The sequence below is a fragment of the Rutidosis leptorrhynchoides genome, chromosome 9 (genome assembly GCF_046630445.1).
Source record: "Rutidosis leptorrhynchoides isolate AG116_Rl617_1_P2 chromosome 9, CSIRO_AGI_Rlap_v1, whole genome shotgun sequence".
In the NCBI taxonomy this organism is placed as follows: domain Eukaryota; kingdom Viridiplantae; phylum Streptophyta; class Magnoliopsida; order Asterales; family Asteraceae; genus Rutidosis; species Rutidosis leptorrhynchoides.
Window position 1 is genome coordinate 269,954,135 of NC_092341.1, and position 72,089 is coordinate 270,026,223.

General features: G+C 34.5%; 2 protein-coding genes across 8 annotated transcripts; both read left to right on the forward strand.

Moving 5' to 3' along the window:
• The first annotated feature begins 9,306 nt into the window (after positions 1–9,306).
• LOC139867312 (uncharacterized) lies at positions 9,307–12,892 on the forward strand. The gene is made up of 7 exons (XM_071855670.1): positions 9,307–9,640; positions 9,752–9,860; positions 10,912–10,973; positions 11,061–11,200; positions 11,295–11,393; positions 11,858–11,975; positions 12,136–12,892. Exons 1-7 carry the CDS (start codon positions 9,379–9,381, stop codon positions 12,555–12,557), a joined length of 1,212 nt encoding a protein of 403 aa, XP_071711771.1. The 5' UTR covers positions 9,307–9,378; the 3' UTR covers positions 12,558–12,892.
• A 1,753-nt stretch (positions 12,893–14,645) lies between these two features.
• Positions 14,646–37,976, forward strand: LOC139867098 (uncharacterized). Of its 7 annotated transcripts, none has more exons than XM_071855429.1 (5): positions 14,646–14,862; positions 15,004–15,191; positions 15,388–15,497; positions 25,855–25,927; positions 26,455–26,685. In XM_071855429.1, the coding sequence occupies exons 2-4, from the start codon at positions 15,059–15,061 to the stop codon at positions 25,891–25,893; spliced, it is 282 nt and encodes a 93-aa protein (XP_071711530.1). In that variant the 5' UTR covers positions 14,646–14,862; positions 15,004–15,058; the 3' UTR covers positions 25,894–25,927; positions 26,455–26,685. The 7 variants fall into 7 exon arrangements, with proteins under 7 accessions (XP_071711530.1, XP_071711528.1, XP_071711532.1 ...); XM_071855427.1 differs by lacking the exon at positions 26,455–26,685 and adding an exon at positions 21,415–21,508 and having other exon boundaries at positions 25,855–25,871; XM_071855431.1 differs by lacking the exons at positions 25,855–25,927; positions 26,455–26,685 and adding an exon at positions 37,381–37,976.
• The last annotated feature ends 34,113 nt before the right edge of the window (positions 37,977–72,089 follow it).

Consider the following 72,089-nt stretch of genomic DNA (forward strand, 5'->3'; position numbering starts at 1 on the left):
ATCGACTGCGTGTAAACCAAGGTTTTACTACTTTGTTAACAATTACACCAATTACCCTTGAATGTAATTCACCCCTGTTTCAACAAGTCTATTAACTATTAATCTAGTTCCGTATCCTAAAACCAGAAGGGACACCAGACTCAAACCCAAACTCAGCCCAAGACACAAATTCTAGCCCAAACCCAAACTCAAACTCAACCCAAGCAACAAATTCTAGCCCAAACCCAAACTCAACCCAAGCCACAATTTCTAGCCCAAACCCAAACCCAAACCCATACCCAAATTCAAACCAAGACATTAACCCTAGCCCAAATCCAAACCCAAACCCAAACCAAAGTAAACAGCCAATTAAAACAAATAAACTGAAGTCTGCCAAAAGGCAGGGTCTTGTCCATGTAAAGGACTGTACATCAATTCACAAGAAGAAGAAGAAGAAGTCGAAGAAGAAGAGACTACGGGTTCAAAAGAAACAATTGAAAAGGCCAACCCAACCCAATTTAAACCCAAAATCAAACCTAAAACCAAAAGGAAATCCAGACCCAAATGTGAATTCAAACAGAAAGACAAACCCAAGCCCCACAAACCTAGACCCCAACTCAAATTCAAACCGAGAGACAAACCCAAACCCAAATCGTTACGTACATGTTGATGATCACCTACAAGAAGCATCATCGTCTTTGTCCTATGACAGAACTCTATTGCCAAATCAGACACCCTTTGGGTTTCCACCTCATCAGTCAACACCCTGGTTACCTCCTAATCAGGCACCCTTCGGGTTTTTACCTAACCAGCCATCCCTGCAGTTTTTTCCTAATCAGCAACCATTCGTGTTTCCCCCAAATCAGCATCCCTTCACGTTTCCTCCTAATCAGCAACCCTTCACATTTCCTCCTAACCAGCCACAAGACTCGCTACTTACGCTTTCAGGTCATGGTGAACAATGGAGACCTAATTATGCCTTCCATCAGCCTTCAACTCTATGTTTGGAAACTGCAGCTGTGGTTCTTGGTTTGATCAGTTTCGGGCTTCTTTGAACTGAAGATGGTTTCTGCCTTTTCGTTTTATGCAACTTGTAATGTGTTTTTGCAAGCTTATGCTTTTTGGCTATCTTACTGTAATGGGTTTTTTTGGTACATGGTTAATATGGGTTTGTCCATATAGCCTGTTAGTGTGGTATAGACTAATAAGCCTAATCTCTTGTAATTCCTATTTTCACTCTTTGTGAAAAGTTTTAATATATTTTCCATTTTTTTGCCAAAAAAAATAAAAAAATCAGCCACCTCATTACTCTGATTACAACATGTTTACTACAAACCAATCATGGATGTATCAACATAGAAGATGACATGATACACATGTGAAACATGTATATGCTTAGGATACAGTGTAAAATATGATGACAGTGCAAAATATACTGTATGTGTTTGACCTGTGAACTATGCATGATTCAAAAATTAACAAATTGTTCGTTCTTTTATCTTCTACATTATATTTATTATTACTGTTTATGTTTATTATTACTATCAGTATTATTATTAGTATTGTAGGATTTAGACATTCGGTTAGATAATGGTTGATCAAGGCCCACGATATCAAAAATATTGTGGCATTTGCTAAAATAATTTTCTGTTTACTGTGCTCTTATCTTATGTAAGCAAATGCAGATATATACCCTAAGGCCACTCCCTATCGTAACTAAACTATTCATCATCTTAATCTTCCACATCAGCGCCACATCAACACCAATATCCTATAACTAACTCATAATTAAACACTTCCTATAATGACTAAAACAATACTCCTTTTAATATACAACGTACAAGCAATAAAGCATCAAGTTCAACAATAAAAAGCCACTGGTCCCACAATTCCTATAACTAAACTTAAAACTTCCGTTAAATCCATGGTGAATGCGGGTAACTAAAGCGGGTAATGAGCCCGTGCCTATGGTTAGTTACGGGTAATGTGCGGGTAACGGACGGGTAACTAACGATAGGGGGTGGTCTAAAAAATGCACATTGGTCTGGCTTGCTTTTAGAAATGAAAATGTTACTACATAGTTTCTTTTCTACTCCAAAACTTGCATCAAAGATTGCTACGAGTCTGTGACACGTTATACTGGATGTATTAAATATCGGTGCCATGATAGTTGGTCGTTTCATTCCTTGTTTTACAATCGTCACATACTGATTAACGTACTGATATGCTGGCAAGAAGTTTAAGGTCTAAACCATAATCTTCTAGTAAAAGGATCTTCGGTGGCGATAAAAGTAAAAAGGTGTTATAATAGAAAAACGCTTGTCTTTTAAATTTTTAGTGCAAGGCAAGATATATACTAATAATAGCTGGTGGAATATCATCACATTTACTTTTTTACGTTTTACATATTAAATTATTTATTAAAAATATATGCACAATCGATTAACGAACACGTTCTCCGACTTGTGTTCTCTAGAGGTGTTTATCGGTTCATTTTTCTTTTTTTTAGTTTCTTTGGTTTGATTTGTTGTGTTTTAAAATTGTTGCGAGCGAAACCAAATATCGAACTGAAAAACGAAATTAAGTTTGAATTGAAACAGACTTCAAAAACCAAATTTGAATCTAGTTTGAGCTCGGTTAAAACCGAAAAGCATAATTAAACCAATAAATCGTAAAAAATCAATTTTGTTATAAAATATCTAGATTGTGTTATAAAATATCTAGATTGGATGTTAATTTTATTATTATTATATTTCTTGCATAGTAATATTTTATACTATAAATAGACATGTATGGTAACCATTTAAGGTGCACCATTTCTCTTGAAATATCAATATCAATATTTCTTCTCTTCTTCTTCTCTCTTTTTCTCTCTTTGTTCTTATAACCATTAAAGGTAGTTATAAGCCTACTGAATTATAACACGTTATCAGCACGAAAAGCTTAGTGTAATTAAAAGATATCTCAAACGATCACGAATCACTAATCAAGGTATGAAATTATTAATAATTTTTAGACTCGAATATATCAAATTTTGGACTACTAACATTTATATTTATGTTATTTAAGTTATATATGGTCGGTTATACCACCTGAATTATATTTCTGTAATCTAACTTTTACTAACTTCACTAACATTTATATTTATGTTATTTAAGTTATATATGGTCGGTTATACCACCTGAATTATATTTCTGTAATCTTACTTTTACTAACTTCACTAACATTTATATTTATGTTATTTAAGTTATATATGGTCGGTTATACCACCTGAATTATATTTTCTGTAATCTAACTCTTATTAACTTCACTAACATTTATATTTATGTTAATAAGACCTCATGATTGTACGCAACACGTCATTTGACAACACGGTACTTTATGTACGCAACACGTCATTTGACAACACGGTACCATGGGTCGAGATTAATTCCGATCAATACGAATACGACGGGGTCTTTATATGTTATCTAACATTTATGATTACTTATGCAATTAATCATTATTTATTTCATGCATACTAATGTTTATTCTTAAATTTATAATTTTAAAAGTTAAAATAAAAAAATAGTTTGTATTTTTATTAAAAGTAAATCTTAAAAGTTAAAATAAGAAAAAGTAGTTTGTACTTTTATTAAAAGTAAATCTTAAAAGTTAAAATACAAAAAGTAGTTTGTATTTTTATTAAAAGTAAATCTTAAAAGTTAAAATAAGAAAAAGTAGTTTGTATTTTTATTAAAAGTATATCTTAAAAGTTAAAGTAAGAAAAAAAAAGGGGATGGTAAAATGGAATAGTTTTTTGTCAAAAATGAAGTATTGAAAATGAAGTGGTCTCCTTCTATAACTAAAAAAAATATATATACTTTTATCAAATGAATTTTTTTTGTGGCCGACAATTTCAAACACGAGTCCGTGTTTAGTTTATCAAGAATATCTCTTGCTTTGGTGAAAGGTCACGATCACGATATCAGGTGTTGTGAAAGAATTAAAAAATTGATTAAGTGGCCTTTTAAAAACTAGAAAAAAAATTTAAACAAAAAGTTTTTTTTTATATATTTATAATTTACGGGTAACGTAAAAAAAAGGAAGTTTTTTTTAAAAAAAAAAAAACAAAGAAAGTGTTTAAATGAGTTTTACAGAAAGGGAGAAAGCAAAGTAAAAAAAAAACTTTTTTCCAAACAAAGGTAAATGAAAGTAGGACTTAATACAAGAAAAAAGTAATCATCTCCTAGACGTGATAAAATCTATCAATGATAAGTATTAGACTTGATGAGCTAAATGTGACAAAAATGTTTCAACATGTCTTATGTTAATTTTCTAAAATAAGTTATTATTATTCCGAGTTTAACACATATACATATGTTAATTAAAAACAACCTTTTTGTTCTTATGTAGTGTTGGGTTGCAATTTTGGTTGTATGCCATAATTCCATCCAGTAGAGTGACAATAGAAAACTTTTGATGATAATCAATAAAAAACTTTTTTCCAAACTTGTCAAATATTTTGTTAAAAACGTGACCGTTGAAAAAAGGAGGTTGAATAATAAAACTTAAAAAACAAATTATTTTTTTTAAGAGTGTGCATTAAAATGGCCCGTTTAATAATGGGGAGTAAAAATATAGTCAAATTGTTTCAACGAACAAGGGTTCAATTGGATGTCTCTTAAAAAAAATCCGCGGGTACGGGTGATGGATCCAATGGATCCGCATCCACGACCCGCGGGTGCTATCCCTAATTGTGACAAGTACAAATCAACTAAAAGTCTAAAAAATAAATGCTCTTATAGGGACCAAATGTTCACAATAATTGCCTAAGCTAGATATGAAACAAATAGTTCATAAAAAAAAAAAAGGTCGTTGTGCGTTTTCGGGATGATAGCCGAAATACACTTACAAAAGTAGGTCAGCCGTCAATTCTTTATGGCCATATCAACGTAGATCAATAAAATCATTTATGGTTTTGATAAAAGATTAATTAAAAATTAATTGTTTTTTGATCTTGGATTCTCGGTAACAAAAGCAAAGGTTGTTTTTGGTTGCCACAACAAACAAGACAGAGGTTGTTGACTTTTGTTGTTAAACATGGCACAAGTGAACAATAACAATAGATTATTGTTTTTGAAAAGAATAATGATGCGTTAATTTTATTGTATAAAATAAAATTAAAGAAAATGGTTTTCATTGATGACTATGAACAAACGCAAACAAAGTGTTTGTGGTATTTGGTGATTAAAAAAAAGTGCATCTAAAGCTTCTACTGAAAATAATATGCATCTAAAGCTTCTACTGAAAATTAATGTGCAAGGTACAACGTATAACTATATGGTCAAATTCATTTGAGCCTTCGGAGTCACAAGTATATGATGTATATATATATTACTCAATTAACAAAATAGTAAATCTAAATTAATTCATATGAATAGTAAAACGAAATTAATTAATTTACTATTCACATAAAAAAGCGCATATGATAAAAAGCGCATCGCATATGATAAGCGCATATGATAAAAAGCGAATATGATGAAAAGCACAACGCATATGATGAAAATCGCATATGATTAAAAGCGCATATGGTGAAAAACACAGCACATATGATTAAAAGCGTATATGGTGAAAAGGATATATGATAAAAAAAACACATATGGTGATTTATAAAAAAAAAAAAACACATATGGTGATTAATGGAAAGCACATATGGTGATTAATGAAAAGTATATTGTGAAAAAGAATCACAAATGTTTCTTGAAAGAATTCAAGGTAAGATATATGAACCAATTCATCCATCATGTGAATCATTTTGATATTTCATGGTTCTAATAGACGCATCTAGCGGATGGTCTCATATTTGTATGTTATCAAGCCGTAATATGGCATTTGCAAAGTTTCTTGCACAAATTATTAAATTGAGAACACATTATTCTGATTACACCATTAAAAGGATGAGACTTGATAATGCTGGTGAGTTAACATCTCAAGCATTTAATGATCATTATATATCTACAGGGATTGTTGTTGAACATCCAGTTGCTCATGTGCATACACAAAATTGGTTTAGCTGAATCAATAGATAAACGCTTACAGCTAATAACTAGACAATTGATAATGAGTACAAATCTCTCAATATTTATATGTGGACATGTAAATTTACATGCTGCGACATTAATTCGCATTATACCATGTGGAAGTCGTAAATATTTTCACTTAATACTTGATTTTGGCCAAGAGCCAAATATTTTCTACCTTAAAACATTGGTTGTGCAGTGTATGTTCCAATTGTATCACCACAACACAATAAAATGGTTCTTCAAAGAAAGATGATAATATATTTTGGATATAAAACATCTTCAATCATAAGATATATCGAACCCATAATGGGTGATGTTTTTACAGCACGTTTTGCTGATTGTCATTTTAATAAAACATTGTTCCCTAGATTAGGGGGAGAAATAAAAAAATAAAATAAAATGATGCTTCATGATGTGAACATCAATTAAGGTATATTGAACTCGCACAAAAGAATGTGAAACGAAAGTTCAAAAATAATGCATATGCAAGAACTTGCAAATTAATTACTTTATGCATTTACAGATATAAAAAAGTGACTAAATCATATATATCAGCGATAAATGCTCCAGCTCGAACTGAAATTCCAAAAGCTGGCAATAATGTCACTGTTGAGTCTTTGCCACGCATCAAACGTGGAAGATCAATTGGTTCCGAAGATAAAAATCCTCGAAAAAGAAAATCAGCTGATAATGAGGTAAGAGAAAGTGTTCAAGAAGAACCACAAATCAATATTCCTTCTGCAGAGGATATTGATAAATGTAAATACTAAAATTGCGATAAATTATGCAATATTATGGAACCGAAATGAAACTAAAATCTCTATGAGATATTTTCATATAATGTTACAATGACATCATGAATAAAGATGATGATCTGGAACTAAAATCTGTCATTGAATATACAAAATGGACATGATTGAGCTCAATGGAAAGGAGCAATAAGAGCTGAATTAGAATCGCTCGATAAAAGAAAAGTTTTCGGATCAATCGTTATCACTTTTAAAGATGTGAAACGTATGAGATACAAATGAATTTTTATCCGAAAAGAAATGTGCAAATGAAGTTACAAGGCAAAACTAGACTTGTAACTCAATATTTCCCACAAAGACCAGAAATGAATTAGGAGGAAAAATTATCCTCCTGTAATGGATACAATTACTTATTAGATACTTAATCAACCTGGTAGTTATTTAAATGCATCTCATGAATGTTGTTACTACTTATCTGTATGGATCACTTAATAGTGATATATATGAATATACCTAAAGGGTTAAGGTATCATAAGCATCTAATGTAAAACCCAAGGGAATATATTCCATTAAATCACAAAGATTTCTAAGTGGGTTTATACAAACGGGACGTATGTGGTATAACCGATTAAATGACTACTTGATAAAAAAAAGGGTATAAATATAAACTTATTTTGCACGTATGTTTTATAAAAACAATGTTCGGATATGAGATCGTAGTTGTTTATGTCAATGTTCTTAACATCATATGAACAAATAAAGAGATCTATGAAATCATTCAACTTCTAAAGAATTATTTTGAAATGAAAGATCTTGAAAAAACCAAGTATTACCTTGGATTGCAAATTGAGCATATGCCTAATGGTTTACTTGTACATCAAACAACTTATACCGAAAAGATTTTAAAACATTTTTTTAAAGACAAACTCATTGTTGTTAGATCACTCAATATTGACACTGATCTATTTCATCCCTGCGAAGATCATGAAAATTTTAACAGATCGGAAGTTCTATATTTTAGTGCAATTGAGGTTCTTATGTATCTTATAGATTATACAAGATCTGACATTTCTTTTGCAGTTAATTTGTTGACAAGGTTCAGCTCAGCCCCTACCAAAAGACATTGGAATGAGATCAAACAAATAGTTTGATACCTTCGGGGAACTACTGATTTATAATTATTTTATTCTAACAACTCGAAACAAGATTTGTTTGGTTATACAGATGCAGATTATTTATCCGATCTACATAAAGCTAAATCTCAAACTGGATATGTATTCCTAAATGGAGGCACCGCAATATCATGACGTTCTCAAAACAAACACTTGTTGCAACATCATCAAATCATGCCGAAGTGATTGCATTACATGAAGCTACTCGGGAATGATTTTAGTTAAGATCAATGATACAAATCATTATTGATTCTTGTGGACTAGAACGCTATAAAAGCGTAACAACTATCTATAAAGATAATACAGCTTACATAATACAAATGAAAGAAGAGTATCAAAAATGACAGAACAAAACATAAATGCTGACGAGGCGCTAAAGCTATAAACGGTCTTAACGGTCATAAGTTTGATGGAAAAGAATGGTATATTGGTAAGGCTCAGAAAAAGACTGAAAGGGAATAGGAACTGAAACAACGGTTTGAACAAACCATGAAGGAGACTGTAGACAAATCACGAGGGCCAAACTTGTACATAAAAGATTTAGATGATACAGTTTCAGATGAAAACCTCAGATTTTTCTCATATACTCAAGATATCGTAAAAGACAACCAGATTAAAATGAGATACGTTCAATCAACAACTCTGCTGATCTTTATACCAAAGCACTGCTAACTGCTATTTTCAGAACACACGTTCATAATATTGGCATGAGGCATGTTCAGAAGATGTAACAACTCAGGCGTTGCCTACTTGAGGGGGAGTCAACTTTATGCTGCACTCTTTTTCCCTTAGCTAAAGTTTTATCCCAATGAGTTTTCTTTAGCAAGGTTTTTAACGAGGCAGTACTAGTTATTCTCTAATAAAATTGTCATCCAAGGGGGAGTGTTATAAAATATCTAGATTGTATTATAAAATATCTAGATTGGATGTTAATTTTATTATTATTATATTTCTTGCATAGTAATATTTTATACTATAAATAGACATGTATGGTAACCATTTAAGGTGCACCATTTCTCTTGAAATATCAATATCAATATTTCTTCTCTCCTTCTTCTCTCTTTTTCTCTCTTTGTTCTTATAACCATTAAAGGTAGTTATAAGCCTACTGAATTATAACAAATTTGGTATCGATTTTGGATTTTAAATCGGTTTGTGATATATTTATAATAGCCATTTGAAAAAGATCAAATATCAAATTGAATTGAGATTTGCAAAGGGAACCGAAAACTGAATTTAGATTTAAAACTAAACCGAAACTGGACCAAAAAACAAATTAAAATTTGATTTTTTTTTTTTTTTTTTTTTTTTTTGTTCAATTTCCAGATTAAATTTCAAAACTACTACATCCCTCGTCTCCTCTATATAAATATGTGTTTAACGTCAATTAGACCACAAAGTTAGACGCCGGTTATGAAATCCCCCGTCATTGTAATCTCATCTTCCGACGAAGACTACGGCGATCATGATGGAAACTCGGATGAAGAAGTAGAAGAACTCGAATCAATAGAATCCGATGATGATGATGACGATGACGATGATGTTGATTACGATTGTGACTATGATGATGATGATGATTATAATGAACAAGAAGAAATTGATGTTGAATCGAAAGATGATGTAAATGTCCATAGTAATTGCCATGACGACCGAGGAGTTCCTCATCAATATCAAGGTTTCGATCCTTAATTTTTAATTATAAAATTAAAATTAAAATCGTTTATGAAAATCCAGTTAAAATGCAGATTTCTAGGGCACATAAATTTATAATATAAAGTTTTTTCAGGAAGTGATGATTTAAGTCTTACTGAGTGTAAAGAATATTTGCGGAAGCATGGATTGAGGTTATCTGGAACCAAGGAAGAATGCCTACAGCGAATCAAAGAGCATAAGAGGTTTAATTTCTTTAATTGTTTAGTGCTTTAAAATTGTGCTTTTCAATTTCAAATTGAATACCATAGTTTGTTCAATTGTTTGTTGCTACTTATTTCTGAACTGCCTCCTAACAAAATGAGTGTACACACCTGTAGTAAATAGTGAATTTTAAACATTTTTTGAATTAAGTTATCCGTTGATAACGACAACTTGTGTATAAGGATGCTTACAATGGTGTTACTTTATGGTTACAGAAATTGAACATTTGCAGTTATTTCTCGTTTGGTCTGATGTATATATATTCTATATCATTTAAATGGCCTAGAGTATATGTGCAGTCAATGTAGTTCATTTGCGACTGCTTTAGCTATGTTAGTCTTGGATTATTCATAGCTAAAGCAGTACATTAACAGGAATATGTCTAACCTAAGCCTTAGTGAAATTCTTCGTGGTAAGTGCCCATTGCCGTCATCTATACTTGGGACCAAAATATGGCAAGCGGTTGAGTGGGTTTGTGCCTACTTGATATGGAAAAATAGGAATGAGAAAGTGTTTCGTGGCAAATCATGGACTGCTCCAGTCGCGCTCAACGAAATCCAGCTCAAGTCCTTCGATTGGATCTCAAATAGATTGAAGAAAACAAAGATAGATTGGTTAACGTGGTTACATAATCCTAGTGTGTATATTTAGTCATAGACTAGTGCTTCGAGATTTTTGATTCGGTTTGCTTCCTTTGCAAACTGATATTTGTATGTATGATCTAAACATTGTACCATATTGAGCTATCTAATATATCTTGCTTTTCAAAAAAAAATAAGGACCATATCACTTGTATTATTCATCTTCAATTAGGGACCAGAAGTTGTACGTAGTCATTTCATCTTGAATACTTTGATTATTTATGTGATTTGGATATGAATGCCAAGGGTACAGCTCATCTTTTTGGATTCAGTTGATCTCCATTTTTACTTTTATTTTTTGCCAAAGTTATCTGTTAAACACTAAGCATGATTATATTCATGAAGTATGATACATTGTCTCAAGCCTATTCTAAAGCCTCTTAAATTCCAGGTTAAAAGATGGAAGGGGTGAATCACTTTATCCCAGATCATCGTTTTCCGTTAACTGCACCGGTAATACTTGTTGTTTTCCATTTTTATATTTTCTCTTTAAACATTTCTCCATCTATAATTTGAACCCAAATGGTTCATCCAATGCAGGAGATGCATGCAAAGGGGACGTAGTTTTGTTCAGACAGAAAGTACACAATAAGCAAACAAAGGTAGTTGGCAAAAGAACTGTTGCTGGGAAGATAATTAAAGAAAGTTATGGTGCCTCAAAACAACAACACACATTCACGGTTAGGGACACTATATTAATACTTTAAATTTATGCATCACAATTTTGTATTGTTACTTAATTCATGTACATGTAATGGTTTACTTATCTTCAAGATTGAAGTCTTTTGGAGCAAACCATCTAGAAACCTCCCTTCACTTTCAACTTTGCTAGTAAAAGGTCGAAATCTGTACAAGTTTGGTACTTTCAGACAGGTAACGATATATTGATACAGTAATAATTGTTTGGAAACAATCAAGGTTGTAAAAGTCGCGAGTCTAGGACGAGTCGGTCGGGACCTTGGAGGGACGAGACAGGGACTAGTCAAGTGTTGACCAACGTTGACTTTTGGTAATAAGTAAATAAATATATTATTACAAATAAATATGTCAAACATAGAATATAATATTTCCAAACATAGATATATGGCACAAACTCTGATTTTAAAAATTATAAATTTTTTGACCTAACTTTGACTTTGACCGACTCAGACCCAAATCGACCAGAATTTGACCGATTTTTCGTTGACTTACTTTTAAGGCGATTTTGGGCATCTCGGGACGGGCTAGTCTCCAAACCGACACATCGGCCGGCTTTTACAACAGTGGAAACAATGATACTTTTGTTATGTCGTATGTTGACTAAGAAGTATCTTGTCTATATTTTATATGTTTTTTAGCCTTGGAATAACGAAAGAGATAGATCAAAGGTTCTCGGAGAGAAACACACTCGAGGGGAAGAAGCTAGGAATAAACGAAAACTGAGGAGGACCGATATTCCTTTCAAGAAAGATAAAGGTATGGGTGACATTCACTTAAGTTTAAAATTAATCATATATTGGTTCACAATTTTGTGCCAAAATTTGTCTTGCCATTTCAAATTGCAGTGTCCTTTTCTATCTTGCTATTATGAAAGCTAAGTACAACAATTTGAAAAGTTGATTACATGTTTGTTCAGGTGCAAAGCGTCAAAAGTTTTCTCATGGAGGACCATCTCAAAGTAAACATCAATCTCGAACAGATAAACACAAGTCATCAATACGAGGTGCAGCCCCTGCAAAGAAGAATACCACAGCTTATAATAATGCTTCACTGTTTCAAAAGACGGAATTAAAAAGGTCAATACGACCAATCGTTCACTCATACCCAAATCGTTCTGTATATTCTGACCATCACCTACAAGAAGCACCATTACCATCATCATCATTCTTTCCTTATGACACAGCTGCACTGCCTAGTTTTATACCTTTTGGGAATGGGAATTCGGGTTACAGTCGTTACAACAATAAAGCACCTCAAGCTAATAATGCATTCAGTCAACCACCTCGTGACTATTATTACAACTATGAACGACCCTTTCCTAGGTATCGGTTTGGGTGATTTTTAAAAGGTGGATTATCTATGCACTAACTATTTTACCACTCATTTTTAACCGAAGAAGCTGATCATCTTATGAACACAATTTCGTATCTGCAAACAAGTGACGTGATACAAATATGAATATGGGATTGCTTTCTTTCTAGTATTTTGAATTTGAAAGGATATACATAATACGCGAAAAGATACATATGAATATATGATCTTTTTCTAGCTGTATGCCTCCTGTTTAAGTGTGTAGAAATGGAGTTCTGTTGCATCACGGATGTGAAACTTATGTCAATGAACGTCTATCTTTGATTAAAATTGTATCATGTGAAAACCATATTTTGCTGCATGACCATTTTTTCCTTAATAGTGGTTGTATGAATCTAACTGCTATCTGGTTTTGTAACCTTTATGTTTATACTTGTATATATGAAGAAATAGATGCATCACTTTGAATTGTCGATTAATCGACGTACATGGCTTAGAACTAATTGTACATTATCTAATGGATATTTCCGTTCTAGTACTCTATTCGTGAGTTATCAATATTTATCAAATCCGTTCCTATCAATCAAGGGAATTATGGTGGCTTAGTGACGAGGTTCAAACAAATGTCGTGGTTAAACAAGTGAGGTTTAGGGCTCATCACGCTCTGGAAGGGGACACTTGTATATAGAACTAGAGTAGAAGAAATATAAAGAAATAAAAAAAGCGAAGGCTTTTGAGCATGCTAAAGATAACGCGTACGAAGATTTGTACAAGAATGTGGATTTTAAAGATGGTGCAAATGATATTTATAAGATAGTCAAAGCTAGAGAGCGAGGGAGATGATCTATATAACATCAAATTTATTAAGGATGAAAGGGGTCAAAGCATAGTAAAAGAAGACAAAATTAGCAAAAGATGTAGAGAGTAATTCTTATCTCTTTTTATTGGGGGAAGACTCGGGAGAAGTGGGGAACAAGAGGACATTGATATAGGACTTACATTATAATAATTGTTTTGCACGAAGGTTGATCGGAAGGAAGAGAGATTGGCTATAGAAAAGATGGAAGAATTAAAGCGGTAAGACCAGATCAGATTTCCATTGAGGCGTGGTGTTGCCTTAGTGATGATGGGGTTAGGTTAGACTTGAAAAAAGCTTATGATAATATCATCGATTTGAAAGACCTTTTTGATGGTAAAATTATCCCACATAGATATATCATTGCTGTTAGATATTGTATAAAAAAAAAAAAAATAAATAAAAGATACACTTCATCTACCTAAAATAAAATTTTTAATATAACAAAATTTTAACAAAGTAAGAAGTTACATGTTATTAACTAACAACTAATCAAATTTAATTATTATATTTCTCTTTTTTACCCTCTTCTTTCTAATATTAAATATTAACTAGTCCGGACCGGCCCGCGCGTTGCAGCGGGGGCTTTCGAGCTGCGTATTCATATTTAACGTGTCGTTGTGTATTTACAGAGGGGAACACGGCTCATGTGTTAAGCGTCGTTTTAGATGTCGTTGTGTTAAGCATTTTTTAAAAAGTATCCGTTTCGAACATAGTTAGTTTTGTTTTGTTCAATAAATTTTTTCGAGTGTAACGGTGCTGTCGGGAAAATTTAACTCGCGGCGAACAAAAAGATACGGGATGTCGTTGTGTTTAGCGATTTTTAAAAAGTGTCCGTTTCGCGTATAGTTAGTCCCGTTGGGTTCGTAAGATTTTTTCGAGTTTAACGGTGGTCTCGAAAAAATTTAACTCGCGCCGAGCGAGACGATAAGACTCGTTATAAATTCGGGTGGATTAGTTTATTTTATTTTAAAAAAATTATATATATTAATACTTTTTACTCCTGAAAAAGTGTGAATTTGAGGGGCCGTTGTGTAAATGTAGCCGAAGTTGAGGACCGTTTGTAATGTAAACGCAAACTCAAAACGACAATCCGATATAACTGATGAAAATCTCCTCGACTTTTTAGTAGGTAAGAGTTAATTTTAATGTTAATTAATGTTAATGTTAATGTTAATGTTAGGCTATATCATTTTATAAATAAACTTTTGCAAAATTTACGTGAACATATATTATTTCTCGTTTCTCAAAAAGTAATATCCGTGGTAAATCACTACTAATCGGATCGAACAGTTTCACAAGACAAAAAAGTCAGTAAACCATCCGTAAACGGTAAACCATCCCGGGTTGACCCGTATAAGTTTTCCTCATCAAAACTTACAGACAGCAATTTTTCCGTCGTACTTCACCCGTTCACCGGCTTTCTCACATCCTTCTTCATCATATGAACTTCCATCCTACATAGTAACTTTAAAGGTAATCATTTATTTCAGTCTTAAATAATCATGACCTAGTTCTCACCGATCTGATGTATAACGTTCCTCTATTGATTATCATAATTCGATTACTGATTAATTAGATCGGATATATAATTTTATGTTTTTTATGCATATATAGAGTGATTACAAAATTTTCTGGAGGATCAATATTTGAAAGATCAATCGATCGATCGATGGAGTGGACGACGGTGCAACATCTGGATCTGCGGCATGTTGGCCGTAGTTCGAAACCTTTTCAGCCTCACGCTGCCACATTTCATCCTACTCAAGCTTTGGTAGCTGTTGCTGCTGGAACTTACATCATAGGTATACCTAATCATTTCTATAAATAGACACTTAACTTCATAGTTGATTAGATTAGATTAGATTATATTATATTATATTAGAAGTAGAAGCTGAGTTGGATGCAAATTATATCTTAATTTTATGATATGATGAAATTAATGAGAGGAAATGATGAATATGATGCTGGAGGTATTTACTGTTTATATTGATATTGTAGAATTTGATGCCTACACCGGTAGCAAGATATCTTCGATTAACATTGGTGCTCCTGTGGTTCGGATGTCATATAGTCCTACTAGCGGACACGCAGTCGTAGCTATACTCGAGGTTAGATTATTGCAACTACAACTTTTACTTATTGATGTAGTGATGCATTCAGGTTTTGATCATCTTTTGATTGATCAAACGTTGTAAATACAACTCGTGCATCGTTAGTTGGGAGAGCTTGTGCTTCCGCCCATTTAGATACATAATCAATGGCTACGAGTATATATAGATTATTATGAGATTTTGGAAATGGACCCATAAAGTCAATACCCCAAATGTCAAATACTTCACATACTTGGATGACATTTTGTGGCATTTCATCACGTTGACTTATTTTTCCGGCCCTTTGACAAGCATCACAGGATTTGCAAAGAAGGTGTGCGTCTTTGTAAATTGTAGGCCAATAGAATCCAGCATCATAAACTTTTCTTGCTGTTAGTTGAGGCCCATAATGCCCTCCTTTTGGTCCTGTGTGACAATGGTTTAAAATTTTACTAGCTTCATCTCCAAATACACATCGGCGTATTATTCCATCTGGACAACTTTTAAACAAATGTGGATCTTCCCAGAAATAGTGTTTTATATCACTGAAGAATTTCTTTCGTTTTTGGTACGATAATCCTTTTTCAAGGAATTCACAAACTAAGTAGTTTGCATAGTCTGCAAACCATGGGATTTCATTATAATCAATCTTCAATAGATATTCATCAGGAAAGTTGTCTTGTATGGCCGATTCATTTAGAACTTCTAATTCGGGATTTTCAAGACGAGAAAGATGATCAGCGGCGAGATTTTCTGCTCCTCTTTTATCTCGGATTTCAATATCAAACTCTTGTAAGAGTAAGATCCAACGGATTAATCTTGGTTTAGCATCTTGTTTCGAAAATAGGTATCTAAGAGCAGAATGGTCGGTATAGACCACCGTTTTTGCTAGAACGAGATATGATCAAAATTTTTCAAAAGCAAAGACAATAGCAAGGAGTTCTTTTTCAGTAGTTGTATAGTTTGTTTGTGCTCCTTGTAACGTCTTACTAGCATAATATATAGGTTGAAATCGTTTTTCAATCCTTGGTCCTAAAACGGCTCCCATTGCAAAATCACTTGCATCGCACATTAGTTCAAATGGTAGATTCCAATTTGGTGTTATCATGATCGGTGCATTAGTGAGTTTCTCTTTAAGAATATTAAAAGATTTGATACACTCATCTGAAAAGATGAATGGAGCATCCTTTTCCAGGAGTTTATTCATAGGAGTAGCAATTTTAGAAAAATCTTTTATGAAACGTCGGTAAAAACCGGCATGCCCTAGAAAACTCCTAACTCCTCTAACATTGGTGGGATGTGGAAGTTTAGCAATTACATCTACTTTAGCTATATCCACTTCAATTCCTTCTTTTGAAATTTTATGTCCAAGAACGATGCCTTCTTTAACCATAAAATGGCATTTCTCCCAATTAAGTACCAGATTTGATTGTTCGCATCTAATGAGCATTCGTTCCAGATTAGCTAGACATGTTTCAAATGTATCACCGAAGACTGAAAAGTCATCCATGAAAACTTCCATGCATTCTTCTATCATGTCATGAAAAATCGCCATCATACACCTTTGAAACGTTGCAGGGGCGTTGCAAAGTCCAAATGGCATGCGTTTGTAAGCAAAAGTACCATAAGGGCACGTGAATGTGGTTTTCTCTTGGTCCTCGGGTGCTATTGGAATTTGAAAATATCCGAAAAATCCATCTAGAAAACAATAGTAACTATTTTCGGCTAATCTTTCCAACATTTGATCAATGAAAGGTAAGGGAAAGTGATCTTTTCTGGTGGCGTCATTTAATTTTCTATAATCAATACATACACGCCATCCTGTTACAGTCCTAGTAGGAATAAGCTCATTTTTCTCATTTGTAATGACAGTCATGCCACCCTTCTTAGGTACGCATTGAACTGGGCTTACCCATGGACTATCAGAGATTGGATAAATTAGACCTGCGTCTAGCAGTTTAATAATTTCTTTTTTAACTACATCTTGCATATTAGGATTTAGTCTTCATTGGCGTTGCAGATACGTTTTATGACCTTCTTCCATAAGGATTTTATGTGTGCAATACGAAGGACTTATTCCTTTAATATCATGAATCTTCCATGCAATGGCTGGTTTATGGGCTTTCAACACAGAAATGAGTTGTGATTTCTCATTTTCAGTAAGAGAAGACGATATTATTACAGGTAATTCAGATTCACCATGTAAATAAGCGTATTCCAAATGGTTTGGAAGTGGCTTTAACTCTAATTTTGGAGGTTCTTCTATCGATGATTTGTATCGATATCTGTCTTCTTCTTTTAGCATTTGAATTTCTTCTGTTATTGGTTTATATCCATTAGCTATAAGTGTAGCTAACATTTCAACTTCATCAATTGGTTCATTACCTTCTCCTAAAGAACATTCTCCTGTTCCTTGTAATTCTGGAAATTCTTCTAACAATTCTGCATGTGCATCTATAGTTTGAATATAATAACATGTATCATCTGCAGATTGCGGTTGTTTCATTGCTCTATCAACTGAAAAGGTAACACTCTCGTCCTCTATACTTAGGGTCAATTTCTTACCGAACACGTCTATCATTGCTTTAGCCGTGTTTAAGAATGATCTTCCTAATATGAGAGGAACTTGAGAATCTTCTTCCATGTCCAGAACAACAAAATCTACTGGAAATACTAAAGTACCAACTTTAACTAGCATGTTCTCCATTATCCCTCTAGGATATTTTATTGATCTATCGGCTAGTTGTATGCTTATTCTGGTTGGTTTCAATTCTCCAAGGTCTAGTTTAGCGTATAGTGAATTTGGCATTAGATTTATACTAGCACCTAAGTCTGCCAATGCTTCTATTGAACTAAGACTACCCAGAAAACATGGAATTGTGAAACTTCCTGGATCAGATAGTTTTTCTGGTATCTTATTCAACAGCACTGCTGAACAATTAGCATTCATGGTAACAGCCGAGAGTTCTTCCATTTTCTTTCTATTTGAGATTAGATCTTTCAAGAATTTAGCATATCTAGGCATTCCTGAAATCACATCAATGAAAGGAAGATTTACATTTATCTGTTTAAACATATCCAAGAATTTGGATTGCTCGGCTTCAAGTTTCTCTTTCTTCATTTTACTCGGGTAAGGAAGTGGTGGTTGGTATGGTTTAAAATAAGGTTTATCCTTAACTTTGTTATCTTCGTTAACCTTTTCAACTACCGGTTCTTTTTCCTTATCTTGATCAGGTTGTGGTTCTTGTGGAGTAGGAATAGCTTCATCAGAAGTTACAGGTATTTCAGGTGGTTTAAGTGTTGTACTACTTCTTGTGGTAATGGCTTTAGCTGTTTCATTCCGGGGGTTAGCATTTGTATCACTAGGTAGACTTCCCGGTTTTCTTTCACCTATTAACCTTGCTAGGTTACTTACTTCTTGTTCCAAGTTTTGAATAGAAGCTTGTTGATTTCTAAATGCTTGAGCATTTTGTTCATTAGTTTGTTTTTGAGATGTGAAAAACTGCGTTTGAGTTTCAACTAGCTTCGTCATCGTATCTTCTAAATTCGGCTTTTTATCATCGGTTTGTTGTGGTGGTTTGTTTTGAAAATTAGGTCTTTGCTGGTTGTAAGTATTATTGGATACTTGTTGATTGCTAGGACCTTGTTGGTTGTTGTATGGAATATTTCGGTTATAGTTCTGGTTTTGATTGTAAATCGGTCTTGGCGGTTGATAATTATTCTGATAATTATTTCCAGGCCTTTGGTTTATGTATGAAATATTCTCACTTTGTTCCATTGTTAATTCAATACTGAGACAATCTTTTGTCAAATGTGGTCCTCCACACTGCTCACAACTAATTCGTATTGAGTGAATATCTTTAGTCATCTTTTCCATTCGTCTCACGACAACATCTATCTTTGTGGAAATAGAATCTAAGTCATGGCTAGAATCGGCTCTAGCTGTTTTAGATGATCTAACGATATCTTTTTCTTGGTGCCACTCATGTGAGTGGGAAGCAGTGTTATCAATAATTTTGTAAGCATCAGTTTCGGTTTTCTTCATAATAGAACCACCAGCTGCTATATCTATGTCTTTCCTTGTAGTGATGTCGCATCCTTGGTAGAATATTTGTACTATTTGACAGGTGTCTAAACCATGTTGCGGACATCCTCTTAACAACTTTCCAAATCTAGTCCACGCCTCATATAGAGTTTCATTTGGCTTCTGTGTGAACGTAACAATTTCTGCTTGAAGTCTTACGGCTTTAGATGCAGGAAAGAATTGTTTAAGAAATTTTTTAACTAAAACATCCCATGTATCAATCGCCCCTTCAGGTAACGATTCCAACCAATCTTTGGCTTCTCCCTTTAAAGTCCGGGGAAACAACATGAGATATATCTGTTCATCCTCAACTTCTCTTATTTTAAATAGTGTGCAGATCTTATTAAAGGTACGTAGATGTTCATTTGGATCTTCCTTCGGCGCACCACTAAATTGGCATTGATTGGTCACCATGTGTAGAATTTGTCCTTTGATTTCATAATCTGGCGCATTAATGTCTGGATGAGTAATTGCGTGACCTTGGCCAGTGCGTTTAGCTCTCATTCGGTCTTCCATACTTAAAGGTTCCAGATTCTCCATAATTGAATTTGTTGAATCGGAATCACTAGAGGATTCTGATTTAATGGTTCGTTCCTCAACAATCTCTGTTTGAATAATTGGTGGTTCCGGAGGAAAGTTTAGTGGTTCAGGATCTATGAATCGTCCCTGAATATTCTCCGGATTCTCAATTGTGAGGTCGGGTTCAAAAAATGGATTATCGGAAATTTGAACTGGAGTACTTGGTCGACTGGATGACGATTCTAAAGAAAAATTAACGGCAGTAATATTTACTAAATGTCTTGATCTAGTTACAGGTGGTGAACCTACAAAAGGTGGTGAACGTCTTGCTCGGTGCATTCACTGAATATCCTATTAGTTTTTAAAAGGAAAGAAAAATTATAATAAGTTATCCAATCAATAGACTTTTCTGATTTTGCCCACGTTTCGAATAGCCAAAAGATGCAGCAGAGGGGCAGGATTCGTTTGGTCTCAAAATAATTGAGGACTGTTTGGCTCCAATAACCCGGTCCACGTACAAATCTAACTATTACTACGAACCAGAAAATTTTGATGTCTATCAATTTAACCACTTAAAATAAATTTTCCTAATTTTAAGAAATTTAGATAAGAAGTAGAATAAAAATCTATGTCCTAAAACTAGAATAGCGAGAAATAAGAAAGAAAAAGAGCGCGTCGGAAAAAGGTCGAAAAAGAAAAATGGTTGAAAAATAAAAGGTGACGGAAAAATAAAAGAAACTTATAACACTTAAAAACACTTGACTAACCTAACCTTATTACTACAACTAACTTAAAATTATAATCGCAAATTGAGATTACTAATTGGAATGATAATTGATACATAGGTAAAAGTCGTCTAAAAATATTAAAGCTTACAGGAAAAACTAAATCCCAAATGGAAATAACTTAAAAAGAAACTAAAACTTAAAAAGGCGTCGCAAAATTCTAAAGTACCTAAATCTTAGTCTAAAGAAAAAGCACTTAAGGGATTTTACGTCAAAGCCTAAAAATCTAGAAGTAAAAATAACTATGGCAAAAACTAAATTTAAAACTAAATATGAGCTAAAAATACAAAAGTTACGCTAAAACAATTAAAAAGGGACAAAATATAAAAATATACAAAAAGTTGTAAAAAGTACAATTTTTATAAAAATATTATTTTTATATTAATTATTTATTAAAACTATTAATTTTATATTTTAATTAAACTAATTTAACTAAATAAAACAAATTAAATAAAAAGAAACTTTAAAATAAAACTAATTATAATAATAATAATTAATTATGGTTAATAATAATAATAATTAATAATTACTCCGTAATTAAATGCAGATTAGGGTTTCTGTCGGTGTCAGGGTAGCTCCGCGAGTTGCGGTATTTCAAGCAGCAAACCCCGCGAGTCGCGGGGTTCCAAAATTCAACTCTGGTACAGTTTTAAATTTGACGCGTTTTTTTTTTTTTCTGTTTTATATTTTCTGTTTATATCAAAATATTTATATAATAAAAACTTATATTTAAAAACTTAAATAAAAATAGAACTACTTTATAATTTTAAAAATATCTTAAAAATAGATTTATATATATTAAAATTTTTTTTTTTTCGGGTTTTTTTTATGTTTTAAATAAAAACAAAATACTTAAATAAAACTTATATAAAAATAAAGAAACTTTATAAAACTTAAATATTTAACAAAATCTTAAAAATACTTATATTTTTGTTTTTATTTTTATATTTTCGAATAATTAAAAACGTATTTTTATAAAAACGAATTTTAATAAAAGTAAACTAAAAATCTTTTTTTTTATTATATTAGCGTTGCGCTTCCGGCTTTTAAGCGATTCCCCGGCAGCAGCGCCAAAAATAACTTGATGTTTTAGTAGAGGGGTATAAAATACTATTAATTTTTAGCAGGAAATACTATTAAATACGATACAATTTTACACAAGATATTTATTTATTTAGAGAATGGATATACTTAAACCTTGCTACAACACTTATAGGCAGTGTACCTAATCGTACAGTAGTGTAGTTTTTAGTAAGTCCGGTTCGTTCCACAGGGAAAATCTTTAAACAAAGCTTAACGCTATATTAGTTTACTTTTATAAAAATACAAATATATATATATAAGTAATATTATTATTATAAAGGGGGTTTTTACCGTTTAATGACCGGTTTGTCGATTTTAAAACTTTAGTCGCAGTTAAAACCAAATGTAAAATATTAAAAATAAATACAAGACTTAAATTAAAGCGTAAAGTAAATAACGATAATGAAATTACGAATAATAAAAGTGCGATAAAATAAACTTGCGATAATTAAAAAGTATGATAATTAAAAGTGCAATTAAATACAATAACAAAAAAAATGCGATAATTAGAAGTGCAATTAAATATAAAATAAAGGAAATTAAATATGAAATAAAAGAATTATGCTTATTTAAACTTCTGTAATCATGATGGTTGACGTGTTGATTTTAGTTTTATGCCCATGGGTTAATTGTCCTTTGTTCTGGATTATTTAATATGTCCGTCTGGTTTTTGTCCATAACAGTCCATCAGTCATAAATATAAAGTGCGAGTGTCCTCGTCAAATTATCCTTATACCCGAAGTTAAATATTCTAACTAATTGGGGATTCGAATTGTAACAAGGTTTTAATACTTTGTTTAATGAATACACCAGGTTATCGACTGCGTGTAAACCAAGGTTTTACTACTTTGTTAACAATTAAACCAATTACCCTTGAATGTAATTCACCCCTGTTTCAACAATTCTAGTGGCTATTAATCCATTCCCGTGTCCGGTTAAATGAACGATTATTCGTACATATAAATACCCCGCCCATCGTGTCCGATTGAGTGTATATGGTTATTTATAGGGACGTCCAATTGTAAATCTTTATATTAAAATTAACAAACTATCATTTAGTTAATAAAATATAAAGCCCATTAATAGCCCATAGTCTAATTTCCACAAGTGTCGTTCTTTTGTCCAAACCCCAATTATGGTACAAAGCCCAATTACCCAATTTTAGTAATTAGCCCAACATCATGATTACTTCGGATTAAATAAGCATAATAATAACTTAGCTACGAGACATTAAATTAAAAAGGTTGAACATAACTTACAATGATTAAAAATAGCGTAGCGTTACACGGACAGAATTTCGACTTACACCCTTACAACATTCGCTAACATACCCTTATTATTAGGATTAAAATTAAAATTAAAATTAAAATTAAAATATAAATATAAATATTTACGTATAGATATAGAGAGGATGGATATATGATATTGAAAATGATCAGAATTCGGTTGGCTTTATAGGGAATTGAGTTCAGGGGTACTCCACGACTCGCGGCAACTTTTGCCTTCAAACTCCGCGAGTCGCGGAGTTTGAAAATACAGCTCACCAACTTTGGAGTCTTTCTTGCCGACGGATTTTTATTATTTATATAATATATAAATAATTATAAGAATTATTTAAATATTATATTATATTTAAGTGCATAGTTGACTTGTAATTTTTAGTCCGTTGCGTCGAGCGTTGAGAGTTGACTCTGGTCCCGGTTCCGGATTTTCGAACGTACTTGCGTACAATTTAATATCTTGTACTTTGCGTTTTGAATCTTGTACTCTTGTAATTTCGAGACGTTTCTTATCAATAATTGGAACCTCTTTGATTGTATTTTGTACTTTTGAGCTTTTTGGTCGTTTGCGTCTTCAATTCATCGAATCTGTCTTTTGTCTTCACCTTTTATTATTTAAACGAATATCACTTGTAAATAGAACAATTGCAACTAAAAGCTTGCCTTTCTTGAGGAATAATGCTATGAAATATATGTTCGTTTTTAGCATTATCAACACCTTCAAACGATCAAAACCACTATTGTGTGCCACTTCCTTTCGTGACAAAACATCACGAAAACCACAAACCCAACATCATCAACTATTATTCGTTGCTGCTACTCCCTGTCCTAGTTCGAATCAAAACACAAACCAAGCACATCACCTATGTTTACTTGCTTCTGTTTGGAATTATCACGAACCAATCACCACTATTTTTCTGTTTGCTTTCCGTTTTCACTGCAACATTGAACCACTTCAACCGCCACCTCTTCTATCCTTAAACCACCATCCATCTAGTCTCTCTACATATATAACATATACACATGGAGATATATGAGCAACTAAATCAAACCACCACAAACACTACCATCAATTTTTTTATTATTTCGTTTACTTGTTCTATCCAAGAACCCATATCCCATAAACCACCTTTTATACTCAAATAACACTACTTTAATTTGTTGGCCGATACTCTCTTAGCAATTAACTTCCAACATGGCTACAAGTAGAGTATTTTCTTTTACTTTTAATAAAGAAACAAAAACACTTTTCACTCTTGGAAATGGGCAAGTAAGTGGGATTAGTTACAATGAGCTTTCCAACAAAAAGAATCATATATATAGACAAGGTGATAAACGACACAATCATCTTTAGCTTATGCATTTGATCATCGGTTCTTTTATTACCAGCATATAGCAAATCATTTAATAGGTTTATTTTAGATTTAGTAGGCTAGTTTTGTTAGTAGATTGGGCTGGTAACAGATCATTAAAAATAGGAGCACTTGGGCCGAATATTGTTGTATGTTGTTGGGCCAAGGTAAAATGAGACCAGGCTGCTATCTTTTAAATTCTGTTGCTGCAAACAATCATCATGACTATTCATTCCAGTTCTGTTAATATGCTTTGGTTTTTCTGTTTTTACAACCTCGAAACCTTCATTGAAGAAATTGCAGCTGCCAATCATCTTCTATGATGATATGTGATGATGAAAGGCCACGAGGGGATAAGCTGATGAGATGATGATATGGTTATGGTCTTACTATAATTTTATGTGTATATTGATGAATAATGAAAATAAGATGATGATAGACGATGATTAATGTTGTGTTGGTGATTAATTAGACAATGATGATTCTGTTAGGGTTAATGATGTTTAGTAGATTAGAAAATAATGTTTTGATAGGGTTATTATATATCGACTTGATGATAATGATGATAATTGGGTTGTAAGAAGAAAGAAAACAGAAAAGCTGGTTATATAGTTTAGGTACGCGAATTAAATCAGAAAATCAAGTTAGTTCAACTGGTTTAAGGATGTGTGGGGTGTTTTCAGATTACCCAGAGGTCACAGGTTCAATCCTGGGCTAGGACATTTTTTTTTTTAGAAAATGAAGAAGATAAATCAAACAGCTACAGATAGATGGATTACATAATTATGGGTTGGATATAATTATAGAAAAGCGAGTCAGAGGAGGTGGTCTTGGGAGTTGTCTGGGTAGTGAGAGGTCATGGGTTCGAATTCGGGCAGTGACATTTTTTTTAGATGCTGCAACATATTTGTTTCTCTTAAGATAGTACTATTATTATTATTATTATTATTATTATTATTATTATTATTATTATTATTATTATTATTATTATTATTATTATTATTATTATTATTATTATTATTATCATCATTAATATAATTATTACCTTTATTAGTAAAATCAAGTATTACAACTATTATCAAAATTTTTTTTTTTTTACAAAATTAATATTTTTAATGAAAATATGAAATATATATATTATTAATATAAAAAGGATATAACTAATGAATTTATATATATATATATATATATATATATATATATATATATATATATATATATATAGTTATTCGAATTCAATTGTGTGTTTTAATATAATTACAACTAATATAGGTTCGTGAATTCAAGGTCAACCCTACACTTGTTAAATGACGTCATATGTATTTTTACTACAAAATACAGTATGGTGAGTTTCATTTGCCTTTTTACCCTTTATATTTTTGGGCTGAGAATACATGCGCAATTTTTATAAATGTTTTACGAAATAGACACAAGTAATCGAAACTACATTATATGGTTGAATGATCGATGCCGAATATGCCCCTTTTTGCTTGGTAGCCTAAGAATTAGGGAACATCACTAATTTTGAAAATTAGTGCACGCCTAATTGACGCGAATCCTAAAGATAGATCTATTGGGCCTAACGAACCCCATCCAAAGTACCGGATGCTTTAGTACTTCGAATTCGTTTTTATCATGTCCGAAGGATTTCCCGGAATGATAGGGGATATTCTTATATGCATCTTGTTAATGTCGGTTACCAGGTGTTCAATCCATATGAATGATATTTTTGTCTCCATGCATGGGACGTATATTTATGAGAACTGAAAATGAAATCTTGTGGTCTATTTAAATTATGAAATGATTATTTATGATAAACTAATGAACTCACCAACTTTTTTGGTTGGCACTTGAAAGCATGTTTATTCTCAGGTACGAAAGAAATCTTCCGCTGTGCATTTGTTCATATTAGAGATATTACTTGGAGTCATTCATGACATATTTCAAAAGACGTTGCATTCAAGTCGTCGAGTTCATCAAGATTATTACTAAGTCAAATATAGTTGGTTATATTATGAAATGGTATGCATGCCGTCAACTTTCGATGAAATGAAAGTTTGTCTTTTAAAAACGAATGCAATGTTTGTAAAATTGTATCATATAGAGGTCAAGTACCTCGCGATGTAACCAACTATTGTGAATCATTTGTAATCGATATGGACTTCGTCCGGATGGATTAGGACGGGTCACTTCATGATCGGACACGATGGGCGGGATATTTATAAGTACTAATAATCGTTCATTTAACCGGACACGGGAATGGATTAATAGTTAATGGACTCGTTAAAATAGGGGTGGATTACATATAAGGACACTTGGTGTAATTGTTAATAAAGTATTAAAACCTTGGATTACACACAGTCGATAATCTGGTGTAATCATTAACAATGTATTAAACCTTATTACAGTTTAAGTCCCCAATTAGTTGGAATATTTGACTTCGGGTATAAGGATAATTTGACGAGGACACTCGCACTTTATATTTATGACTGATAGACTGTTATGGACAAAAACCATATGGACATATCGAATAATCCAGGACAAAGGACAATTAACCCATGGTAATAAATTAAAATCAACACGTCAAACATCATGATTACGGAAGTTTAAATAAGCATAATTTCTTTATTTTATATCTCATCGCACTTTTATTTACTGTCATTTTATTTATTGTACTTTTAATTATCTTACTTTTAATTATCGCAATTTTATTTTACCGTCATTTTATTTATCGCACTTTAATTTATCGCACTTTAATTTATCGCACTTTAATTATTGTCATTTACTTTACGCTTTAAATTAAGTTATATTTATTTTTAATATTTTACATTAGGTTTTAACTGCGACTTAAGACATAAAATCGACAAACCGGTCATTAAACGGTCAAAAAACCCCCTTTTATAATAATAATACTACTTATATATATATATATATATATATATATATATATATATATATATATATATATATATATATATATATATATATATATATATATATATATATACATATACAAATATAGTTTAAAAAAAATATAGCGTTAAACTTGGCTAGCTCCCTGTGGAAAGAACCGGACTTACTAAAAACTACACTACTGTACGATAAGGTATACTGCCTATAAGTGTTGTAGCAAGGTTTAGGCATATACACTCTATAAATAAATAAATAACTTGTGTAAAATTGTATCGTATTTAATAGTATTTCGTAGCAAAAATATAACTATTTCGTACCCCTCTACTTTAACATCAAGCGTTAAATTCCCATTTATGATTTAAACCAGCCCTTACTTAAATCTACCCAATAAATCCCTTAGTTATCCACCATGTACTAGACTTATAGTGGTTCCATAGCTTCTAACCTTGACCATGCCCAAGTGGTCCTATAGTACATCAACACTGTACTCTATTGTTGCAACAGTATTTCCTCGAGTCTTATACTATTGACCAATGTCTTGATCTGGTCCTACAGTAATTCCCTATGTACCTTATAGTATTTCCGATGGGTTCATACCTTGACCAATGTATAAACACAGATAATTAATTACCGTTTAATTGTCAACTTTATAAAAGGTTTTAATCACGTTTATTGGTGGAAGGACGATAATAACGAGGTTTAATATCATAGACAGAAAGCGAGTATGAAATGATAATCATCCCTAACTAACATTATTAAATTATGGAAAACAATCAAGCAATTATTCACACATCATGACAACAAGCATTTCTAATATTAATAAATCACAATCATCAAACAAGAATATTATAATAAATTAATAAAAGAAAGGATAGATGTTACCGAATAATGTCAGCAGAATAACACTTGTATTTCTTCATAATATTCATAGCGTTATAATGCTTGAAAGCTTCTACTACTAACTACATATTATTCTCCTACTGATCACTAGAGAGCGACAATAGAGAGATAATTATTTTTCCTAATCTCCATACTTTTCTCTCTCTAGAATCTAGAGAGAGAAAGTAGAGATAGAACTAATCTCCTATAGATCACTAGAGAGCGACTATAGAGAGATATTTAGAGAGAGAAGTGAAGAAGGTGTGTGTTGAAATGGTGGGATGAAGCCCCCATTTATAGAAAATGCTTGGTGGCAAAGTTGTAAATAAATTGCTGAAAAACCCCTGGCAGGCCGTTTGGCAAGTCGTTTGCCAAGGCTGTTTTCGATTCTCGTTTGCCAAGGCAATCCATTTTTGGTGCCCGTTTGCTGGTAGACCGTTTTTCCTTATGGCAAGCCGTTTGCTGGATATGATCGTAACTTGTCTTTCACCGTTTTCGCTCTAGAATCTTCGTTTTAGCTCCGTTTTTGACGATTCTTGCGCCCACGCGTTCGTAATTGAATATCCTATAATATGATATTAAGTAATAAACTTTTCCAAAAATTATAAAATAAGTTATTTAAACGCGAGTTAATCGTCTTAGCCGGTTTTGCTCGTTATTCCTCGTTTTTCATCCGTTTTAAGTGATTCTTGAAACATAGCCTTCGTAATGATATAATCTACCAAATGAAGCAAGTAAATGCTTATTTATATGATAAATTCAATTACTTTATCATAAATGGGGCTAATATCGGGGGTAAAAACGTGATTATTTAGCCGATATTAAATATCTCACACTTAGACTTTGCTTGTCCTCAAGTAAACCTTTCTTTTATTTTGAGTTCAAGGATGCTTCTGAGGTTTCTGTTCCATTATTCAAGTGGCTTGTTATTTATTATAAGAGCAAGATCAGACAAACCATCTTCTAAAAGGGGTAGAAACTATCTCTGCAAGCATGAGGGGAGGTTACATGATATTGGCTTTCTTACACGGGTCACTCAAATCACTCAAGTGTTTAGGATTCCCTATCAATCTATGAAATGAATTCGCTCATATCCAGTCATGTTGCAAGTATTGTCATAGGTTTGACCAAGAATAAAATCTCCACCGGTTAGATAAGGACGACACTGATCTTCTCCCTAATCATTCTTTCAAGAGGAAGAGCGGGTTTAAAGGTTGGTTTGCGGAGAAAATTGAAGGTTTTGATATGGCGAAAAGGGTGATTTCGAATCACTGAAATTTAGAGAGATTCGATAGATTTCGGTTTCATGATGATATACTTTTTCTAGGAAAGATGGTACTCTATTTTTGTTGAAGAGTTCCTTTAGAGGGTGCTGATTTTCAGCGAAGACTTTGCTTCTTTTCTGCAATCTTCCTGGGTCACAATCTTCATTTTTCTTGGGGAATATATGCTTTTTTCTATTCTCATCAAATTTTTTTTTTTTTTTTTTGACATCCCATCTTCATAACTTTGTCTATTTCTTCTTCTGCCCAGAGAGAAAGGTATTTCACCAGAAATAGGTCTTTTTTGACCCATCAAAAAACGGTCTGGAATTTCGGAATTTTTCGACAAGTGTTTGAAGTAAACTTGGTCGATCTATCTCTTTGAATTTCTAGATTTTGAAAATGAGAAAGGAAAGAGGGTGGAAAGGGTAACGTATTTGAAAGTGAATTTAGGGTGAGTATTTTCTGATTCATCAACTCTTTGACATGAGTTGGTCGGTTTAAATGCGTGGAGTGGAAACGGAAACGGATGATTTTTGTCTTCTCTATTCAGAATGATTTCGGAAGGAGTATCGTACTTACACCAAGTATGGTGCTTACTAACCATTGGCCTCGAAATGTATGTCAAGGTCAAGTTCTAACTCTAAATTCCAACATCGACACTCTCAACGGAAAAGATAGTGAAGCACTAAAAATAATGCTTATTGGACCATTTTTGGGGTGCCCCACAGCAATTATATTGGGTCGATAATGCCTAGTCATGCAATGCTCTTTTAGAGAATCGGTTCATCCTTAAGAAGATTTATGTCCTCATTTGTCTTAATTTTAGAACAAACAAGCTTGATTTTCGAAAGTACTTTTTTCAGAAAGTATCATTTAGTCAAAATTTTTGAAAAATTTACGTTGAGGACAAAGAATCTAAATAGTAGGTATACTCGAAAAGCTTAGTAAAATTTTAAGTTAAGAACATTTTCCGAGCATCCCGTAGCTAATTACGGTGTACTACACCCTTATCCCACACTTAGAGGAACATTGTCTCTAATGTTCATTCTTAGATTTTAGGGAGCTTAAATCCCACACTTAGTGTTTGAACATGTCAGAAAATGTATCTAAGCTCAATATTGGGTTGGAATCCCACACTTAGTGATAAGATTAGGATAGGGTATAGTTTAAGTATATAATGAAGCAAAATAAACAAACGAAGAGAAAGAAACAAATTACTCCCCGTGGGTGCTGCTGTGAGCTGAGGATCTGAAGGTAGACTGAGTTGGAACCATCTTCTACTGGATTCGAATCGGTCTTCTTGAAGTGTACTCGATCTTATTAGGGCGTTTTCATCCTCCATTCAACATCCACCAATAACTTGCAATGAAATAATCAACGGGTTTTCTTGTCGTTTCATAATTATTCAAAGAGTCTCCACCACAGGCATCAATAAGTGTCTATTACTTGTAAAGATAGAAAACATTAATCCTAGACAGGTGATTAAGCTTTAGGTCATAGACTCACTGATTTGCGTTTTGATGAAAAAGTTATTTGAAAACTTGAGGGTTTCAAAATTAGGTTTTGAAAATTCAACAAAATCAATATATGACTAAAAGCTTAATCCCACACTTAAAGTGTTGACTGCCTTTAATTTTAAGACTTTTGAAATAATGTAGCAAATTATGTATTTAAGCTCAATACAAGTAGGAAAAGTGAATTCGTCCTAAGAAACGTTGAAAATTTTATTTTAAGTTTCACTTTTCACTTATTCAATTAACCTAATTATTCTAATCTAACTACTATTAAAGCTATAAAAAATAGACACACGGGTTGCCTCCCGAGAAGCATTTGTTTTTGTTCGAGTCACGAGCCTGACTTTAGCCTTATTTCTCAAGAAATCTAGGCGGCTCTCATTAGTAGACACAAGAGGTAATATTGGAACATACCGATGAGATTGAAGCGGACATGGAATAAGGTATGTCCAATGAGAGGAGAAGGTGTTTTGAAGTGAATGCTTTGTTTAAATTGAGGAATAACAAAGCTTTCAACTTCTTTTACCTCCTTGATTGGTGCGGGTTGGTCAAAGAAGTCCTCATCACTCCATGATGTGTATGTCATTATGTATTTGAGTGATGGTTTATAGGGTAGCCCTGACGCAAAACCCATCTTTCTTCTAAGTGACTTCTAGTTGGTCGTAATGTTGTACTCTGGGCATGGAGGTGGGACGATGTCCATTGACGTCTCCAATATGGTAACAACATTAGCAACTACTTCGGTGATAGAATCCCCCATCTCTTTCTTCTCATCCGGGCTTTCCATTTCAATTTCTTCATCCACCTCCTCATCACTCTGGTTGGGAGTTTCGAGTAAAATTGGTTCAGAGAGTTCTTCTAGAACGAAATCCTCTCTAGTCATTAAAAGATCAAAATAAGGTGAGAGTGAAGATTGGGTTGGTGTGGAGTGGTTATTCTTCTTGTCTTCTACTTCTATCTTCTTCTCGTCATTCTAGGAATAATAGGTGACTTTCCTAGTGGAGATGGTATTTACTTCGGCGTTACCATCAGAAGGACATACAGACTCGTTGATCGTGAAAGTGACTTCTTCTCCACAGGCTCTCAAGGTGATAGTCCATGAATAAACGTCAACGATCGCTTTGGCTGTATTCATGAAAGACCTTCCTAAGATGATAGGGGTTTTCATGTCTTCTTTATAGTCCATAACCACAAAGTCAGCCGGAAAGAGGAATTTGTCGACCTTAACCATGACGTTCTCAGATATTCCCTTAGGATATCTAGTGGATTGGTCAACTAGCTGGATGCTCATTTAGTAGGGTTAAGGTTTCCAATTTCGAGTCTCTGGAACAGTGAGTAGGGCATGAGATTGATGCTAGCACCAAGGTTAGCGAGAGAATAGATAGTACCAGATTGGTAGATAGAACAAGGAAGGGTAAATCGTCTGGTATCCCCTAGTTTTTTAGGAAGAATATTTAAGAGAATGGCTGAACAATCCGCGTTCAGCGGGACATTTGGTACTTCGGGTACCTTATCCTTGGTTGATAGGATTTTCCTAAAATACTTCTTACTATGAGGATTTTTGGACACAGTGTCCAAAAATTTACCGTCAAGCTTGAAAGATTTCATCTTGTTATGTCTTTGCTTGAGACGGCCCGGGAATGGAATGGGTGTTTTCCTAGTAGTTTTAGGTGATGACTCAATGACTACTACCGAATGGGTATTAGTTAGTTTCTTCTCCTTAGAAGAAACTGAAGGTTGGCTATGTGCCACCTTTGAGTCATTTTTAGGACAACCTAGAGAGTCCAGACGCTGATTTAGCTGGCTTATTTGATTATCAAGGCTATTCAAGTGATTATTCATGACTAAATCAGTTGCATCTTGTCTTGCTGTGATCACGTTGATGATTCGCAGTAGGACATTGTCTGGATTTGTCTTTGGTGGGGTAGTGGGTTTGGTAGGTTGGTTGTGTGAATGAGCTAGGATCTTATCAGAGTAGACAACAGAGTCCTCACATTCAGCCTCGTATACCTTGGCCGGATGTGGATCAGTACAATTCTAGCATAATTGCACTTGAGACACATGTTGCGGGAGTTTCTTTAGCTCTCCGAATTCTTTGGTGAGGTTTTCTATTTGGTTCGAGAGAAATTTAATGGTTTTATTTTCAATAGGATCGGAGGCGGAAAGCGATGTTGCTGATGGAATGTGCTCTTCCGTGTTCCAATCGTGATGGTGCATAGTCATCTCATCGATCAATCTCCAGGCCTCGTCAACAGTGAATTTCATGAAGTTACCATGAGAAACAGCATCAAGAGTAGACTTGTTGTTTCGATTCAGACCTTTGTAGAAGGTCAAAATTTGATCAGAGCTCTCGAGACGGTGATTTGAGTATCTTAGAAGCAAGTGTTTGAATCTTTCCCATGCAGTGTAGAGTGATTCATCGTAGGCTTGTTGAAAGTTTACGATATCATTCCTAAGTCTAATTTGTTTTGATGGGGGAAAGTACTTGATTAAGAAAGTTGTTGCCATTTCCTCCCATGAGGTGATAGTGTTGGGTTCTAACCCCTCAAACTAGGTTTTGGCATGAAGAGTTAAAGAATAGGTGAACAGATATAAATGAACTATATCTTATTCAACCCCGTTTTGCTTACATGAGTTGGATAAGGAGAGGAATCTATCTAAGTGAGAGTTGAGATCGTCGTTTGGTAAGCCTTGGAATAGACAGTGATTCTGAATGAGTTGTATGATGTTATGCTTAAGCACAAAAGATGCTCCGTTAACCTCTGGATAGAGTATCGGTCCTCTTCGTCCTTCCAACGAGGGTTTGGTGATGTCAGCGAGAGTGATATCGTCGAACTATCGGCAGGTAAGTGTGGATCACGTCGGATGGGTACAATGTATGATATCAGATAGAAGAATGGATGTGTCGGAAGAATTATTAGCGGTCTAAGTAGGTTAAACCATCCTAAAGGTTCACTAATAAGGAAGTCCATTTTAAACGTTTTAGTTAATCTAAATTAAGCTAATATTATCTAACATAACTACCGTCAACTAGTAACTTCTGACAAAGCTAGTCTCAGTCAAAAGGGTCTCTTAAAAACTAACTAATTTAAACAGGCTCCAAATCGTACTACCGCTTCCCCGGCAGCGGCGCTAAAAATTAACTACTCCTATGATATGCCCGAATCGGACGGTTTATTTATGCGGTGTCGTTAGGTTGCAAAACGTCAATTCGGGATATCAACAGAAGAAGTTGATTGTTTAATTTATATTTGCTGGGCCTAAATCTATTATTCCTTCCTATGGGTTAGCAAGGGCAAATATGACCTAGGGTCGTTCCTTGAGCGGTCGAATTTAAAATGGAGCTTATTCAGAAAATTTAGTAATTAAGATTGAGTTTATACACAATTTAGTATCCAATACTAGTGGTCAGGTACACCTTGTGTGGAGAGGCAGGATCATTTTGGTCCCAATAAATTGGCGACTGTTCGGAAAATCCAACAACCAAGTCCAATCGGTTTATTCTAGACACCACTCTATCCGGAATATCAAATTATGTAAAGGCGATAGTTGAGTTGATTAGTTTATATAATTATAATTAAAATATTAAAGCAATATAATTAAAATAAGCTAGCTAGCATGCAATAGCTAAGGATAGAGAAGATGTGGTTCATCATGATTTAAGATAACGTAGTGTCGGGATGATTATGAGACACTCCTTGGATAGATATACCTTGGTGTGAACACTAGATTCCCTACTAAGCGGTTTCCCGATTAGCATGTTACGAGGTACTAGGCTTTGAAGATTCTGATCGGATGGACTGTGCTCAACTCCCGACGCTTTATCCGATTTAAGGATATAAGCGGCCCATCTTGGATGCAATGCATACCTTGGATGCACGAATAAAGTAGCATAACCTTATATAGATAATATCCAACTTTTCTTAACACCTTAGTGTATCACCCAAGTAAGTGGCTATGATTGTGTTTCGAATTCTTTTCTGTCAATGGTTTGGTAAAATCTAAGGGTTTGTAGACAAATTAGAACCTCTGATAGTTCTCAGTCATCCTTAAAGATTTATAAGCTTAGCTTGTATTGTAGTGCGTTAAATTCCCATTTATGATTTAAACCAGCCCTTACTTAAATCTACCCAATAAATCCATTAGTTATCCACCATGTACTAGATTTATAGTGGTTACATAGCTTCTAACCTTGACCATGCCCAAGTGGTCCTATAGTACATCAACACTGTACTCTACTGTTGCAACAGTATTTCCTCGAGTCTTATACTCTTGACCAATGTCTTGATCTGGTCCTACAGTAATTCCCCATGTACTTTATAGTATTTCCGATGGGTTCATACATTGACCAATGTATAAACACAGATAATTAATTACCTTTTAATTGTCAACTTTATAAAAGGTTTTAATCACGTTTATTGGTGGAAGGACGATAATAACGAGGTTTAATATCATAGACAGAAAGTGAGTACGAAATGATAATCATCCCTAACTAACATTATTAAATCATGGCAAACAATCAAGTAATTATTCACACCTCATGACAACAAGCATTTCTAATATTAATAAATCACAAACATCAAACAAGAATATTATAATAAATTAATAAAAGAAAGGATAGATGTTACCGAATAATGTCGACAGAATAACACTTGTATTTCTTCATAATATCCATAGCGTTACAATGCTTGAAAGCTTCTACTACTAACTACATACTATTCTCCTATTGATCACTAGAGAGCGACAATAGAGAGATAATTATTTTTCCTAATCTCTGTACTTTTCTCTCTCTAGAATTTAGAGAGAGAAAGTAGAGAGAGAACTAATCTCCAATAGATCACTAGAGAGCGACTATAGAGAGATATTTAGAGAGAGAAGTGAAGAAGGTGTGTGTTGAAATGGTGGGATGAAGCCCTCATTTATAAGAAAATGCTTGTTGGCAAAGTTGTAAATAAATTGCTGAAAAACTCCTGGCAGGCCGTTTGGTAGGCCGTTTGGCAAGCCGTTTGCCAAGGCCATTTTCGATGCCCATTTGCCAAGGCAGGCCATTTTTGGTGCCCGTTGGCTGGCAGACCGTTTTTCCTTATGGCAAGCCGTTTGCTGGATCGTAACTTCTCTTTCACCGTTTTCGCTCTAGAATCTTCTTTTCAGCTCCGTATTTTGACGATTCTTGCGCCCACGCGTTCGTAATTGAATATCCTACAATATGAGATTAAGTAAATAAATTTTTCCAAAAATTATAAAATAAGTTATTTAAACGCGAGTTAATCGTCTTAGCCGATTTTGCTCGTTTTTCCTCGTTTTTCATCCGTTTTAAGTGATTCTTGAAACATAGCCTTCGTAATGACATAATCTACCAAATGAAGCAAATAAATGCTTATTTAGATGATAAAGTTAATTACTTTATCATAAATGGGGCTAATATCGGGGGGTAAAAACGTGACTATTTAGCCGATATCATGTCCCGATTGCCTTTTTGTCGGAGAAGAACGTGTCGGTTATTGCTTATCACTTCATAGAGGTAATTTTTGTCGCCAACTGTTCGACATCGACTATGATTGCAAGTTCACTTTTTGTGTTTATTGAATCTCGTTCAGTGAAACATTTTCACGAGCTTTCAGAGGTCACGTTGGTTGATTCGAATGTTAATCTTAAAGCTAAATTTTGGGTTAATGATTTGAATGATCCCGTCGTGATAAAATGAGTGCTTTATGGTGGTTTCTCTTTGGATTGGGTCTCTACTATGAATCGGGAAATTTTGGTGCAAAAGGTTTATCGTTCTGGTGAGCAACCGTGTGTGGTTGATGAGACTGACGCAAAAAATGTTGAGGTTGGAGGTTTGGCTACAGGCTTGATCGATGATGAGGTGACGACTGGAGTCTATTATGGTGGAAAGGCTACTGATTCGGAAAAGGTTTCATTACATTCAAAAGAGAGTGAACATGTTAATGCTACTCTTGTTATTGTGGTGCCTCATTCCTTTCCTGTTGCTTATGGTATTCAACTGATGGAAATCGCTAACGCTCTTGTGGGACAAGGTTTCTCTTGTAAAAAGAGAAATTTGAGCGAACTAGATGCTACATGTTTGGGTCCGATTACATCTTTACCGCTTGGAGTGGTTTCAAATGTTTCAAGTGTTTTGGAACCGCCTTTTGCTTTTATTATTAGTAAGAACTCGGATCGTTTTTGTTTGTTTGTTCTGACGTTAATTGTAAATGTTGTGGTAGGACTTGGCTCAATTATCACAAGAATGATCGGGTTTCCGTGGTGAATAATTACGATTCTAAAGGCAATGCAAAGGTTAAGGTAAAGTAGAAGATTGCGTCGGTTTCGGGTGGTCTACAGGATAGTAGTGATGATGATGATGTGGAGGGAGGTGCGATCCAGAAGTCGTTTAAAGGTGCTCAAGTGGACGGGTCTTGCAAATAGTCCTACGTGCGTTCGGGACGTTCCTTAGGAAAAAGGTGTTTTTTCGACGAGTTTAGAGAGAACGGTTTTAGTTCTCCTCCGTCGGGCACTTACATAGGTGATGTGATCGGAAACGGTGCGACCTTTTCTTTCAAGACTTGTACGTGCATTGGCAGCGACCACAACATCATCGGCGATAAGGACATCCTGTTAGTGGAGATTAGATTTGTTTTGTTAGTGGTGGTTTATCCGATGTTAGTTTGTTTGTTATTCTCGAGCTTTTTCCTAGTTGTATTTTGGTTGTCGTGGTGTTTTTTGGCTTTTGGCGGTACTCGATTTTAGTTAGCTTTAGTATTTTGTATCTTGTTTATTTTTTTCTCTTTTCGAAAAAAAAGTTGATTATATAGTTTTTGTTTAACACATTTTTATTTGTATAAATGATATAATAACAGTCGATAATAACATATTAAGAGTAATATATTCGGTGCTTAATCATGACTCCACCTCCATGGTGACATCAATAAGGAATACTCTTGGTCATGTGACATCACATGTATGTAATATGTTACCACTTATTTCATAACAACAAAATGTATTCTTATTCTTAATATGATACTATAATCCATTAGATAGATTCTCTATGGAGAAACTTTCAGCATATGATAAAATAAAGAGTATTTATTACGAGTATTATTTTTTTCTATTGTTCGGATAAAACACGGAAACTATGTTAAAACGAGAAACTTTCAGCATATGATAAAATAAAGAAAAAAAATTCTTCGTTGGTCTTCCAACTTTGTCTTAAATAACGCAGTGGCGGATCCGGGAAAAATTTTCGCCGGGGGCGGACTTTTTTTTAAAATGTAGGGAATTTTTTTTGACAAAATATAGAGGTTTTTGGGCAAAATATAGAGTTTTTTGAGTAAAATTTGGAGGTTTTTGGGCAAAATACGAAGGTTTTTGGGCAAAATATGGAGGTTTTGGGGCAAAATATGAAGGGTTTGGGGCAAAAAAAAAATTCCACCGGGGGCAAAATCAAAAAGCCGAAAAATTTGCACTAAAATTTCGAAATCCCCCCCCTCCTTAACCCTTTGGATCCGCCTCTGAACGTAGGTGGCCTTGAACTTTTTTTTTACTTTGTTGACCTCGAACTATTATATTATTTCACATATGACCCTAACACTAATGATGTTATTTCACTGTTAACTCAACACGTGTGCAAAACATGTGAAGGGATTTTTGTCTTTTTAATTTTTTTTCGACTTTGTCTTCATCTTCTTTCCATCTTCCCATGCACGTGCTCATAAATAGCTTCTCTCTAAACTCCCACACAATAATTACATTCTACAATACGTACACACTAATCAAAAACTCATATAACACATCTATATCTATAGGTGAATGGGAAACGGCGATTTTTTATCGTATAAATTACTATTATAGATATGATTTAAATCATTTGCTTGCATATTTGATTATATGTTCAATTTAATGGACCACCACAACAACAATCAACAAGAAGTACGTGCTATTGTTTCTTTTGTATTTTGTGTATACGCTTATAATAAATGTAGGTCAATTGATTCGGTTTTGTGATTGAGATTTCAGCACTTGCGGTTACCTTCATTTCATTGATTTTAACAATATTGAAATGGTTTTATTTATGTTTTTGTTAGTGATTGTTGATTGATTTAAGAAGCAATTGAGGTGTGAGTGAAACTTTAACCGAAAATGAAATGGAGAAGAAGACAATAAGTTAAAGACAAGTATAGAAAAATTGAAAAGACAAAATCATCCTCACATGCTTTGCACATTTGTTGAGTTAACGGGGAATACTAACAATCATTAGTGTTAGGGTTATCCGTGAAATAATATAATAGTTCGAGGTCAACGAAGTAAAACAAAAAAGTTAAGGTCACCTAAGCTGTTTAGTACAAAGTTAAGTACTAACGACAAAATTTTGTCTAAAATAAATAAAAAACGGATACAACACAAGATATAACAAATAAAACAAACCCAAACAAGAAAATCGACATTAACCAGAGACAAGACTAGGCTACACTAAAACAACAGTCTTTGTTGACCCGTCAATTTACATTTACTTTAGTTTAAATTTTAATTTAATATAATTTAATATTAATACTACCTATGTCCCAAAAAATAGTCGCATTACTATTTATGTATGTCTCAAAATGAACGTCCCTTACTTAAAATATTACTAAAAATTCACTAAACTACCATTTCTATCTGTTTATATATAGATTTTAGAAAATCTTTTAATACTGATTTAATCTCTTTTTTTACTTTGTTTTGGAAGTTAATTAATTACAATAGTTTATAAAATGTGGGTTAAAGTGGACATTTCATTAAACTATCATAAATTGAAGAAATTTTGTTGGTAGACACTTAATCTGAGACGGAGCAAATACATTAATTAAAACAATTTACATTTACTGCTCCTTCGTCCCAAATTTATTTGCTCACAGACAAAAACTCACATTTTAATAGTACTAGAAATCATGATTATGTTTTACTTTTTTTTTTTTTTACTTTAAAGCTTTAACATTTACCTTTTAATAATCTTGTTGTCAAATAAATACATTAAAGTTTAAAAAAAAACTTTACTTTTTATTCTCATCTATTTGTGAAAGTAGACAATTAATTTGAAACAACTTAAAAAGTAATACTTGACAGTTAATATCGGAAGGAATATATACATTAACCAGTAGACATTGTAGTACGTTAGTCTGGAGGTTTTTCCTTAAATTTCAGTGAGTCCAAGTTTAATTTATGTTTAAATTCTCTATTATATGCGAGTTCTGGGTGTTTTTATGGTTGTTGGAGTTGCTTCCACGCAGTCTTTGTTGTGGTTCGTGTATTTTCATTGTCTTGTTTTCTATAGTCAGGGTTATGATGTGTGACGACCCGGAAATTTCCGACTAAATTTAAAAACTTAATCTTTATATGATCTGGATACGATAAGCAAAGTATGTAATGTTGAGTCTATAAAATTTTTGGAACGATGTTCATATATTCAGTTACCCTTTGACTGTGCTCGATTATTCACGAACAATTAATTTTAAATAGATATGTGTGTAGGTATATATAAATAAAAATTCGAAATATAATTTGATGTATTATATGTTGTTGTTATTAAAAATTAATAAAATAAAAATGGGATATTATAATAATTATTGTTTAAAATATAACTCTATATATAAATAAAGTATATTAAAAAAAAATATTAAATGCTTGTAATACTCGTTTGATGATATTAAGCAAGTTAAATTCAAACTTATGTAATTTTAAAATAAACGGTGATCCAAAAATGAGTTTTATAAATTATAGGCTTATTAAAAATATCTTTAGGAACTATTTATTGAATTTTAAAACTTTTTATATTTTACTTAGGGTTGGGAGTGAATAATTAATGTAATTTTTATTTAATAGTTAATGACCGAATTTTACACCATAAGGACAAAAAATAAATAAAGACAATTATTATAAAATTTTGGGATTTTTTCGAATACCTATATCCGTCACTGATTTACAACGGAGTATGATATAGCATTCCCTGAAAAAAACTGTCGGCACCTAAAATTAAAATTTAGGCTGCTAGTATATTTTTTTTATATTTTACGTGCACGTTTCTTTCTTTGGTTATATTTAAGTAACATATGATTAATATTATATTAATATTAATATTCTATGTAGATGTTAGACCATGCATTTTCAACAAACCACAACAACCCTCACTGCTTTTTGCTTGATCGACAATGACACACACATAGCCACTTTATTTATTTTCTTGCAAGTACGATCAGATGAAGGATTTTTTGAACTGGTTGAGGGATTCATCTAGTACGATCAGATGAAGGATTTTCGATACGAAGTAGATTATAGGATATAGATTAGTACCCTGCAATACATAATTTATATATGCATATATAATACTAAAATTCCATAAGTTACGGAGGAATCTATGGAAGTTGTCAGGCAAAGGTAACAATAACAGATACGCTAAGATATGAATTTATCTATACACTGTCTATGCAATAGAGGCAGTAAGACGTGTCTAGACTTTAAGGATGATAAGCAAATAATTTTCGACACTAAATGATAAGCAAAAATTTTGACATGCAGACGCGGTCGAAGTCCAGACTCACTAATGCATCCTAACGACTATCAGTTAGACACACTAATGCAAGACCTGGTTCGCTAAGACCACCGCTCTGATATCACCTGTAGTGACCCGTCCTAATCCATCTGGACGAAGTCTTCAACAGCTGGTCCCATTGCGAGGTTCTGACCTCTATATGCCCTGAATGACTCCATGTAATATGAGCAATTGCACAGCGGAAGATTTCTTTCATACCTGAGAATAGACATGCTTTCAAGTGTCAACCAAAAGGCTGGTGATGATTGATTTAAGTTGTAAGAGTGTTTTTTTTTTGTGATCCACGACTCAGAAAAAGGGAAACAGAAGGTAGTGAAGAGTGATGTGGTTTTATGGTTAAAGTTGATATGTATCTTTCTTGTTTGTTATGGAACCAGATACATTTAATATGGTCTACATCCCACATGCAAAAACAAAGGTCACTCACATGTTGTTTTTATCCTAACAAATGCACAATAACCATTCTACCTATTGTATTACTCTGCCGACATCTAATATCTAATCTAATATATAAAATAATAATAATATATGAAATGAATTTAAATGAATTTGAAAGAATTTAAGAACATGCAATTTACTCCAGTTGTTCCAACACAAATATACATAACTTATATCTGAGAATGCACATTCTTAAACAATTACATTATGCATAAAGCAAAGTAACTTAGTTAACTAGGAGTAAATTTGTTTTCTTATATAAACTATAAAAAGAAATTAATTAAAAACCATTGCACACAAATAAACAAATTCGTATCAAACAAACCTAAAGCACAAATATAAAAATTTCTTTCGTTTATATTAAATTCATACATTTATTATATCGTAAATTATTTTTCAAAATATCTAAATCATATAACAGTTTATTAACAGATTTCAAGTTATTTAAATATATACATATATATTTACAAATAGTTACTCGTGAATCGTCAGAGATAGTCGAAGGGTAATTGCATATATGAAAATAGTTCACAATTTTTGAGACTCGACATTACAGACTTTGCTTATCGTGTCCGAATCATATAAAGATTAAGTTTAAATTTGATCGAAAATTTTCGGGTCGTCACAGCACCTACCCGTTAAAGAAATTTCGTCCCGAAATTTGAGTGTGGTCGTCATGGCTAACAATAAAAATGTTTTCATGACTCATATGAACTGGAATTTAGAGTTTTATCATCAGTGAATGATATGGATAAAACAAATCGTTTATGTGAAGAGTACGAGTGAAGTTCTCACAAAAGATTGAGATAGAGATTTAACTTTTGATGTAGTCACGTTTGAATTTAGAAAATACGGTGCGTCATAGCTTTTGACGTCGTCTTGGTTGAATTCCGGAATTCAAGGGATTTAAAGAAAATCTTGAAAATCTATAAGATATGATTCTTCGGTAAATGAGGAAATTAGAATCTCTTTAATTAAATGCTATGATCTCCCTCGATTGTTCGATCGGATGTTTCCATTATAAATTTACCTCTTCCGTTTTATTATTCTCACAATTCTTATACTTCCTTCCTTAATCCATACTTCTAAATGTTGTAAAAATGCTTAATCCGGTACTGATCCTTGTCCTTCTTTCGACAATCACTTCTGTCTTCCTCCTTTTTCATCTACCACCGGAGGAATCTGCTTTCTTCTATTTCACCCTTGGGGTTATATTGTTTTTAATTCTCCCTTGTATTTATGTTGCGATAAACATTGATATACACGGTTTGTAATTTATGTGTTGTTATAGGGCTTTATATTCTCCCTTATATTTCGAAGCTCTATGCTTTTGTTTTCTCTTCCCGACTTCAACTCAAGCGAATAATGGTCCAGAATTTGTAGATATAGGGTTTTGAATGATTATAATGTTCTAAGCAGGAAGGAACGTGATAGCACGATTTGATTTTCAAATTTATCAACATCACGGAAGATAGAACCCTCAAGAATACATTTTCTTGATATGTTCAGAGGTTAAGTAGAATGAAAGAGTTATGTAACATGGCACATGATGACGTTAAGATCTGTGAATCATTACGTTCCATTAGAAACTCAGCATGACTTACTGTAATATAATCACGTTGGCCAAGCGCCATTATATTATACTAACTCATGCTTCAATTCCCAACACTTCTCCACAATTCATTCATAATTATATTTAGATTTTATAGAAGTTTCCAATATAATAAAATACAGAAAACACGAAGAGGTAGATAATTTCGGACAAAAGTATTTATGAATATATCCTCAGAAATATCGAATATATTTATGATGATATTTTTGGAATTTCTAAGTTCGAAAGTTGATGAAGAAAAATTTTCCGCAAGATTATAACATGACTTCGGAACAAGATATTTTCTAAAAAATCATCGGATCCAGAATTACCTGGATTCTTTGAATATAGGGTTTGGTCGTTGTATTTGTCATTGGTCTCCTTAATGGTTAGCTCAATCTATTTTTCAGTACCAAATTTTCTATCGAGCGTTCCTAACATTCCTTTCTTTATCATCAAACTTTTGGCCGTTTAGACCATCTACCATTTTTCTGTTTTCTCTGCATTCAATGCTACGATATCTGAATCATCGATTATCAATCCGAGGTGGTTTCAGGAGAATTGTGTTTTTAGATAATTAAATATTGATGGTAATATGGTGGAATATGAAAGGTTCTCTGGTAACAATAAATGAGCACGCAGATATATCAAGATTATAATAAGGTTGTTTCGAACGAAAAGTCGAAGTTGACTTGCTGGATCTGTGACAAAGTTGGCTAATTTGGAAAGAGATTGAAAAATTATTTTCGGTAATAATAACGCTAAAGGAGCTAGCACAAATATGTGTTAAACGTTTACTCAGGTTCTGATGTTATGCGAGGCGTATATGAAATAGTGTATATTTTACTAGGAAAAACTATTAACTACGATACAATTTTACACAAGATATTTATTTATTTATAGAATGGATATACCTAAACCTTGCTACAACACTTATAGGCAGTGTACCTAATCGTACAGTAGTGTAGTTTTTAGTAAGTCCGGTTCTTTCCACAGGGAAATCTTTAAACAAAGCTTAACGCTATATTAGTTTTAATTTATAAAAATACAAATATATATATATAAGTAATATTATTATTATAAAGGGGGGTTTTTACCGTTTAATGACCGGTTTGTCGATTTTTAAAACTTTAGTCGCAGTTAAAACCTAATGTAAAATATTAAATAAATAAAAGACTTAATTTAAAGCGTAAAGTAAATAACGATAATGAAATTGCGAATAATAAAAGTGCGATAAAATAAAATTACGATAATTAAAAAGTGCGATAATTAAAAGTGCAATTAAATACAATGACAATAAATAAAAATGTAATAATTAGAAGTGCAATTAAATATGAAAATAAAGGAATTATGCTTATTTAAACTTCCGTAATCATGATGTTTGACGTGTTGATTTTAGTTTATTCCCATGGGTTAATTGTCCTTTGTCCTGGATTATTTAATATGTCCGTCTGGTTTTTGTCCATAACAGTCCATCAGTCATAAATATAAAGTGCGAGTGTCCTCGTCAAATTATCCTTGTACCCGAAGTCAAATATTCCAACTAATTGGGGACTTAAACTGTAACAAGGTTTTAATACTTCGTTTAATAATTACACCAGGATATCGACTGCGTGTAACTCAAGGTTTTAATACTTTGTTATCAATTATGCCAAGTGTCCTTGTACATAATTTCACCCTTGTTTTAATAATTCCATAGACTATTAATCCATTTCCGTGTCCGGTTAAATGAACGATTATTCGTACATATAAATACCCCGCCCATCGTGTCCGATTGAGTGTATATGGTTATTTATAGGTACGTCCAATTGTAAATCTTTAAATTAAAATTAACAAACTATCATTTAGTTAAACAAATATAAAGCCCATTAATAGCCCATAGTCTAATTTCCACAAGTGTCGTTCTTTTGTCCAAACTCCAATTATGGTACAAAGCCCAATTACCCAATTTTAGTAATTAGTCCAACATCATGATTACTTCGTTTTAAATAAGCATAATAATAACTTATCTACGAGACATTAATGTAAAAAGGTTGAACATAACTTACAATGATTAAAAATAGCGTAGCGTTACACGGACTGAATTTCGACTTACACCCTTACAACATTCGCTAACATACCCTTATTATTAGAAATTAAAATTAAAATTAAAATTAAAATATAAATATAAATATATATACATATACGTTGATGAATGAGGAGAAAAAGATGTGTTTTTGAGTCCAATACTCGCAAACTTTATAGGACAGGCCTGGAAAAAGGTCTCATGCGATCGCATGAGTTTTGCTCCTTCAGCTCATGCGATCGTATGGCCAGCTGGGGAAGCTCACATGTTGTTGTTTTCTTCTGCCGACGGTTTTTAGAATATAATATAATATATATATATATATTAATTTTTTAAGAATTAATTATATATTATATTATATTATGTGCATAGTTGACTTGTAATTTTTAGTCCGTTGTGTCGAGCGTTGCGAGTTGACTTTAGTCCCGGTTCCGGATTTTCGAACGTCCTTGCGTATAATTTAATATCTTGTACTTTGCGTTTTGCTTCTTGTACTCTTGTAATTTTGAGACGTTTCTCATCAATAATTGGAACCTCTTTGATTGTATTTTGTACTTTTGAGCTTTTTGGTCGTTTGCGTCTTCAATTCGTCGAATCTGTCTTTTGTCTTCACCTTTTATTATTTAAACGAATATCACTTGTAAATAGAACAATTGCAACTAAAAGCTTATCTTTCTTGAGGGATAATGCTATGAAATATATGTTCGTTTTTAGCATTATCAAATATTCCCACACTTGAGCGTTGCTTGTCCTCAAGCAATATAGTCTTGAAATATACTAGAATCACTTCTTTATTCTTCACACTTTGTACATCAGTGATTTCTATACGGCGGTATAAACAATGATAGTAACGATGTGGTTTACAGTCCCACATGACTATAAAATTTAGATCCATTAGGGAAATTGGATCTTTATGAAAACATTTGATCTTTTTGAAAATTAAATCTAGCTTTTACCCTAGATAAGTTTTCCTGAATAACCCTTCACCTGTGTTTGCAAATTCTTTTTGTGGGTTTGGTGGGTTTCAGATTTGAAAATTTTAGCGACCCACTTGCTAACCTTGTATTGGGAAAGCAACACGTCCAGTATACTTGCTTCGAATATTACCTTTCGATAAACTACCGTCCGGTTGTAAAGGAAAGTGTTGAACAAGCAACTGTTAAGGCAATATCCCCTGACATGCTTTTAATTATGGTCCATAACGTGTCGGATGCAATTACTATCCTTTGTAGGAGCAATAGTAAAGCTCACCCTTATAATTTTTTAGTCTGGAACAAGGTCCTGTCTTTGACGATGCTATGCAACCACCGTTCTTACGGTTGACACCCGATTTGGTTCAGGTGACCTAATGAATTCCAGGTGAATTCCTAGGATTTTACTGTAACGACCCAAACCAACCCGCGAACAAACCACGTGAAAATACAAAATAAAAAAAAAATTGCTGCACAGGGAACTGGCGCGGCGCGCCATTATGGCCGCGCGGCGCGCCATTCGGGTCTGTCCGGAAAGTCTCAAAATGCGAAAAAGATTGACTAGTTCCCGACACTTTTAGACGAAACGCTTTTTACCACACATCCAAATATGTAAAACTAACTTGTTTCAAATATAAAATCAATGTTTTACAGGCAGGGCCCACACCGACCGTTTTACGAGTTTAATACAATTTACGAGTTTCGACCACCAAAAAGTTTAAGTTCCAAACTACACAATGAGCATGGCGTTTGGGATTAAACTACCCAACTATCGGTCAAACTCCAAGAGCTACTAAAGCCAAAAGCGTCCCCTAGCATCAAGCAGGATCTCTAGTCCAAAACGATGCCCTTACCCTTGTCCAAAACCGAACCTATAAAATGGTAAACAACGAGAGGGTAAGCAAAGCTTAGTGAATGCAATAATTATACATACATATATATAACCCATCTATTTGCAATCACAATTACCGAATACCTTGTACGAACTTGAAACTCAAATTAGCATAACATCATACCCGAAATACTTAACAAGTCGCACATTATCACAAAACCGCATTAGCATATACTCAACACAATATATTTAAACAATATGCCAAACAATCAACAATCTCAATATGGTTAACCATAACGCTATGGTGCTACTGGCTCGTAGTTCACACCATACGCAATTGAGTCATACTCTTTTATAGTGCTACCGGCTCGTGGTTCACACTCGATGCTACCGGCTCGTGGTTCACATCTTAGTTTATAGTGCTACCGGCTCGTGGTTCACACTCAATGCTACCGGCTCGTGGTTCACATCTTAGTTTATAGTGCTACCGGCTCGTGGTTCACACTCGATCACACACATGTTATGGCACTACCGGCTCGATGGTTCATACCATAACACCCACAAATAAATACGTCATATACACATACGTATAATTACTCCACTCACCTTAGAGTCTTCGTGAAAGATAACCGAGCTTGCCACTTCAATGTAACGTACCTATTACATTTTAGCACATAATCAATTCACAACTCAAGTCGGTCAAGCAACTCACTCAAAAATCTAGAGTCTTTTGTCCCAAAGTGCAATCCCGACCCATTTTGCACCCTTAACCCTAATAATGGGTTAACTTCACCAAAAAACCCTAATTCTAGCCATTAAGGTCTTAACACACATTTAATCACCAAGTTGACTCGTTTTCATACATGCAAGACAACCTAGGTCATCAAAGACCCATTTGACCCATTTCAAGGTCAACACACCCATTTGGGTCACCCACAACCCAAATCACACCCACTAACATTAACTATAAGTGTATTAGTATTTACTTAGGTCTTTAAGACCCATTTACACCATTTACCCTTTCAAAACCCTAGGTTAGTCACCATTTGGGTCTTCATGACCCAAACTTACCCAAAAACCCCAAATTACTCACAAATGGGTTTTATGTGCAATACTAACCCAAACCCTAACCCTTAAACACATTAAAGTAAGAATCTAGGTTTTAGAACTTACCAACACAATCACTACGTAGCTAGCGACTAGATGAACGACTTTAGAACTCGCACTAAGACCCGATTCAACCTCCTTTACCCTTTAATGAAGCTTTCTCACTCAAGAAATGCACTCTCTCACTAGAATTGAATTGGAGAGGATAAGGTGGTTGTGAATGGAGTTAATGAGCTCCCAAAACTGATCTAAGGCATTAAATTCGGACCCCAAGGTGATTTTACCAAAATGCCCTCAAAATATCTAATTAAAAAGAAAAGGGGAATCTGTCGCAGTCAGATGGCGCGGCGCGCCACCTAGCCTGTAATGACCCGCACTTTTTCGATCGTTCTATACTTATAAGATTAATATTTATATAAATTAAACCTTACCAACATGATAAGCAATCCAAATTGTTAAGATTTATGTTTTTGAAAAGAGTTTTACACAACGTTTGACCGTCTAGTTTGACCGATGATATCACGAACTATACAATATATGATAATTATACATACATATTTAACATGATCTCAGGATGTTTTAATATCTCATTTTGTATTAATAACAAAAAGTCATAAGTATATTTTGAAACTACTAACTTAAGTTTTCAAAACAATAACCATACGTAACGTTATTTGACATAAATACTGATGATTTATAATGTTTATACATATATCGTATAAGTAATGTATTTAATCATTTTTAAAGGGCTTTTATACATAAAACAATATAAGTATATTTACAAAAGATAGTTATATTTGAATTCTCGTTCCGTTTCCTCAATAATCCTATACGTATATCTAGGGTACTATACACAGCTTCTAGAAGTATTTACTATTGGTATATACCAATAGAAATCTTCAATTATTGGAATAATATGTCATTCATGACATAATAAATTTTAACTTATCTTAGATATTTTCACTAAAAACCAAATTTTCAAGCCTATAAATAAGCACCATTTCTAACTCATTTTTACACATTCATTTTCCAAATTTTACTTCCAATTTTCACACACACTTGCAAGAACTCTCTCAAATTTTATTTTACTACTTCTTTCCAGCAACTTTACATTTTAAACTTGAGGTAAAAACTCTACTTCAACTCTTTTTCAATTCATATATTTAAAGCTATATATATAAGAGTTTATAAACTAGAACATAGTTTGAATGATTTCAAACTTGTTCGCAAACTAAATAGATCCTTCTAACTTAACTTTTAAAATACTTCAAGACCTGTAACATATCTTAATTATATGCTAACTTAACAAGGTATAACTTGGTTTTTCAAAGAACACCTTAAAAACTGAATTTACGACGTCGGAGTGCAACCGGGGGCTGTTTTGGGTTGGATAATTAAAAACCATCTTAAACTTTGAATTGGAGGTTTATTTTCTGGAAAAATGATTTTTACTATGAATATGATAACACATAAAAATTTCATGATTTAACTCAAAGTATAAGTATTTTTAGAAAAATAATCATTTGAGGTTGTTTACATGATGGAAAATGATTAACTTCATAAGTTTCACTAAAGTTTGACCTATGCCGTGTGATTTTGAATACAAACTAAGGTATTTACAGTTCATAGTCTTAAAGAGGGACTCGATACAAGGAGATGGCAAGTTGAATCAACGAAAACGGAGTTGTAACGAAGAAACTATGACCGAAACAAAATCGGATATCCAAGACTAGTTTAGCCACGAAAATAATTGGGGAAAAATTAAATAAATCACATCTTTTTAAGTTAACATGATATTTTATATATATGTACTTATAATTCAATTTTATATGGTTCAGGATCACCCGTAAACAACACGAGAAGATTAATCATAAGATCCCATGATTGTACGCAACACGTCATTTGACAACACCGGTACTTTATGTACGCAACACGTCATTTGACAACACCGGTACCATGGGTCAAGATTAATCTCGACCAATACATATACGATGGGGTTTTATTTATTTCGTTGGGGGTTTTATTTATTTCATTGCGGGTATATTAAACATCTAAAAATGAACCATTAAAATTGAATTACTAACAACGAACTGCTAACTACGGACTAAGGAATTATTCAAAGTATTAAAAGTATAACAAGTATATATATGTGACGTTTGTTTAAAAAGAAAAGGTATTGATATATTATATATGGATAGGTTCGTGATATCAACCGGAGACCAAGTCAAATTATATATATATCTTCAAGACGAAAGCGAGTATATAGTCCCACTTTTAAACTCTAAATATTTCGGGATGAGAATACATGTATTTTATGTTTTACGTTATGGACACAAGTAACTGAAAAATATATTCTACGTTGAGTTGTACCACTGGCATACTTCCCTGTAGCTTGGTAACTAATATTTACAGCGGTATTGTAAACGCGAATCCTGTTGATAGATCTATCGGGCCTGACAACCCCAACCGGACTGGACGACCAGTATTCAACGGTTGCACAGTACTTCGTTTCGTGACTACACTTGGTACGGTGTAGTAAGATTTCATAATAAAGGGAATATGCGACGGGATTAAATGTTAAGTATGGTTACCAAGTGCTCAACCACTTAGAATATTTTTATTAAACTGTTTATATATGAAATCTTGTGGTCTATATATATATTGCTGCCGGCACTAAACCTATATCTCACCAACTTTATGTTGACGTTTTAAACATGTTTATTCTCAGGTGATAATTAGAAGTTTCCGCTGCATTATGTTGAATTTGAGCAGGATCTTGCGTACGCATATTTGTGTCAAAAATAAAACTGCATACCCAAGGATTTGTGTTGTAAAATATGCTAGAAATCGTGTTGTTATCATCATTTGTAAAGTTTGTAAGTCGAAGATTATCGCTAAACGATAATCATCTTTATTTTGTCCAAAGCTTGTATCAAAAATAAGAATCATGGTTTGTAATGTATAATATATGCAGTTTTTCTTTTAAAAATGTCGCATATAGAGGTCAATACCTCGCAATGAAATCATACGTTATCTAACACTTTCTTACGGTTAAGGACGGGTTATGACATGTGGTATCAGAGCGGTGGTCTTAGCGAACCAGGTTTGCATTAGTGTGTCTAACTGATAAGTCGTTAGGATACATTAGTAAGTCTGGACTTTGACCGGGTCTGATTTCAAAAACCATTGCTTATCACTGTTGGTTAAAATTTATATGTAAATATTATGTAGTACTAATGAGTTAGTTGTGGTGTGATAGATGTCGGGCTCAAAACTTATTATCACATTCAGCGACTCCGAATCAGAATCTTCAGATGGTGTTCCAGTCATTAACCTATCCGATGACGAAAATAATATCTTTGGGGAAGACTCACAAATTCCGGATGAACCAACTATAGAAAATCTGGAAAGTGAACCCGAGGAGGAAAGTGAACCCGAGGAAATTACGAAAGACAAGTTCGAACAAGGAAAGAAACGAAAAGCTAATGAATTAGAAAATTCAAATCCCGAGTTTAGAGAGGATGATGTGGCACCAACTCCACTAAACACTACCACCCCTATTCCCGCTATTCCTATTCGTGCTGTCCCGGCATCTAGTTCTTCAGCCCCACCGCCAAAATATAGGCAGACAGCTAGGATAAGCGTTAGGCCATTCATTGGAACTAAACGTCCTAGAAAATAGACCAAACGATGCGCTGCCGTATTAAACCATGGGATCATATAATGTTTTGTATAATATTATTAGTGTGGTTTGCTTAATGTTCGATATAAGATAAGCATATGTAAAATAGTGAAGTGTGAAATGCAATAATTTTCCATGGTTAAGTATTATTTAGATGGTAGTAATTGATTCTGTACTAAGCTATTAAGTATGGACATTAACGGGTAGGTACTACCCTAGATATAATTATAAAACGCTAATAAGAAGAAAAGGCTTTTATAATAATACCTGGTTCATATTATTAATAAGCTATAATGTACTGTAAATATACACTACATCTATAATATTCCATGTGAATAATTATTTTCTTTTCATTCTTATAGAAGAATATGGCGCGATTGAACCGAATGACGGAACAAGAAATCCAGGAACTCATCAATCAACGAGTGAACGACAGAATGTTATGGGTCAAGGCTGCAAGAGGTGCTGCAGTTAATCCAAATCCTCGTGTGGGGTGCACTTACAAAACTTTTCAAGCTTGCAAGCCCTCATCATTCAGTGGAACAGAAGGACCGATCGGTTTAACCCGGTGGATAGAAAAGATGGAAACTGTGTTCAAAATCAGTGGTTGTGTTGAAAAGGACATGACCAAGTATGCATCGTGCACTTTACAAGATAGTGCACTCACGTGGTGGAAAAATTATGTGAAGGCTGTAGGAGGAGATGTAGCTTATGATACTCCGTGGGAAGAATTCAAAACAATGTTAATCAATGAATATTGTCCAAGGAACGAGGTTAGGAAGTTGGAAGATGAGTTACGAAGTCTGAAGGTTATTGGTACTGAAATCACCAACTACAATCAGCGATTCATGGAATTAGTTTTGCTATGTCCTGAATTGGTTCCAACCGAAGAACGGAAGATTGAAATGTACAAAGATGGTTTGCCCAAAAAGGTCAAGGCAAACGTTACAGCATCGAAACCTAAGACAATTCATGAAGCTATAACCATGGCAAACGAGCTAATGGATCAGGTCATCATGGATAAGAAAGCATCCAATACTGATGTGAAGGTATCAGGTAACAAAAGAAAGTGGAATGGAAATTATGATCGAGGTAACCAACAACAATCTTTTAAGAAACAAGAAACCATACAAGGTGCAGGTGGTGGTTCAAGCTTTGGTTACAAAGGACAAAATCCTTTATGCAACCGATGCCACAAACATCACTCTGGCTACTGTAATGTGGTATGCAACAAATGTAATCGAAAGGGTCATCTTGCTGAAGATTGTAGGGCTCTCGTTACAAATACAAATGGTACCAAGACTCCTGCCACCAATGCAAATAGAACTGCTTTGGCTACCATTACTTGTTATGGGTGTGGAAAACAAGGTCACTATAAGAGCCAGTGTCCGAATCCAGAGAAGAATAATGGATCTGCACGTGGAAGAGCATTTGTTATTAATGCTAGAGAGGCGTGTGAAGACCCGGAGCTTGTTACGGGTACGTTTACCATTAATAACTTATCCTCATCTATTATATTTGATACTGGTGCCGATAGAAGTTACGTGAGTAGAGGCTTTTACGCTAAATTGAATTGTTCATCATTACCTCTAGATGCTAAGTACATGATTGAGTTAGCTAATGGTAAACTAATTAAAGCCGATAAAATTTGCCGTGATTGTAAAATAAATTTAGCCGGAGAAACATTTAAAATTGACTTAATACCCGTAGAATTAGGAAGTTTTGATGTAATAGTCGGCATGGACTGGATGTCCAAAGTAGGAGCTGAAGTTGTGTGTGCCAAGAAGGCAATTCGCATTCCTTGTAAGGATAGAATGCCGGTGATGATTTATGGAGAGAAGGGTAACTCAAAGCTAAAACACATTAGTTATTTGAAAGCTCAAAAGTGCTTGAAGAAAGGGTGCTATGCTATCTTAGCACATGTTAATAAAGTCGAAAAGAAAGAAAAAGAGAAGTGCATCAATGACGTGCCTGTGGCAAGAGATTTTCCTGAAGTATTTCCGGAAGAGTTGCCGGGATTACCTCCATTTAGATCTGTAGAATTTCAAATAGATCTTGTACCAGGAGCTGCACCGGTTGCCCGTGCTCCATATAGACTTGCACCGTCCGAGTTAAAAGAACTTCAGAGTCAGTTAAAAGAATTACTGGATCGTGGATTCATACGACCAAGTACTTCACCGTGGGGAGCTCCGATTCTATTTGTTAAAAAGAAAGATGGATCTTTTAGGATGTGTATAGATTATCGTGAATTAAATAAGTTAACTATCAAGAATCGGTATCCACTACCGAGAATTGACGACTTATTTGATCAACTCCAAGGATCATGTGTGTACTCAAAAATTGACTTAAGGTCGGGCTATCATCAATTACGTGTCAAAGAAGAAGATATACCGAAAACTGCTTTTCGAACACGTTATGGTCATTACGAATTTTTGGTTATGCCGTTTGGATTGACGAATGCGCCAGCTGTATTCATGGACCTCATGAATCGAGTTTGTAGTCCGTATTTAGATAAGTTTGTTATCGTTTTCATTGATGATATTCTTATCTATTCCAAGAGTGAGCAAGAGCATGAAGAGCATTTAAGGTTGATATTAGAGTTGTTGAGAAAAGAACAACTATATGCTAAATTTTCTAAGTGTGCTTTTTGGTTGAAAGAAGTTCAATTTCTTGGCCACGTTGTTAGTAGCAAAGGAATTCAGGTTGATCCAGCAAAAACTGAAGCCATTGAAAAATGGGAGACTCCTAAGACACCAACGCAGATACGTCAATTTTTGGGTTTAGCCGGTTATTATAGAAGGTTTATTCAAGATTTTTCCCGAATAGCTAAGCCGTTGACAGCGTTAACGCAAAAAGGGAAGAAATATGAATGGACTTCTGAGCAGGAGAGTGCATTTCAATTACTAAAGAAGAAGTTAACTACGGCGCCTATTTTATCGTTACCAGAAGGGAACGATGATTTTGAAATATATTGTGACGCTTCGCGACAAGGTTTTGGTTGCGTTCTTATGCAACGAAAGAAAGTTATTGCATACGCATCCCGACAATTGAAGATTCACGAGCGGAATTATACGACGCATGATCTAGAACTGGGAGCAGTCGTGTTTGCATTGAAGATATGGAGACACTACTTGTATGGGGTTAAATGCACTGTGTTTACTGATCATAAAAGCCTTCAACATATTTTTGATCAGAAACAGCTGAACATGAGACAACGTAGGTGGGTCGAGTTAATAAACGACTATGATTGTGAAATTCGTTATCATCCCGGGAAGGCGAACGTGGTGGCCGATGCTTTAAGCAGAAAGGAACGAGAACCAATTCGAGTACGAGCGATGAACATAAAAATTCGCATGAATCTCAACTCACAAATCAAAGAAGTTCAACGAGAAGCACTTACTAAAGAAAATATAGGAAATGAAATAATGAAGAAGTATGAGAAGCAACTCGTTATGTGGGAAGATGGAATTCGATATTTTGCAAATCGTATTTGGGTACCGAAGTTGGGTGGATTAAGGAAGTTGATATTAAATGAGGCACATAAGACAAGATACTCGATACATCCTGGAGTTGGAAAGATGTACCAAGATCTTAAGACACATTATTGGTGGCCTAATTTAAAGACAGACGTTGCAACATATGTTGGGGAATGTTTAACTTGTTCCAAAGTCAAAGCTGAACACCAGAAGCCGTCAGGGTTACTTCAACAACCAGAAATCCCAGAATGGAAATGGGATGGTATTACCATGGATTTCATCACGAAGTTACCAAAGACTGCCTGGGGATACGACACCATTTGGGTGATTGTTGATCGTCTCACCAAGTCTGCACACTTCTTGCCTATAAAGGAAACGGATAGAATGGAGAAACTATTACGATTGTATATAAAGGAAGTTGTTTCAAGGCATGGAATACCTATTTCCATTATATCCGATCGTGATAGTAGATTTACATCAAAGTTCTGGCAATCACTACAGGAGGCCCTAGGAACTCGTTTGGATATGAGCACCGCATATCATCCGCAAACCGACGGGCAGAGTGAAAGAACGATTCAGACTCTTGAAGACATGCTCAGGGCATGTGTGATCGATTTTGGAAACGGATGGGATAAATATCTACCATTAGCAGAATTCTCGTATAATAATAGTTATCATGCGAGCATTAAAGCTGCGCCATTCGAAGCATTGTACGGAAGGAAGTGTAGATCTCCTATTTGTTGGAATGAAGTAGGAGATCGACAATTAACTGGTCCCGAGATCATACACGAAACGACTGAGAAGATAGTACAAATCAAGGAGAGATTGAAAACAGCCCGTAGTCGCCAAAAGAGCTACGCCGATGTTCGAAGGAAACCATTAGAGTTTCAGATCGGTGACATGGTTATGTTAAAGGTGTCACCTTGGAAAGGTGTAATACGTTTTGGAAAAAGGGGTAAACTAAACCCAAGGTATGTAGGCCCGTTCAAGATCATCGAACGCATTGGACCGGTAGCTTATCGACTCGAGTTACCGCAACAACTCGCCGGAGTACATAATACCTTTCACGTCTCAAACCTTAAGAAGTGTCTTGCAAAGGAAGACCTCACCATTCCTCTTGAAGAAATCCATGTCGACGAGAAACTACAATTCATCGAAGAACCAATCGAAATCATGGATCGTGAAGTTAAACGGCTCAAGCAGAGCAACATACCGATCGTTAAGGTTCGTTGGAATGCTCGAAGGGGTCCCGAGTTTACTTGGGAACGAGAGGATCAAATGAAACAAAAATATCCACACTTGTTTTCCGATGACGCAAAATAGGTACAATTTTAAAATTTCGGGACGAAATTTATTTAACGGGTAGGTACTGTAATGACCCGCACTTTTTCGATCGTTTTATACTTATAAGATTAATATTTATATAAATTAAACCTTACCAACATGATAAGCAATCCAAATTGTTAAGATTTATGTTTTTGAAAAGAGTTTTACACAACGTTTGACCGTCTAGTTTGACCGATGATATCACGAACTATACAATATATGATAATTATACATACATATTTAACATGATCTCAGGATGTTTTAATATCTCATTTTGTATTAATAACAAAAAGTCATAAGTATATTTTGAAACTACTAACTTAAGTTTTCAAAACAATAACCATACGTAACGTTATTTGACATAAATACTGATGATTTATAATGTTTATACATATATCGTATAAGTAATGTATTTAATCATTTTTAAAGGGCTTTTATACATAAAACAATATAAGTATATTTACAAAAGATAGTTATATTTGAATTCTCGTTCCGTTTCCTCAATAATCCTATACGTATATCTAGGGTACTATACACAGCTTCTAGAAGTATTTACTATTGGTATATACCAATAGAAATCTTCAATTATTGGAATAATATGTCATTCATGACATAATAAATTTTAACTTATCTTAGATATTTTCACTAAAAACCAAATTTTCAAGCCTATAAATAAGCACCATTTCTAACTCATTTTTACACATTCATTTTCCAAATTTTACTTCCAATTTTCACACACACTTGCAAGAACTCTCTCAAATTTTATTTTACTACTTCTTTCCAGCAACTTTACATTTTAAACTTGAGGTAAAAACTCTACTTCAACTCTTTTTCAATTCATATATTTAAAGCTATATATATAAGAGTTTATAAACTAGAACATAGTTTGAATGATTTCAAACTTGTTCGCAAACTAAATAGATCCTTCTAACTTAACTTTTAAAATACTTCAAGACCTGTAACATATCTTAATTATATGCTAACTTAACAAGGTATAACTTGGTTTTTCAAAGAACACCTTAAAAACTGAATTTACGACGTCGGAGTGCAACCGGGGGCTGTTTTGGGTTGGATAATTAAAAACCATCTTAAACTTTGAATTGGAGGTTTATTTTCTGGAAAAATGATTTTTACTATGAATATGATAACACATAAAAATTTCATGATTTAACTCAAAGTATAAGTATTTTTAGAAAAATAATCATTTGAGGTTGTTTACATGATGGAAAATGATTAACTTCATAAGTTTCACTAAAGTTTGACCTATGCCGTGTGATTTTGAATACAAACTAAGGTATTTACAGTTCATAGTCTTAAAGATGGACTCGATCCAAGGATATGGCAAGTTGAATCAACGAAAACGGAGTTGTAACGAAGAAACTATGACCGAAACAAAATCGGATATCCAAGACTAGTTTAGCCACGAAAATAATTGGGAAAAAATTAAATAAATCACATCTTTTTAAGTTAACATGATATTTTATATATATGTACTTATAATTCAATTTTATATGGTTCAGGATCACCCGTAAACAACACGAGAAGATTAATCATAAGATCCCATGATTGTACGCAACACGTCATTTGACAACACCGGTACTTTATGTACGCAACACGTCATTTGACAACACCGGTACCATGGGTCAAGATTAATCTCGACCAATACATATACGATGGGGTTTTATTTATTTCGTTGGGGGTTTTATTTATTTCATTGCGGGTATATTAAACATCTAAAAATGAACCATTAAAATTGAATTACTAACAACGAACTGCTAACTACGGACTAAGGAATTATTCAAAGTATTAAAAGTATAACAAGTATATATATGTGACGTTTGTTTAAAAAGAAAAGGTATTGATATATTATATATGGATAGGTTCGTGATATCAACCGGAGACCAAGTCAAATTATATATATATCTTCAAGACGAAAGTGAGTATATAGTCCCACTTTTAAACTCTAAATATTTCGGGATGAGAATACATGTATTTTATGTTTTACGTTATGGACACAAGTAACTGAAAAATATATTCTACGTTGAGTTGTACCACTGGCATACTTCCCTGTAGCTTGGTAACTAATATTTACAGCGGTATTGTAAACGCGAATCCTGTTGATAGATCTATCGGGCCTGACAACCCCAACCGGACTGGACGACTAGTATTCAACGGTTGCACAGTACTTCGTTTCGTGACTACACTTGGTACGGTGTAGTAAGATTTCATAATAAAGGGAATATGCGACGGGATTAAATGTTAAGTATGGTTACCAAGTGCTCAACCACTTAGAATATTTTTATTAAACTGTTTATATATGAAATCTTGTGGTCTATATATATATTGCTGCCGGCACTAAACCTATATCTCACCAACTTTATGTTGACGTTTTAAACATGTTTATTCTCAGGTGATAATTAGAAGTTTCCGCTGCATTATGTTGAATTTGAGCAGGATCTTGCGTACGCATATTTGTGTCAAAAATAAAACTGCATACCCAAGGATTTGTGTTGTAAAATATGCTAGAAATCGTGTTGTTATCATCATTTGTAAAGTTTGTAAGTCGAAGATTATCGCTAAACGATAATCATCTTTATTTTGTCCAAAGCTTGTATCAAAAATAAGAATCATGGTTTGTAATGTATAATATATGCAGTTTTTCTTTTAAAAATGTCGCATATAGAGGTCAATACCTCGCAATGAAATCATACGTTATCTAACACGTTCTTACGGTTAAGGACGGGTTATGACATAGCCGCGCGGCGCGCGACCTCCCAGTTCAGCGTCTTTTGTCTTTTTAATTATGTGCAACAAAAACCCCAAACTTGAGTAACTCATATACACATATGTACACTACGAATATTCGGGTCTTACAACTCTCCCCCACTTATTCGGATTGCGTCCTCGCAATCCAAGCCGCATGACACGAGGGAAGATAAACTAACACAAACTCTTCGGGCTCCCAAGTGAACTCGGAACCTTTACTTCGTCGCCATTGAACCTTAAAGGTCCTCACCTCTTTATTCCTCAACATTTTCACCTTCTCGTCAAGGATAGCAATCGGTTCTTCGACATATTCTAACTTGTTGTTTAGCTCGATCTCGTCTAAATGCATCCATGAGGAATCATCCGCAAGACACTTACGGAGGTGGGAAATATGAAATGTATTATGGATCCCCGCAAGCTCTTCGGGTAATTCTAATCGATATGCAACTTCCCCAACACGAGCTAAAACCTTGAACGGTCCAATAAACCGAGGAGCTAACTTTCCCCGTTTTCGAAATTGAATAATACCTTTCCATGGCGAAACCTTAAGCATCACCATATCGCCTTCTTGGAACTCAATCAATCGCCTACGTCTATCGGCATACGACTTTTGCCTATCTTGAGCCTTCTTCAATTGTTCCCGAATCAAATCGATCTTGCTATTAGTCTCTAAAACCAAATCAGTACCCCCGATCTCTCTTTGACCCACTTCTCCCCAACAAACGGGAGTTCGACACCTACGCCCATAAAGCATTTCGTAAGGTGGCATCCCGATACTAGTATGATAACTATTATTGTACGAGAATTCCACCAAAGGCAAATGCTCATCCCAACTACCACCGAAGTCAATGATGCACGCTCGTAGCATATCTTCCAAAGTTTGATTCGTACGTTCGGTTTGACCGTCCGTTTGAGGATGATACGCCGTGCTCAACTTCAATTGCGTACCCATGTCTTCATGAAACTTTTCCCAAAACCGAGATGTAAATCGGGTATCTCGATCCGAAATAATAGATATAGGAACCCCATGTCGCGAGACCACTTCCTTGATAAACAACTTAGCCAAGGTCTCCGACGATATCGCTTCTTTAATGGGAAGAAACAAAGCGCTTTTTGTCAATCGGTCAACTATAACCCAAATCGAATCGAATTGGGTTCTCGCCGTTTTAGGTAACTTTGTAATGAAATCCATGGTAATGTGCTCCCATTTCCATTTCGGGATTTCTAACGGTTGCAACTTACCATACCGCTTTTGGTGTTCGGCTTTTACTTGTAAACACGTGACACATTGCTCAACATACTTCACAACATCACGTTTCATGCCCGGCCACCAATAATCTATCTTCAAGTCAAGATACATTTTCGTCGCGCCCGGATGAATGGAGTATTTTGACTTATGTGCTTCATCAAGTAGCACTCGTCGGTAATCACCCATCTTAGGCACCCACACCCTTACTTGAAAAGACAACAAACCACGCGGGCCCATAGTAATGAACTCCGATTGGCCCACGATTTGCTCCGTATGCTTGTTGTGAACATAAGCCTCTATTTGAATCTCACCAAGATTTTCAAGAAAATCGTTGGTAATAATCAAACGTAACGACCCCACTTTTATCGCCGGATGTTGACTCTTTCGACTCAACGCATCCGCGACCACATTCGCCTTACCCGGATGATAAAGTATTTCACAATCGTAGTCTTTCACCACATCCATCCACCTACGTTGGCGATAATTCAAATCTCGTTGATTAAAGAGATGTTTCAAACTCTTATGATCCGAATAAATCGTACACTTGACACCATACAAGTAATGGCGCCAAATTTTCAACGCATGCACTACCGCCGCCAACTCAAGATCATGAGTCGGATATCTCGTTTCATGTTCCTTTAATTGTCGAGAGGCATAAGCGATGACTTTACCTCTTTGCATTAGAACACACCCGAGACCATTTAAGGAAGCATCACAATAAACCACCATGTCTTCAACACCTTCCGGTAACACTAACACCGGAGCTTGACACAACTTCTCTTTTAACAATTGAAAAGCAATTTCTTGCTCGTTCTCCCAACCAAACCTCGCATTCTTCCTTGTCAATTTCGTCAACGAAGAAGCGATCTTAGAAAAATCTTGGATAAACCGACGATAATAACCGGCCAATCCGAGAAAACTTCGGATTTCCGTAGGCGTAGTCGGTCGTCCCCAACTCTTCACCGTTTCGATCTTCCCCGGATCTACTTGAATACCGTTTTCGTTCACAATATGACCAAGGAATTGAACTTCCCTTAGCCAAAATTCACATTTGGAGAACTTTGCATACAACTTCTCCTTTTGTAGCATCTTCAATACTTCACGCAAATGATGTTCATGTTCGTTCATACTTTTCGAGTAGACTAGTATGTCGTCAATGAACACTATTACCGACAACATCGGTTGGCACACTCGGTTCATAAGATCCATGAATGCCGCCGGTGCATTCGTAAGACCAAAGGGCATAACTACAAACTCATAATGCCCGTAACGCATTCGAAAAGCCGTTTTCTCTATGTCTTCCTCACTGACCCGCATTTGGTGATAGCCGGACCGTAGGTCGATCTTAGAGAAATACGTTGCACCTTGAAGTTGATCAAATAAATCGTCAATCCTAGGTAATGGATAACGATTCTTGATCGTCACTTTATTCAACTCACGGTAATCAATGCACATACACATACTACCATCTTTCTTCTTCACAAATAACACCGGAGCGCCCCACGGTGAAGCACTCGGTCGAATAAAACCCTTCTCGAGCAATTCTTGAATTTGATTTAACAACTCTTGCATCTCCGTTGGCGCTAAACGATAAGGAGTTTTAGCAATGGGGGTAGCCCCCGGAACCAACTCGATGCGAAATTCAACTTGTCTTTCCGCCGAAACACCCGGTAATTCTTCCGGAAAAACGTCTTCGAATTCACTAACAACCGGAATTTCACGAATAGGTGGTGGCTCATTGCGAGTATCAACAACATGAGCAAGGAAAGCCATGCCACCGGTAACAACAAAACGACGTGCCCGTGCAAAAGTGCATATCGGCACCGGTCTCCTTCGCTTATCACCATGAATAATTAACTCTCCCCCACTTAGGGTCTTCACACGAATAAACTTATCATGGCATGCAATATCGGCTCTATAACGATCGAGCCAATCCATACCAATGACAATATCAAAGTCACCCAAGGTCATTGGAATAAGATCAATTTTAAAGGTTTCAGCACCAAAAACAACATCACAATTTTCACACACATCAACCACTAGCACCGTCTTGCCGTCCGCTATTTCGACTTCTATCGGACGACTTAACTTAGCTAACGGTCTATTAAGTTTAGGCACAAATTTAGGAGACACAAACGACAAATTTGCACCGCTATCGAAAAGAATCCTTGCCGGATTAGAATTAACCATGTAAGTACCTGAGACAACTTCGTGCGATTGTTTGGCTTCATCATTGGTCATCAAGTAGTTGCGACCCCTAGCCGTACTCGCCGTCTTCTCTAACCACTTCACATTATCATTTCGCAAATCGGGACACTCCGGCTTCTTATGCCCCTCTTTACCACAATTAAAGCAAGTGATTTTGGTCGACGCCTTGGTGCAATCACGGGCCATGTGTCCTCTTTGATTACAATTATAACACGTGGGCCCGAAACCCCCGGAAGCACCCCTCTTCACACTATTAAAGCTTTCGGAGCCTTTCTTGGACTTCTTATTTGAGAAGTTCGAATGACTTGAACCCTCAAACTTCCTCTTTGAAAAAGTAAAATCGCACTTTCTTGGCACCTCCGGCTCAAAACCCCGAGCAAATTCAAATAATTCGTCAAAAGACTTAGCCATACCCCGACTAATCTTACCCTTGTACTCATCACTTAAAGTGCGGTAGAAATCCTTCATTAGCTTGTGATCATCACCAACATACTCCGGGCAAAAACGAGTCTTTGCCAAGAAGGTAGACTTAAGAGTAACTAAGTCCATTGAACCTTGTTGCAAATGGTGTAACTCGTCCCGGATTCTATCGAGATCGGAAGAAGTTCGGTATTCCTTGAAAAACTCCTTCTTAAATTCTTCCCACGTCAAGCCCATACATTGTTCCTCACCATACAAGTTGATTTTATCATCCCACCATAACTTAGCCTCTTCTCGTAGCATGCTAGAGCCATACCTCGCCTTCTTCTCGGGAGGACATTCCGAGGTACGGAAAGCTCCCTCGATGTCGGAGATCCAACATGTACTTTTTAAAGGATCTCGTACCCCATTAAACATCGGGGGTTGAGCGTCCTTGAAATTCTTGTAGTGGAAGTCCCGCCTTCCTTCACCTCCTTCACCACGAGGATAAATGTTTCTAGCATCAAGGGCCCCTTCGATAGTGGCCTTCATTCGTTCATTTATCAAATCGGTCACCTGCCCATCGACCGAATCTTGGAAGACTTTTCGGACGTCCGTAAGAAAATCCGCTTTTAACTTTTTAAAGACGGCCTCAACCTTGGCCGAAAACTAGACGTCCTCACTTGTACTTCCGTTATCATGATCGGGTCCGTTTCTCGTCTTCATTCTATAAAACGAAGTAGGTTAAGCGGCGAAACAAAAGACATAACACGTATGTATATACATATACACCACACTACCCCATCTTGCTCAACAATCGTCGTACATTGCTTGTTCGACACGATTTGCGCCCGTAACAATGGTAGCTAATCATTGTTACGCGAGCACGTCGCATTAACTTGCTAGTACAACGTCCATCTCGCTCGATGCTCGCTAAACATACATAACAAATAGCGCATGATTAGTTTACATAAACCTATGCACAAACCAATCCCGATCCAACCCAAAGTCCTACAAGTCCCGCATAAACGTGCATACAAAAAGTCTAAGTCTAGGCGCCTATCTCAAGTCACCTAAATCCCTTAGACCATGCTCTGATACCACTTGTAACGACCCAAACCAACCCGCGAACAAACCACGTGAAAATACAAAATAAAAAAAAAATTGCTGCACAGGGAACTGGCGCGGCGCGCCATTCGGGTCTGTCCGGAAAGTCTCAAAATGCGAAAAAGATTGACTAGTTCCCGACACTTTTAGACGAAGCGCTTTTTACCATACATCCAAATATGTAAAACTAACTTGTTTCAAATATAAAATCAATGTTTTACAGGCGGGGCCCACACCGGCCGTTTTACGAGTTTAATACAATTTACGAGTTTCGATCACCAAAAAGTTTAAGTTCCAAACTACACAATGAGCATGGCGTTTGGGATTAAACTACCCAACTATCGGTCAAACTCCAAGAGCTACTAAAGCCAAAAGCGTCCCCTAGCATCAAGCGGGATCTCTAGTCCAAAACGATGCTCTTACCCTTGTCCAAAACCGAACCTATAAAATGGTAAACAACGAGAGGGTAAGCAAAGCTTAGTGAATGCAATAATTATACATACATATATATAACCCATCTATTTGCAATCACAATTACCGAATACCTTGTACGAACTTGAAACTCAAATTAGCATAACATCATACCCGAAATACTTAACAAGTCGCACATTATCACAAAACCGCATTAGCATATACTCAACACAATATATTTAAACAATATGCCAAACAATCAACAATCTCAATATGGTTAACCATAACGCTATGGTGCTACCGGCTCGTGGTTCACACCATGCGCAATTGAGTCATACTCTTTTATAGTGCTACCGGCTCGTGGTTCACACTCGATGCTACCGGCTCGTGGTTCACATCTTAGTTTATAGTGCTACCGGCTCGTGGTTCACACTCGATGCTACCGGCTCGTGGTTCACATCTTAGTTTATAGTGCTACCGGCTCATGGTTCACACTCGATCACACACATGTTATGGCACTACCGGCTCGATGGTTCATACCATAACACCCACAAATAAATACGTCATATACACATACGTATAATTACTCCACTCACCTTAGAGTCTTTGTGAAAGATAACCGAGCTTGCCACTTCAATGTAACGTACCTATTACATTTTAGCACATAATCAATTCACAACTCAAGTCGGTCAAGCAACTCACTCAAAAATCTAGAGTCTTTTGTCCCAAAGTGCAATCCCGACCCATTTTGCACCCTTAACCCTAATAATGGGTTAACTTCACCAAAAAACCTTAATTCTAGCCATTAAAGTCTTAACACACATTTAATCACCAAGTTGACTCGTTTTCATACATGCAAGACAACCTAGGTCATCAAAGACCCATTTGACCCATTTCAAGGTCAACACACCCATTTGGGTCACCCACAACCCAAATCACACCCACTAACATTAACTATAAGTGTATTAGTATTTACTTAGGTCTTTAAGACCCATTTACACCATTTACCCTTTCAAAACCCTAGGTTAGTCACCATTTGGGTCTTCATAACCAAACTTACCCAAAAACCCCAAATTACTCTCAAATGGGTTTTATGTGCAATACTAACCCAAACCCTAACCCTTAAACACATTAAAGTAAGAATCTAGGTTTTAGAACTTACCAACACAATCACTACGTAGCTAGCGACTAGATGAACGACTTTAGAACTCGCACTAAGACCCGATTCAACCTCCTTTACCCTTTAATGAAGCTTTCTCACTCAAGAAATGCACTCTCTCACTAGAATTGAATTGGAGAGGATAAGGTGGTTGTGAATGGAGTTAATGAGCTCCCAAAACTGATCTAAGGCATTAAATTCGGACCCCAAGGTGATTTTACCAAAATGCCCTCAAAATATCTAATTAAAAAGAAAAGGGGAATCTGTCGCAGACAGATGGCGCGGCGCGCCACCTAGCCGCGCGGCGCGCGACCTCCCAGTTCAGCATCTTTTGTCTTTTTAATTATGTGCAACAAAAACCCCAAACTTGAGTAACTCATATACACATATGTACACAAAAACCCCAAACTTGAACGCATTGAAAAATGGGTTTTCAGAAAACAAATCGGTTTGAAATTTTGATCAAAATATTTTCTCGTTCAAGCTCGAGTTTAGATATCATTGAATTCCATGAGTTTGTAATTATCAATCTTTAAGGTCAATCTCAAGGATTGAGTAATATCAGTCTTAAAAGCTGATTTTTGATCTTTAAAGGAGATTATCCTTTCTGGGGATCTGATTCATTAGTCTTATCCAGCTAATTTGCACGGCATCCTCCCCATTTTACAAGACAAATCCTTTCATGGTTAGGATAAGTTTGACCACTTGGTGACCCTGTTTTATTCCGAGGTCCGTGGATTTCCTGCTGATTTTAGAGATGACTTTTCTAGATTTTTCGTCAACCTACAGTTGGTCTGGACGACAACTTCATGACCTAAATCAAGAGGCACGTTTCTTTTTCGGAAGACTTTACTTCCTTTTAATGATGGAATTGATTCATCGTGTAGATCCATCTTTCTTTCAAATATATTACAGTAAATCGGGTAAAACTGATTAAAATCATCCAAAACAAAAGTATCTTCAGTTATTTGTTACAAAAATATGTGACTTATGTTTTAAATAACTTGATAAATTTTTCCACACTTGGCTTTTATTTTCTTTTATTTGCCTTTTTATTGTCCTCTATTCCATTTTAAATGAATTCTAACATTTTGGTTTGTTTCTCAATTTATGTCCTTTCCGAGGTAACAATAATTTTGGTGTTAACACCTAGTTTTATCGTTCATAAATATGTATAAACATGATTTTGAATTCATTTAATTGAAAATTTTGAAAAATTTTACTAGAATTGGGTAGTCAGTATATAAGACAAGGGCTGTTCTTTATTATCAGAGAGCACTAGATTCTAATACAACTACTGCGTTACTAGTATTTTTAATGGTAACCAAGTGTATAAGTTAAAAATTTTTAAAATTCGAAAGAATTTAACCCTCCGAATGAATTTAACCCCTTCCCACACTTGAGATCTTGCAATGCCCTCATTTGCAAGAAATCAGTAACAATTTAAATTATTGAGGGTGATTAGCGTAGAAAAATGATTAAATTTTACCAAAGTTTTCAAACATATTGGCGTTTGTTTTAAAAGCAAAGATTTTTGGGTTTTTTAATGTTTTTGACATACTTTAAATTAATAAGATTAAAAATAATGATAATAAAATTTCTCGTCCCTCCCTTGGGTAGAGCAATTTCGGTTCAACGACCTAGTCTTCAACTCACGACGAATTTTAAAAATCATATTTTTAACTTAGCGAAATAAAGTAAATTTTTATTTTTAAATTCACACCAAACTTAAATTTAAAATGCATAAAATTAAAACTTCATATTAAAAATTCACACCAAACTTAAATTATATTTTTGTTTTTATACATACAAACTTATATTAAAAATATTAATTTTTCAAATATTTACAATTTTAAATATATTGATTTAAAAAGTTTACAACATTATTTTAATATTAATTTTAAAAACATAAGTAAAAATAAAATTAAAAATCTTTTTGCCTTTTATCCCACTTTAATCAATCAAATATTATCAAAAATATGCGCCCTCTTTTCGGTAAAGTAATTTCGGTTCCATGACCTAATTTAACTCATGACGAATTTTTGAAATATTTTTGGTTGATTTGATTAAAGATATTTATACCTTAAGAATAAACGTTAAATTTCGCAGTGATGTAATAAATTTTTGTATGATATCAATAATTTCGGTCGCAAGACCTAATTTTATTGAATACCAATTTAATACTTTATAGCGAACAAATTAGCGTTTATTATCAAAAGGTTAAAAATAAAAATAAAAATAAAAATGAAAACTGTACATACTTACCTGTGAGAAAGATTTCTTAATGATATGCTCTAGCCCACTCATAAGATAGTCGGACTAATTGGTTTTCCATGGCTACATAGGCGTAACCTCGAGCATTTAACGTTTTTTCTTCTAAACATATGAACGGTCCGTCTCTGCATAAAGTAACAAATTCGGTATTTGAATAGGTTTGATTATTTGAACATTTACCTTCGTGTGACCATTTTCCACATTTGTGACATCTTTCAAGGTGTCGTGCTCTTCTTTTTGCTGCGGATTTTGATTTTCCTTTACCAAATTGTAACTTATTATTTTTGCATCTGGATTCTTTTCTTACTCCGTCCAATTTGCCTCTGATTAATGATACTATTTCACTTGGAAGGGTGTCATTATTACGTTTAGTGATCAAAGCGTGTAGCATTAGACCATGGTTTAATTCACAGGAAGTCTTCATCTCGTAAAACCTAAAAAAAAATAAAAATTCAGAATGGGGGGAGAAGACTAGTTCTTTAGGGTCTGCTAGGGAAAGACCATTCGGGTTCCATTTTCGAGAACTACACGAAAACAGAAAATCTAACTCTAACAGAAATACATATTATCCTTTAAAGACTTGATTCTCCCCACACTTAGTTAGCTGTGGTGTCGAAATTGTGATTAACTTCGTTGTCAACTTCCATCGGACTATCTATGTAATGTTTAACTCTGTGATCATTAACCTTAAATTCAATCCCATTTGAATTTATCAATTCTACTGTTCCATATGGGAAAACTCTTTTGACTATAAATGGTCCAGACCATCTTGATTTCAATTTTCCAGGAAATAGCTTGAATCGTGAATTGAAAAGAAGAACTCTGTCTCCTTCTTTAAATTCTTTTGAACTTCTGATTCTTTTATCATGCCATTTCTTCGTTCTTTCCTTATAGATCAATGAATTTTCGTATACTTCATGTCTTAATTCTTCTAATTCGTTTAGTTGACTTAACCGTAGATGTACAGCTTCATGAAAATCAAGATTACATGTTTTCAAAGCCCAAAATGCTTTGTGTTCAATTTCTACTGGAAGATGACATGCTTTTCCGTAAACGTGTTTAAAAGGTGTGGTTCCAATTGGAGTTTTGTAGGCTGTTCTAAAAGCCCAGAGTGCATCCTCCAATTTAATGTACCATTCCTTCGGATTTGATCCTACGGTTTTCTTTAGAATACGTTTTAAAGCTCGGTTGGTATTTTCAACTTGTCCACTTGTCTGTGGATGATAAGCAGTGGAGATTTTATGAGTTACTCCATATCTTTTGAGAACTTTCTCAAGTTGATTATTACAGAAATGAGTACCCCGATCACTTATTAAAGCTTTCGGTGTTCCAAACAAAAAAAAAAGACGTTTTAAAAAGTTGACTACAACTCGTGCATCATTAGTTGGGAGAGCTTGTGCTTCCGCCCATTTAGATACATAATCAATGGCTACAAGAATGTAGAGATTATTATGAGATTTTGGAAATGGACCCATAAAGTCAATACTCCAAATGTCAAATACTTCACATACTTGAATGACATTTTGTGGCATTTCATCACGTTGACTTATTTTTCTGGCCCTTTGACAAGCATCACAGGATTTACAAAGAAGGTGTGCGTCTTTGTAAATTGTAGGCCAATAGAATCCAGCATCGTAAACTTTTCTTGCTGTTAGTTGAGGCCCATAATGCCCTCCTGTTGGTCCTGTGTGACAATGGTTTAAGATTTTACTAGCTTCATCTCTGAATACACATCGGCGTATTATTCCATCGGGACAACTTTTAAACAAATGTGGATCTTCCCAGAAATAGTGTTTTATATCACTAAAGAATTTCTTTCGTTTTTGGTACGACAATTCTTTTTCAAGGAATCCACATACTAAATAGTTTGCATAGTCTGCAAACCATGGAATTTCATTATAATCTATCTTCAATAGAGATTCATCAGGAAAGTTGTCTTGTATGGCCGATTCATTTAGAACTTCTAATTCGGGATTTTCAAGACGAGAAAGATGATCAGCGGTGAGAATTTCTGCTCCCTTTTTATCTCGGATTTTGATATCAAACTCTTGTAAGAGTAAGATCCAACGGATTAATCGTGGTTTAGCATCTTGTTTCGAAAATAGGTATCTAAGAGCAGAATGGTCGGTATAGACCACCGTTTTAGCTAGAACGAGATATGAACGAAATTTGTCAAAAGCAAAGACAATAGCAAGGAGTTCTTTTTCAGTAGTTGTTTAATTTGTTTGTGCTCCTTGTAATGTCTTACTAGCATAATAAATAGGTTGAAATCGTTTTTCAATCCTTTGTCCTAAAACGGCTCCCATTGCAAAATCTCTTGCATCGCACATAAGTTCAAACGGTAAATTCCAATTTGGTGTTATCATGATCGGCGCATTAGTGAGTTTTTCTTTAAGAATATTAAAAGATTTGATACATTCATCTGAAAAGATGAATGGAGCATCCTTTTCTAGGAGTTTATTCATAGGAGTGGCAATTTTAGAAAAATCTTTTATAAAACGTCGGTAAAAACCGGCATGCCCTAGAAAACTCCTAACTCCTCTAACATTGGTGGTATGTGGAAGTTTAGCAATTACATCTACTTTAGCTCTATCCACTTCAATTCCTTCCTTTGAAATTTTATGACCAAGAACGATGCCTTCTTTAACCATGAAATGGCATTTCTCTCAATTAAGAACTAGATTTAATTGTTCACATCTAATAAGCATTCGTTCAAGATTAACTAGACATGATTCAAATGTATCACCGAAAACTGAAAAGTCATCCATGAAAACTTCCATGCATTCTTCTATCATGTCGTGAAAAATCGCCATCATGCACCTTTGAAAGGTTGCAGGGGCGTTGCAAAGTTCAAATGGCATGCGTTTGTAAGCAAAAGTACCATAAGGGCACGTGAATGTGGTTTTCTCTTGATCCTCGGGTGCTATTGGAATTTGAAAATATCCGGAAAAACCATCAAGGAAACAATAGTAACTATTTCCGGCTAATCTTTCCAACATTTGATCAATGAAAGGTAAGGGAAAGTGATCTTTTCTGGTGGCGTCATTTAATTTTCTATAATCAATACATACACGCCATCCTGTTACAGTCCTGGTAGGAATAAGCTCATTTTTCTCATTTGTAATGACAGTCATGCCACCCTTCTTAGGCACGCATTGAACTGGGCTTACCCATGGACTATCAGAAATTGGAAAAATTAAACCTGCATCTAGCAGTTTAATAATTTCTTTCTTAACAACATCTTGCATATTAGGATTTAGTCTTCGTTGGCGTTGCACATACGTTTTATG

Coding starts and splice junctions, on each gene's coding strand:
- LOC139867312 (XM_071855670.1), top strand. CDS start 9,379: ATGAAATCCCCCGTCATTGTAATCTCATCTTCCGACGAAGACTACGGC. Junction 11,394..11,857: donor AGTTTGGTACTTTCAGACAG/GTAACGATATAT, acceptor TATGTTTTTTAG/CCTTGGAATAACGAAAGAGA. Junction 11,976..12,135: donor TCCTTTCAAGAAAGATAAAG/GTATGGGTGACA, acceptor ATGTTTGTTCAG/GTGCAAAGCGTCAAAAGTTT.
- LOC139867098 (XM_071855424.1), top strand. CDS start 15,059: ATGGAGTGGACGACGGTGCAACATCTGGATCTGCGGCATGTTGGCCGT. Junction 15,192..15,387: donor TGCTGGAACTTACATCATAG/GTATACCTAATC, acceptor TTGATATTGTAG/AATTTGATGCCTACACCGGT. Junction 15,498..26,439: donor CAGTCGTAGCTATACTCGAG/GTTAGATTATTG, acceptor GGCACTTGAAAG/CATGTTTATTCTCAGGTACG.